General features: G+C 42.2%; 4 protein-coding genes and 1 long non-coding RNA gene across 6 annotated transcripts; 3 read left to right on the forward strand and 2 right to left on the reverse strand.

Moving 5' to 3' along the window:
- Window positions 1–11,346: 11,346 nt before the first annotated feature.
- Window positions 11,347–20,864, reverse strand: LOC123042132 (acidic endochitinase-like). 2 transcript variants are annotated; one of them, XM_044464651.1, is made up of 2 exons: window positions 20,780–20,864; window positions 11,347–12,230 (listed from the first exon to the last, which is right to left on the reverse strand). In XM_044464651.1, exons 1-2 carry the CDS (start codon window positions 20,862–20,864, stop codon window positions 11,407–11,409), a joined length of 909 nt encoding a protein of 302 aa, XP_044320586.1. In that variant the 3' UTR covers window positions 11,347–11,406. The 2 variants fall into 2 exon arrangements, with proteins under 2 accessions (XP_044320586.1, XP_044320587.1); XM_044464652.1 differs by lacking the exon at window positions 20,780–20,864 and having other exon boundaries at window positions 11,347–12,300.
- Window positions 20,865–22,160: 1,296 nt separating this feature from the next.
- LOC123039411 (BTB/POZ and MATH domain-containing protein 2-like) lies at window positions 22,161–22,736 on the forward strand. Its single transcript, XM_044462598.1, has one exon. The coding sequence runs from the start codon at window positions 22,161–22,163 to the stop codon at window positions 22,734–22,736; it is 576 nt and encodes a 191-aa protein (XP_044318533.1).
- Window positions 22,737–33,557: 10,821 nt separating this feature from the next.
- LOC123042133 (BTB/POZ and MATH domain-containing protein 2-like) lies at window positions 33,558–34,631 on the forward strand. The gene has a single exon (XM_044464653.1). It carries the CDS (start codon window positions 33,558–33,560, stop codon window positions 34,629–34,631), a length of 1,074 nt encoding a protein of 357 aa, XP_044320588.1.
- Window positions 34,632–44,386: 9,755 nt separating this feature from the next.
- On the forward strand, window positions 44,387–45,802 carry LOC123042134 (BTB/POZ and MATH domain-containing protein 2). Its single transcript, XM_044464654.1, has one exon. The coding sequence runs from the start codon at window positions 44,451–44,453 to the stop codon at window positions 45,528–45,530; it is 1,080 nt and encodes a 359-aa protein (XP_044320589.1). The 5' UTR covers window positions 44,387–44,450; the 3' UTR covers window positions 45,531–45,802.
- Window positions 45,803–47,902: 2,100 nt separating this feature from the next.
- Window positions 47,903–51,915, reverse strand: LOC123046788 (uncharacterized). The gene is made up of 2 exons (XR_006422601.1): window positions 51,092–51,915; window positions 47,903–50,945 (listed from the first exon to the last, which is right to left on the reverse strand). It is a non-coding gene; the product is annotated as an uncharacterized lncRNA (long non-coding RNA).
- Window positions 51,916–72,089: the final 20,174 nt, after the last annotated feature.

Here is a 72,089-nt window from a genome sequence, read left to right on the forward strand (position 1 = left end):
TGTATTATCCGGAAATCGTAATACACGTGTGAATACATAGACCACAATATGTCCCTAGTGAGCCTCTAGTTGACTAGCTCGTTGTGATCAACAGATAGTCATGGTTTCCTGGCTATGGACATTGGATGTCGTTGATAACGGGATCACATCATTAGGAGAATGATGTGATGGACAAGACCCAATCCTAAGCCTAGCACAAAGATCGTGTAGTTCATTTGCTAGAGCTTTGCCAATGTCAAGTATCTCTTCCTTTGACCATGAGAGCGTGTAACTCCTGGATACCGTAGGAGTACTTTGGGTGTATCAAACGTCACAACATAACTGGGTGACTATAAAGGTGCACTACAGGTATCTCCGAAAGTATCTATTGTTTTATGCGGATCGAGACTGGGATTTGTCACTCCGTGTAAACGGAGAGGTATCTCTGGGCCCACTCGGTAGGACATCATCATATGCGCAATGTGACCAAGGAGTTGATCACGGGATGATGTGTTACGGAACGAGTAAAGTGACTTGCCGGTAACGAGATTGAACAAGGTATTGGATACCGACGATCGAATCTCGGGCAAGTAACATACCGATAGACAAAGGGAATTGAATACGGGATTGATTAAGTCCTTGACATCGTGGTTCATCCGATGAGATCATCGTGGAACATGTGGGAGCCATCATGGGTATCCAGATCCCGCTGTTGGTTATTGACCGGAGAACGTCTCGGTCATGTCTGCATGTCTCCCGAACCCGTAGGGTCTACACACTTAAGGTTCGATGACGCTAGGGTTATAAAGGAAGTTTGTATGTGGTTACCGAATGTTGTTCGGAGTCCCGGATGAGATCCCGGACGTCACGAGGAGTTCCGGAATGGTCCGGAGGTAAAGATTTATATATGGGAAGTCCTATTTTGGCCACCGGAAAATGTTCGGGATTTTTCGGTATTGTACCGGGAAGGTTCTAGAAGGTTCCGGAGTGGGGCCCACCTGCATGGGGGGACCCACATGAACGTGGGTAGTGGGGGCAAGGCCCCACACCCCTGGTCAAGGCGCACCAAGATCCCCCCTTAGAAGGAATAAGATCATATCCCGAAGGGATAAGATCAAGATCCCTAAAAAGGGGGGATAACAATCGGTGGGGAAGGAAATGATGGGATTTCTTTCCTCCCACCTTGGCCAACGCCCCAATGGACTTGGAGGGCAAGAAACCAGCCCCTCCACCCCTATATATAGTGGGGAGAGCGCATGGGAGCTTCAGACGAAGTTCTGGCGCAGCCCTCCCCTCTCCCAAGTCGTCCTCCTCTCCCGCGGTGCTTGGCGAAGCCCTGCAGGATTGCCACGCTCCTCCACCACCACCACGCCGTTGTGCTGCTGCTGGATGGAGTCTTCCTCAACCTCTCCCTCTCTCCTTGCTGGATCAAGGCGTGGGAGACGTCACCGGGCTGTACGTGTGTTGAACGCGGAGGTGCCGTCCGTTCGGCACTAGGATCATCGGTGATTTGAATCACGACGAGTACGACTCCATCAACCCCGTTCACTTGAACGCTTCCGCTTAGCGATCTACAAGGGTATGTAGATGCACTCTCTTTCTACTCGTTGCTGGTCTCTCCATAGATAGATCTTGGTGACACGTAGGAAAATTTTGAATTTCTGCTACGTTCCCCAACAGTGGCATCATGAGCTAGGTCTATTGCGTAGATTCTTTGCACGAGTAGAACACAAAGTAGTTGTGGGCGTTGATGTTGTTCAATATGCTTACCGTTACTAGTCCAATCTTGTTTCGACGGTATTGTGGGATGAAGCGGCCCGGACCGACCTTACACGTACTCTTACGTGAGACAGGTTCCACCGATTGACATGCACTTGGTGCATAAGGTGGCTAGCGGGTGCCAGTCTCTCCCACTTTAGTCGGAACGGATTCGATGAAAAGGGTCCTTATGAAGGGTAAATAGCAATTTACATATCACGTTGTGGTTTTGCGTAGGTAAGAAACGTTCTTGCTAGAAACCCATAGCAGCCACGTAAAACATGCAACAACAATTAGAGGACGTCTAACTTGTTTTTGCAGGGTATGCTATGTGATGTGATATGGCCAAAAGGATGTGATGAATGATATATGTGATGTATGAGATTGATCATGTTCTTGTAATAGGATTCACGACTTGCATGTCGATGAGTATGACAACCGGCAGGAGCCATAGGAGTTGTCTTTATTTATTGTATGACCTGCGTGTCATTGAAGAACGCCATGTAAATTACTTTACTTTATTGCTAAACGCGTTAGCCATAGAAGTAGAAGTAGTCGTTGGCGTGACAACCTCATGAAGACACGATGATGGAGATCATGGTGTCATGCCGGTGACGATGATGATCATGGAGCCCCGAAGATGAAGATCAAAAGGAGCAAAATGATATTGGCCATATCATGTCACTATTTGATTGCATGTGATGTTTATCATGTTTATGCATCTTGTTTACTTAGGACGACGGTAGTAAATAAGATGATCCCTTACAAAATTTCAAGAAGTGTTCTCCCCTAACTGTGCACCGTTGCTAGAGTTCGTCGCTTCTAAGCACCACGTGATGATCGGGTGTGATGGATTCTTACGTTCACATACAACGGGTGTAAGACGGTTTTACACAGCGAAAACACTTAGGGTTAACTTGACGAGCCTAGCATGTGCAGACATGGCCTCGGAACACGGAGACCGAAAGGTCGAGCATGAGTCGTATAGTAGATACGATCAACATGAAGATGTTCACCGATGATGACTAGTCCGTCTCACGTGATGATCGGACACGGCCTAGTTGACTCGGATCATGTAATCACTTAGATGACTAGAGGGATGTCTATCTGAGTGGGAGTTCATAAGATGAACTTAATTATCTTGAACATAGTCAAAAGACCTTTTTGCAAATTATGTCGTAAGCTCGCGCTTTAGTTCCACTGTTTAGATATGTTCCTAGAGAAAATATAGTTGAAAGTTGACAGTAGCGATTATGCGGACAGTAGAACGCTTATGTCCTTAATGCACTGCTCAGTGTGCTGAACCCCAAACGTCGTTTGTGGATGTTTCGAACATCGAACATACACGTTTTGATAACTACGTGATAGTTCAGTTAAATGGTTTAAGTAGAGGCACCAAAGACATTTTCGAAACGTCGCGGAACATATGAGATGTTTCGAGGGCTGAAATTGGGATTTCAGGCTCGTGCCCACGTCAAGAGGTATGAGACCTCCGGCGATTTTCTTAGCCTGCAAACTAAGGGAGAAAAGCTCAATCGTTGAGCTTGTGCTCAGATTGTCTGAGTGCAACAATCACTTGAATCAAGTGGGAGTTAATCTTCCAGATGAGATAGTGATGTTTCCCCAAAGTCATTGCCACCAAGCTGCTAGAGCTTCGTGATGAACTATAACATATCAGGGATAGATATGATGATCCTTGAGGTATTCGCGATGTTTGACACCGCGAAAGTAGAAATCAAGAAGGAGCATCAATTGTTGATGGTTGGTGAAACCACTAGTTTCAAGAAGGGCAAGTGCAAGAAGGGATACTTCATGAAACGGCAAATCAGCTGCTGCACCAGTGAAGAAACCCGAGATTGAACCCAAACCCGAGACTAAGTGCTTCTGTGATAAGGGGAATAGCCGCTGGAGCAGAATTACCCTAGATACTTGGTAGATAAGAAGGCTGGCAAGGTCGATAGAAGTATATTGGATATACATTATGTTAATGTGTACTTTACTAGTACTCCTAGTAGCACCAGGGTATTAGATACCGGTTCGGTTGCTAAGTGTTAGTAACTCGAAATAAAAGCTACGGAATAAACGAAGACTAGCTAAAGGTGAGCTGACGATATATGTTGGAAGTGTTTCCAAGTTTGATGTGATCAAACATCGCACGCTCCCTCTACCATCAAGATTAGTATTAAACCTGAATGGTTTATTGAATCTCGATCGTAGTGATACACATTTTCATGCCAAAAGATATAAGATAGTAATGATAGTACCACTTACTTGTGGCACTGCCATGTAAGTCATAATGGTATAAAACGCATGAAGAAGCTCCATGTTGATGGATCTTTGGACTCACTCGTTTTTGAAAAGTTTGAGACATGCGAACCATGTCTATTGGTGTATATGCATGAAGAAACTCCATGCAAATGGACCGTTTGGACTCACTTGATTTTGAATCACTTGAGATATGCAAATCATACCACATGGGCAAGATGACTGAAAAGCCTCGTTTTCAGTAAGATGGAACAAGATAGCAACTTGTTGGAAGTAACACATTTTGATGTGTCCAATCCAATGAGTGCTGAGGCATGCAGTGAATATCGTTATGATCTTACTTCACAGATGATTCGAGTAGATGTTGAGAATATTTACTTGATGAAACACAAGTCTGAATTATTGAATGGTTCAAGTAATTTCAGAGTGAAGTAGAAGATCATTGTGACAAGAGGATAAAATGTCTATGATATGATCATAGAGATGAATATCTGAGTTACGAGTTTTGGCACACAATTAAGACATTGTGGAAATTGTTTCGCAATTAATACCGCCTGGAACACCATAGTGTGATGGTGTGTCCGAACATCATAGTTGCACCCTATTGGATATGGTGCGTACCATGATGTCTCTTATCGAATTACCACTATTGTCCATGGGTTAGGCATTAGAGACAACCACATTCACTTTAAATAGGGCACCACGTAATTCCGTTGAGATGACACCGTATGAATTATGGTTTAGAGAAACCTAAGTTGTCGTTTCTTAAAAGTTTGGGGCTGCGACGCTTATATGAAAAAGTTTCAGGTTGATAAGCTCGAACCCAAAGCGGATAAAATGCATCTTCATAGGAAACCCAAAACAGTTGGGTATACCTCCTAATTCAGATCCGAAAGCAATATGGATTGTTTCTTGAATCGGGTCCTTTCTCGAGGAAAGTTTCTCTCGAAAGAATTGAGTGGGAGGATGGTGGAAACTTGATGAGGTTATTGAACCGTCTCTTCAACTAGTGTGTGGCAGGGCACAGGAAGTTGTTCCTGTGGCACCTACACCAATTGAAGTGGAAGCTTGTGATGTTGATCATGAAACTTCGGATCAAGTCACTACCAAACCTCGTGGGATGACAAGGATACGTACTACATCAGAGTGGTACGTAATCCTGTCTTGGAAGTCATGTTGCTGGACAACAATGAACCTACGAGCTATGGAGAAGCAATGGTGGGCCCGGATTCCGATAAATGGCTCGAGGCCATAAAATCCGAGAACGGATCCATGACTTTGGAAGAAATACTTGATGGTCGTAAGGCCATTGGGTACGGATGGATTTTAAAAGGAAGACAGACAATGATGGTAAGAATTACCATTAAGAAAGCTCGACTTGTCGTTAAGATATTTTCCGACAAGTTCAAGGAGTTGATTACGGTGAGGTTTTCTCACTCGTAGCGATGCTAAGAGTCTGTTGGAATTGGATTAGCAGTTACTGCATGATTGATGAAATCTTGCAGATAGGATGTCAAAACATTGTTTCCTCGACGTTATACTTGAGGAAAGGTTGTATGTGATACAACCGGAAGGTTTTGTCAATCCCAAAAGATGCTAATAAGTATGCAAAGCTCCAGCAATCCTTCTAAGGACTGGAGTGAGCATCTCGGAGTTGGAATGTGTGCTTTGATGATGATCAAAGATTTTGGGTTTGTACAAAGTTTACGAGAAACTTGTATTTCCAAAGAAGTGAGTGGGAGCACTATAGAATTTCTGATGAGTATATGTTGTTGACATATTGTTGATCAGAAATGACGTAGAATTTCTGGAAAGCATATAGGGTTATTTTGAAAGTGTTTTTCAATGGAAAGCCTGGATTAAGCTACTTGAACATTGAGCATCAAGATCTATAAGGATAGATCAAAATGCTTAATAATACTTTCAAATGAGCACATACCTTGACATGATCTTGAAGGTGTTCAAGATGGACCAGTCAAAGAAGGAGTTCTTGCCTGAGTTGTAAGGTACGAAGTTAGGACTTAAAGCTCGACCACGGCAGAAAAGAGAGAAAGGACGAAGGTCGTCCCCTATACTTTAGACGTAGGCTCTACAGTATGCCATGCTGAGTACCGCACCTGAAGTGTGCCTTGCCATGAGTCAGTCAAGGGGTACAAGAGTGATCCAAGAATGGATCACAGGACAGCGGTCAAAGTTATCCTTAGAAATTAGTGGACTAAGGAATTTTTCTCGATTATGGAGGTGGTAAAAGAGTTCGTCGTAAAGGGTTACGTCGATGCAAGCTTGACACCTATCCGGATAGCTCTGAGTAGAGATACCGGATACATATAATGGAGCAACAATTTAGAATAGCTCCAAGTAGAACAGTTATTTGGATTAGCTCCAAATAGAGCGTGGTAGCTACATCTAGGAGATGACATAGAGATTTGTAAAGCACACACGGATCTGAAAGGTTCGGACCCGTTGACTAAAACCTCTCTCACAAGCAACATGATCAAACCTAAAACTCTTGGGTATTAGTCACATGGCGATGTGACCTGTGAGTGTTAATCATATGGCGATGTGAACTAGATTATTGACTCTAGTGCAAGTGGGAGACTGTTGGAAATATGCCCTAGAGGCAATAATAAAAGTGTTATTATTATATTTCCTTGTTCATGATAATTGTCTTTTATTCATGTTATAACTGTATTATCCGGAAATCGTAATACACGTGTGAATACATAGACCACAATATGTCCCTAGTGAGCCTCTAGTTGACTAGCTCGTTGTGATCAACAGATAGTCATGGTTTCCTGGCTATGGACATTGGATGTCGTTGATAACGGGATCACATCATTAGGAGAATGATGTGATGGACAAGACCCAATCCTAAGCCTAGCACAAAGATCGTGTAGTTCATTTGCTAGAGCTTTGCCAATGTCAAGTATCTCTTCCTTTGACCATGAGAGCGTGTAACTCCTGGATACCGTAGGAGTGCTTTGGGTGTATCAAACGTCACAACGTAACTGGGTGACTATAAAGGTGCACTACAGGTATCTCCGAAAGTATCTATTGTTTTATGCGGATCGAGACTGGGATTTGTCACTCCGTGTAAACGGAGAGGTATCTCTGGGCCCACTCGGTAGGACATCATCATATGCGCAATGTGACCAAGGAGTTGATCACGGGATGATGTGTTACGGAACGAGTAAAGTGACTTGCCGGTAACGAGATTGAACAAGGTATTGGATACCGACGATCGAATCTCGGGCAAGTAACATACCGATAGACAAAGGGAATTGAATACGGGATTGATTAAGTCCTTGACATCGTGGTTCATCCGATGAGATCATCGTGGAACATGTGGGAGCCATCATGGGTATCCAGATCCCGCTGTTGGTTATTGACCGGAGAACGTCTCGGTCATGTCTGCATGTCTCCCGAACCCGTAGGGTCTACACACTTAAGGTTCGATGACGCTAGGGTTATAAAGGAAGTTTGTATGTGGTTACCGAATGTTGTTCGGAGTCCCGGATGAGATCCCGGACGTCACGAGGAGTTCCGGAATGGTCCGGAGGTAAAGATTTATATATGGGAAGTCCTATTTTGGCCACCGGAAAATGTTCGGGATTTTTCGGTATTGTACCGGGAAGGTTCTAGAAGGTTCCGGAGTGGGGCCCACCTGCATGGGGGGACCCACATGAACGTGGGTAGTGGGGGCAAGGCCCCACACCCCTGGTCAAGGCGCACCAAGATCCCCCCTTAGAAGGAATAAGATCATATCCCGAAGGGATAAGATCAAGATCCCTAAAAAGGGGGGATAACAATCGGTGGGGAAGGAAATGATGGGATTTCTTTCCTCCCACCTTGGCCAACGCCCCAATGGACTTGGAGGGCAAGAAACCAGCCCCTCCACCCCTATATATAGTGGGGAGACGCATGGGAGCTTCAGACGAAGTTCTGGCGCAGCCCTCCCCCTCTCCCAAGTCTCCTCCTCTCCCGCGGTGCTTGGCGAAGCCCTGCAGGATTGCCACGCTCCTCCACCACCACCACGCCGTTGTGCTGCTGTTGGATGGAGTCTTCCTCAACCTCTCCCTCTCTCCTTGCTGGATCAAGGCGTGGGAGACGTCACCGGGCTGTACGTGTGTTGAACGCGGAGGTGCCGTCCGTTCGGCACTAGGATCATCGGTGATTTGAATCACGACGAGTACGACTCCATCAACCCCGTTCACTTGAACGCTTCCGCTTAGCGATCTACAAGGGTATGTAGATGCACTCTCTTTCTACTCGTTGCTGGTCTCTCCATAGATAGATCTTGGTGACACGTAGGAAAATTTTGAATTTCTGCTACGTTCCCCAACACGAATATAGTCGTCTAATATATCAATCTTTATGTCTCGACCATTTCGAGACTCCTCGTCATGTCCGTGATCACATCCGGGACTCCGAACAACCTTCGGTACATCAAAACTTATAAACTCATAATAAAACTGTCATCGTAACGTTAAGCGTGCGGACCCTACGGGTTCGAGAACTATGTAGACATGACCTAGAACTGTTTCCGGTCAATAACCAATAGCGGAACCTGGATGCTCATATTGGCTCCTACATATTCTACGAAGATCTTTATCGGTCAAACCGCATAACAATATACGTTGTTCCCTTTGTCATCGGTATGTTACTTGCCCGAGATTCGATCGTCAGTATCCAATACCTAGTTCAATCTCGTTACCGGCAAGTCTCTTTACTCGTTACGTAATGCATCATTCCGTAACTAACTCATTAGCTACATTGCTTGCAAGGTTTATAGTGATGTGCATTACCGAGAGGGCCCAGAGATACCTCTCCGACAATCGAAGTGACAAATCCTAATCTCGAAATACGCCAACTCAACATGTACCTTTGGAGACACCTGTAGAGCTCCTTTATAATCACCCAGTTACGTTGTGACATTTGGTAGCACACAAAGTGTTCCTCCGGTAAACGGGTGTTGCATAATCTCATAGTTGTAGGAACTTTGTATAAGTCATGAAGAAAGCAATAGCAACATACTAAACGATCAAGTGCTAAGGCTAACGGAATGGGTCAAGTCAATCACATCATTCTCCTAATGATGTGATCCCGTTAATCAAATAACAACTCTTTTGTCCATGGCTAGGAAACTTAACCATCTTTGATTCACGAGCTAGTCAAGTAGAGGCATACTAGTGACACTATGTTTGTCTATGTATTCACACATGTATTATGTTTCCGGTTAGTACAATTCTAGCATGAATAATAAACATTTATCATGATATGAGGAAATAAATAATAACTTTATTATTGCCTCTAGGGCATATTTCCTTCAAGAGCATGTGTGGCCCATTCTTCAGTTGTTGGTGGGTCCTCGGCCCGGCAAATTAATGGCAGGCCGATGTGGTGTGCACCCCCTAATCCAGGACACCATCACATGGGAATTTGAAAACACACAGAAAAGATAAAACGGAACTAACAAAACATATAAAAACTAAGTATTATGTAGTGCTCTTGTTAAAATTTATGAAAACTAGTATTTATGCAAAATAGACATAAAGAAGGGTTCAATCTTTTCCAACTATCAAGGTTGGAGTTGGCAGTTAGTTCACATGTGGTACCAACAACCTTCACTAATAAACAGATGCATCCCTACCTATATGTGGGACTAACACTCTTCAAAGAAAGTAAATAAACAAATATACTTTTACTCACATGGGGGACCTAACACAAATAAACAACTACACCAATATTTTTAGTTTCTCTTCTCAACCGAGTTCTTCCAATTATATATGACATAACAACAGATTGAAAAAAATAGTAATTGGATAGACCTTGTCCTCCTACCCGATCCATGACCTTGTGCAATCAACTTACTAATGCATATTCTCATATGTTTCAACATTTGAAATGTTGTGTCTTGTAAAGAACCTACTATGACCGTTTAAGATTATCAAATGCATGCAGCAAGATGTGGCATTTCATGTTTTGTTTTTTAAAATCATGAACCACATGAAAAGGTTGCAGGGTATGAACATATTTTAATGATTTCCTAAGCCAGTGACATATGTGCTTATATGTTATAGTTTCATAGCAATGCATGAACATCGTGCTAGTAGAACATAATATGGGAGTCCTACTACGAGGATATGCAACAAATGAGCCAAAATGACATCATGCGTTTTGGACTCATTAGCGGCAGTGGGGGATTTTGCAAGGTGGACAAGTGAGATGTCGAGACAACGATGAGGATGTATGGTGATTCTGGTTGTCTCAGTGCTCGATGGTCATGGTGTCAGCACGCCCGTCACCACAATAGATCGTACAATCGCCTCAATGAGAACTAATGCTATTCATGAGGTCTATCAACATCTATACTTGTATTTCTTTAAATGTGGTTATGCACATGAGACATCAAGCCCATGGAAGGCATATCCATGTGCAAGTCCTGAAGAGCTATGGAACCTTCCCTTCCGACATGTGTGGCTTATGGAAACTGGAGCATATAAGAAAGATTGTGTGGATGAGTGCGGGTTCAACAAGATTAAGGAAGTTATGCCTTATTCCATTGTCGTTAGGAGTTATGTCTAGGTTCCTTGTCTTGGATACCACAGTAGAACACCTACATATAAGGACCCATAGGTAGAAGCAGAGGAACAAGCTAGTTTAACACCAATACAACACCACAATGCAGGGAAGCACTTTGCATTGACACTGTGGCAAGATATGTAGATCTATTGTAGGAATCTAGATTGTTATGGTTTAACTCATGTTAGCCACCATCATACTTTTGCATTAAGATTTAAGGAAAGATAAAGAAAATAAGTAGGATTCTTACCCACACGGGGGCCTCAACCCAGGTAAAAATCGTGCATCCCTGACTTCATCCTCATCTGCCTACGCACGCCAGTTTGTTTTTGAGATCCTTGTCACCTTAGCATTGTTCATTTGAGCATTCTATGATTTTAACAACTCTAGATTTTGAGTGTGTTTTGACTTTGGTCGATCCAACCATGGGATGCGGCGAGTAATGTTCTATTAATTATGGGCATGGGTGGGGATTTGGCTTGTTGTGCTGCCTCTTTGATCTTTCTTTGCTTTTTTGCAACTTTGTTCAAAAGAGGCTTTTGCATTTGTTCTCTGTGCACCCACACCATTTAATATAATTGAAAACCAGCCATGACATGCAAGCCTTTTCATGTTGAACTAATTATCATTGGTTCACATTTCCTCATTTGAAAACGCTAGCAGATAACGGATTGAAAGATCCAAGTAAGTAAAAATTTATTTATATTACACACGACAATTCAACACCACATAATAACTTACAAATCACAAGGGGAAATAAAATGAAGCCTCACACAACACAAGGAAGTGTCAATCATATGGATCAGATGAAATACAACCCTCTCAAACATCACTCTTCACCGAAGAGCTATAGCCATCCTGGTCATCATAATACTTGGACCACAACATGATCCCACCATACTTCCCTGCACTCTTGATCAATGGGAGAACATCCGACTTTAGGTCATCAGCCGGGATGAACCCGCTCCCGGCGGCCTGAGGTGACGCCGGGAGACCAAGGAAGATCTGCTTTGCAGGAACTGTCAACCACTGCTTCCATGAATCAGCTAGATTGGAAGTGCTGCCTGAAGTATACTGACAAGGTGCGTTGTTGTAGAACTGCACCCACACATAGTCAAAGAGGCCGGTGTTGAGGGCGCCTCCCACCCATGCATCAGGAAAAGGGCACTGTGGCGCGGCAGTCAAGTACACTCTCCTGTCGGAGTTGCTATACCCTTTTAGGAACCTTGCAAGATCGTCCCAGTGCAGGGGTGTACCACCCTCGATATCAAAGTCGATGCCGTCAAGGACCGCGTCACCGAGAGGCCGCGAAGATGACTTACCTCCTAAGAAGTTGTTCCATAGGTACGTCGCGACATTCTTGGCATCCTGGGACGAGGAAAGGTAGTAGCCGCCTGCCCCACCACCGATGGAGAGCATGACCTTGACGCCGTTGCTCTGGCATGACTTGATGTCGGAGCTCAGATTGGCGCAACCGCCGTTGGTTGGGACGCAGTGACCTGCTAGGTTGAGGACTGGTGGCTGGCCATTGCCAAAGGAGGAAAGGAAGGCGATGTTGACGAATTTGTAGTTGCCGGTGGCGCAAGTTGCAGCCAGCGTGCCCTCACCACCATTCTGGCCCCAGTAGATGGAAATGCCGCCGGCTTCTGACCCAAGAAACTGCGCCGCAGCTACTGCCACGACCAGCAGTTGCAGCATAGATGAACTACTAGCCATCTCTGGGGCAATATTGTCCCTATTGAACTCTTATCTCCACTGTTGGTGTCTTCAGGAGTATGCCTTTGGTTTTGCTGCGTGTGCTGAATTTGTGCTTGGATGGTTGGCTTATATACGAGGGCACTCTTCGTGTGAAATCTGGCACCGCCATATTGTTTATGCTCATGCGTGATTTGGTGGGCACATGGATGAACACTTTACACTTGTGAACGCGCTCTGCTGGCAGCTTCGAATTAACGGCGACGGTGTTCGTGATTTTGCACTAGTACTTGAATAGAATAACGTGCAAGGCACCAGTATATATAGAATAAGAAAAGGCGTACTACAGCTGTGTGCTGGCGACGGCACATTAAGCGATTAAGGCATAATAATTCACCAACATAAGGAATTTTTTGAGCGGTATTCACAAAAATAAGTGATTAAGAACAGAAAAAGAAAAGGCGTAGTATAAGAAAAGAGCACCATTCGCCCTGTCGTGCTTTTTTAGCGCTATACTTTCGCCTGTCTGTGGTGTGCTCGAAGCCCAAGGAGCGGGCTCACACATAAAGGAAACGGGCACGTATATCTCGCTTCCAGCCAGAAGGAACGTCGGCTCGCCTCAGTTTTTTTTTTGAGACATTGGCTCGCCTCTTTTGTTTAAAATTTAAAATATCTTGAACGTCTATATTTAAAAAATTACTTTGATTATTTTTCTAAAATTTCGCCTCGCGTTAAAAAAATGTCCGTGGTGTAAAATATTTGGTCACAGAATGTTAACAATTGTTCATATTATTCAAAAAAATGGTCATGACATTTATAAAATGTTTACATGTTTACAATTTTGTCATGACATTGTTTTAAAAAATATTCAATGTGCATTTTACAAATGTTCAACACATGTTTCGGCGAAATGTTCAACCTGTAACTAAAAAAGGTTCAACATTTCTGCAAAAATGTGCAACGTGTATTCAATAAGTAGATGCATATGAACAATGGCTGAACCGATATTGGAAATAGCTTTTGAATAGCGCATCGGGGGTAAAGTAGTCGTTGGACAGATTCATATGCCCCCATTCCCTGTTCCAATTCAACACTCGATGCCCCTTTATTGAACCTTTGAAGTTGAGAACATGCTCCTTCTAGAAGTGCATGCTCTAGCCAATGCAAGCAAAAGACCAAACTGATACAAAAGACTAGGCAATAAATTTATATGTCAATACTCTTCCCCACGCTCTGTTTCTTTAAGAATCACATCATCATCCGATGAGGGCAAATGATGAACTCTGCATAGAAGTACTCCTTGTCCGAATCCATCATATTTGCTTCAAAGTAAACAATGAGAACTTCATTGCACTAGGCATTCACTTGTTGGGTGCGGTGTCTGCCATGGATGGTGTCCGTAGGGGTGGAGGGTACCTGGGTGTCAACCGGATCCGGGGGAGTACGAGCATGTGTCCGACAAGGATTGGGCGACGTCGGCAGGGGTTCGGTAAGGCTTGGGCGGCGCCCAGCGGTGACGGTGGTGCTTAGGGTTTACGGGGGCGGCGACGGTCCCCGCGAAGCTAGACAACGCCAAGAGGAGAGCATGACTGTGAAAATGCACGGGCTCCGAGTGGGGTTTTTTGGTGGATGTGAAGTGTTAGAGTCCGACATAGCGGACGTATGGACTCCCCCAGAGCTCCCCTCGTTTTAGAGCTGGCTTGTGGGATTTGGTGATCGTGTTGAATGGCTAAAACTTACATGCGGCTTGGTCCGGACAGTTGCGGCGCTTTGAAGATCCGCGTTGGAGATGCCCTACATCGGCTCTCTTCCACGAGGCATTACGAGGAGGAGATGAATGAAATTGATCGATGGTTCATAAGAAGATTTTAAAAAAATACTGCTTGGAATAAAAATACGGACTACACCGTTTATGAAAGTATGAAAGTGGATCCTCAAAAAGAAAAATTGAAAGTCGACCCGTCTACTTTTTCAGATTAAAAACAGTATTGGGCTAAACACACATGAACCCATCGGTACAAGTTTCAAATAGTATGTAAAAGCAGTTACTACAGCACCAGCCTCAATTTGGCAACATCTCCTGCACGATGGGGGTTTCGATGACGGTCAAATCGCACCTGATGGTGAAGCAGTCTCCTCGCAGCTTGGACTTCTTTATAATCATGGTATTGCCCCAGCCAGTGCCCGTCGTCTCAAAGGTCCGGGTGATGATCGGAGCGTTGGAATCTCTGTGTACTTTGCCATCTTGCTTCAGCAAACTTAAGGTGAACTTTGCCGTCACACCCGCCGGTGCCCCTTCCCCGACGAGATGCAAGAAGGCTGCCACGTAGCCAGGCGCCCGGCTGTCGCCGTCAGGGTAGAAATTGATGAACCAGTCGTAGCCCCCGACTTTGAACGTGCTCGACGTGACGTACTTGCCGGCGCCCTTGCCGTCGAGCAGCGAGTAGTTCTTCACCACGAACTTGTGCACCGCGGTGGTGGCCTCCGTCGTGCACACCGACGACGTCACGCTTACCGGCGGCTGCGAGTGCGTAGCCCAGCAAGAGTTGATGTTTCCCATGGCAAACTAACGCAGGCGACGAATCGAAGGCAAACGGGTGAGCCTGGCTCGATCTATCTGTTGGCTTGAGGGGAACCTTTTTTTTTTTTTTGAGCATCGGCTTGAGGGGAACCTGGCCGTATTTATAAGCCGAGGAGAGCAAAGGAGTATACGACGAGGATTCCAAACTGAAAACTTGAAGAGTTCGGACTTTAGGGTGTGCTCGGAAACTATAGGAATTTAGAACCAGAGAAAAGTTTGACAAAAGCATCTTTCGGTATGCAGGATTGGCGGGGAGAGATTACACAGGAAAGCTCCATAGCCCTCAGTCTCACATGAAAAAAAGAATCCACCCAATTCTCATTTTCTGGGCGGAGTCGCGAGGCCATGCAAAGGAAAGTGGCCCGTGTGCCTCTACTGACCAAGGTTTTGGTTACCGGTCGAAATTTCCAGATTTCCCATGGTTACCGCATATTTCCGTGCCCCTCGGTAAATCCCCGTACCGAGCAAAAAATATCATTTTTTTGAATTTCTTAATTTAAACGCTTGATTTATAGTAAAGTACATAGGATCTAATTAATGTCATGAGAGTTGATTCTGACGTGTTGGTAGCAACCTAGTTCCTGTTTTGGGAGGTCTCTGGTTCGAATGTCCGTTCATTCATTTATTTGAATTCAAAATTGAACTATAAAATTCGTTTGAAATATTCTCGGTATTTCTCGGTAACCGTGGTAACCACATTTACCAGTCCCCCTCGGTAAAATTGCCTCATTCGGTAACCAAAACCTTGCTACTGACTCGGTTTAAATGGCCATAGCTATACGAAGTGACATGCACAAGAATAGAATAATGAGTTCTGCACCACCTTTCGTGACTGGGGTCCACACGTTCCTTTGTTTCTCTTTCCTGCAATCCGAACATAAGGGGGTGTTTGTTTCCAGAGACTTTTTGATGCAGGGACTAGAAAAAGTCTTTCTTAGAGACTTTTTAACCAAACAGGAGGGACTATTAAGGACTAAAAGTTACTTTTTGGGACTAAATGAAGAAAACTCTCAAGGAGAGTCTTTTTTTGGACTTTTCCAACAATGCCCCTCTCTGCACCCATTGCCCCGCCGCCCCATGGTGTTGTTTGGTTGTTATTTTTTTGTATATTATGGGTAACATGGTCATTTAATAACATCTAGGGAGGGACTAGGGACTTTTTAGTCCCTGGAAACAAACAGGGAGGGACTTTTTAAAGACTAGGGATTTTTTAGTTGGGACTAGAAAAAGTCCTAGGACTTATGAACCAAACAGGGCCCAAATCCCATATCTTTCCCATAATTTCTGATTCCAATGTTTTAGCATTGTATTCCAGAAGTGTTCCTGCATCCTCTACTGTTCCTGTGGTTTCTTCAACTCCATAGCGAACGGGGCCTTAGGGTGTGTTCGGTATGTAGGAATTTTACAGGGAAACTATAGGAATTCAGAACCAGAGGAAAGTTTGACAAAAGCATCATTCGCTATGCAGGATTGGCAGCGAGAATTACACAGGAAAGGCTCCACAGCCCTCAGTTTCACAGGAAAAAAAGAATCCACCCGATTCTCATTTTTTGGGCGGAGTCGCGAGGCCATGCAAAGGAAAGTGGCCTATGTGCCTCTACTGACTCGGTTTAAATGGCCATAGCTGTACGAAGTGACATGCACAAGAATAGAATAATGAGTTCAGCACCACCTTTTGTGACTAGAGTCTACACGTTCCTTTGTTTCTCTTTCCTGCAATCGGAACACCAAATCCCATATCTTCTCCATAATTTCTGATTCTAATGTTTTAGCATTGTATTCCAATAGCATTCCTGCATCATCTACTGTTCTTGTGCTTTCTTCGACTCCATACCGAACGGGGCCTTACTTCAGAGCCGGACACCAACTCGGACTGTGCATGGCCTAAGCTGCGACACCTTTCAACCGGTCCGAGTGCGTGCGTGCAGAGCTCCTTATTTCCATTGATCGCGTAAGCTAGCGACGACGCATCCATCCTAGCACAAACTGAGGATTTGGCAGACTACGATGACCGCCTCGGCTAAAGCCCTTCACCGGCCGCCGTCACTGCCCCTACACCAGTCGGACCTCGTCTTCCAGCACTACCACTATCTCCGCCCAGGCGATAATGATTCCGATGAACTGTTCTTGCCTCCACCTGCACGACCATCGGCCCCGAACAAGTTTTTTTTTAGTCTTCCCGAATGAGCTGATGCCCTGTAGAAGGGGGCACGTCTATTCCTCGCCTTCAGTGAGACCTGAGGAAGCTGCACATGGGCCGGCCCAGGTTCACTGGAGGGCACATTCTCATTTTTTTACGTTTTATGTTTTCTGCTTTTATTTTGGTACTTTTGATTATACTTTCAAATAATCTAAATATATATTACAAAAAACACTCTTCAAAAAACATTTGAAAATTGTTGGACGAGCATTTAAAAAATGTTGAACAAGTATTTGAAAAAATGTTGATCATGTATATAAAAATGTTGAACAAGTATTTGCAAAATGTTGAACATGTATTTGAAAAAAATGTTGATCATGTATATGAAAATGTTGAACAAGTATTTTAAATTTTTTGACAAGTAGTTGAAAAAATATTGATCATGTACACAAAAATGTTGAAAAAGTATTTGAAAAATATTGAACAAGTATTTAAAAAAATGTTGAACTATTATTTGAAGGAAAAACCAAAATAGGAAAAAATGGAGAAGCAAAAAAAAACAAAATAAAGCAAAAAAAATGGAAAAGGAAAAAGGAAAGTAAACAAAAAGTGGAGAAGAAAAATTAAAACGTAAAAAACAAAGACAAAATAAAAAGAAAAATCAGGGAAAAAATCCGTGACAAGAAATGGAAAACCGGCTTCACACGTCTCAACTACGTAGCGGCACTAGCTCTCCCCAAGGAGGCCAGGGATCGAATCCCGCATCTCGCAGTTCTCAACATCACACAATAATATACCTGAATCTTTTTTCGTCTAAAAAATGACACCTGAAGAAGTTTTTGTTTTTTTACCTGAAGATTTGATCGATTGATTAATTCGCTTGGATCTCGCGGTTACGATGGTGACTCTCTCTGTCTCCTATTCCCCATTTTTCGTTTTCGTACTTCTCGGATTTTATTCATTTCGTATATTAAGTTTGTCTTAAATTATACTTTGGAAAGGTTGATCAAGTTTATAAAATAAAAAGTTTATAATACCAAATCAATATCGTTAGATCAATTATATTTTTTTTCATATTATATTTATTTGGTATTGTTCTAACAAAAATATACAATTTTTTGGTATTATAGATGTTGATGGTTTTTTTATATATAAGTTGATATATATTTGGTATTTTACAAAGTGTTTGTGTGGGTAGTAGATGTGATAGAACTGTTACTTCATGTCATTATTGTTTCCCTTAAATACACTTCAATATTTCTGAAATACACAATTGACATTTCTTAATGCATAATATGTTTTTAATAGATGATAAACCATTTTTAAATACATAATGTATAATTTTAAATTTTAAATATGAGATGTACATTCATGTGAAGAAATATGAACCGAGAGAAATCATAGAAAATGAAAAGGAGGAAAAACTGTTATTGGTGTATTTGTAAAACAAAAAAATGAATAAAGAAAAAAATAAACATGCAAAGAAAAGAAAGAGCGGTTAAAAAACCTGGAAAAAAGAGGAGTGAGAGGGACACAAAACAAAGAAGAAACACTTAGTAACCAAACAAAATAACAAGAAAATGAAAATCAGAAAAAACAGAGAAGCTGGCCAGTCCACACCCACTAGGCAAGTGTGATATAGGTCTCATAATACATGAGATTTAATCCTTGAAGAAGAGCATCAAAGTCCACTTTCGATTCACATATTCATTACTAACCCTATAAGGGACCTTGTGACCTTTCAACAAACAACACCGACGACGCAACCAGCCAGCTCCTAAGTGATTGCCCCTCTAAGATGGCCTCCTCCTCCTCCAGGTGTGTCTAAAGTCAATGTGACGGCGCAATTTCCACAAATAATAATTGTGATGCTATCAGTGTGGGTTGATAGATGTCATTTGGGAATGCTCCTTGGATCCTCGGTGATGGTGTTTCCGGGGGTAACCGAACCAATGTTTTTGGACGCTCTTGCTTGTCATGATGCTCTCGCCTTATGAGGGACATGTTGCACCAACACTTGAGAGTCACATTTGATTACAAAGAACTTATCAGTGACATTGTTGTGGGCTTCAGAGGTAAGCATGGCAACATTGTTTTTTTTAGACCTCCTCATATATTAAACAACAGAAATGTTCATACAATCATTCCTCACGGCATACGCCACATAGGGCGGGACACTATTAGGCATGTCAACATTGTGAGAGAGCTCCACATATGATCAAACAGGTTTATGTCTCCTTCCTTTGTCCATGGAGGTGATCATCAAGTAATGAGGCTAATAATCTAGCTAAACATGTTTGTCTTTGAATGAGGAACACCAGGTGTGGTTTCGTCAACCTCATGACATTTATCAGATTTCCGAAAACATTATTGTGGAGTTATAAAGCAGAGTGTGTTACCCGCAATTGTGGCGGCGGGGGAGGGGGGGCTCTTTGGCGCTTAAGGCACAAAATAGTATGTTAAATTTATATATTTTTTCTAAACATTTTTAACATTAATGATTTTTATTAATCTACAAACCTTTTTTATTTACAAAAAGATTAACCTATAAAAAACCGGAAGCTGTCTTTTCCCAAAGCAATAGTTCACGGCTTTTTTCTAGCGAGTGAGCAGCGGTTTGGCGAGTAGGTGAGGGACACCCTTATGTCTCGCTACACGTGATACAGAGGGAACCCTCACTGAATGGTGGTGCGAGATTTTCTTTTAACTTTTGTTTATACTTTGAAATATTCTAAACAAATGTATTACAAAATCACTCTACATAAAACAATTGAAAAATATTTACCAAGTATTTGAAAAATGTTAAATGTGTATAGAAAAAATGTTTATCACACGTACGAAAAATGCATATAAAAATATAAAATCCGTATAAACTATTTGATCATGTATTAAAAAAAATTTAATAGAGCATTTGAAAAAGTTGAACAAGTCTATAAAAATGTTAATCAATCATTTTTTTAAATGTGTATATACAAAAAATGTTGACCATGTATGAAAAAATTTAATCTTTTATTTGAAAAATATTAATCAAGCATTTGAAAAAGTGTTGAACGTATATTTAAAAAATGCTAGTCATGTATTTGAAAATGTTAAATGTATATAGAAAGAATGTTGACCATGTATTAAAAACTTGTATTGCATTTGGAAAAAATATATTTAATTAAGCATTTGAAAAAGATTTAATATGTATAGAAATAATGTTGACCATATATTAAAAAGTTAATATTGTGAAAAATATTAATAAAGCATTTGAAAATGTTTAGAATATGTATAGAAAAAATACTGACACACACACACACACACACACACACACACGCGCGCGCGCGCGCACACACACACACATACACACACACATTATGTACATATATTAATTTAAAATTACTATTCTTATAAGTTTTAAAAAGTTCACCGTTGCTTTCATGTATTGCAAAATTTGGTGATGTAATTTAAAAAAATATTCGTATCAATAAAATAATAATCACATTTACGAAATGTGGACGCATTTGAAAACATGTTCATGACATTTTAGAAAAAAAAAATCATACAATTTTAGATTTTTTGGGGTAATTTTGAAAAAATGTGCCATACATTTAGGAAAATTGTGTTGGCATTTTATGAATGTTTGTAAAACTTAATTTATTTCTGAAACTTTTAGTAAAATGTTAGTGACATTTATGAAAAATATTCAATGTGTGTTCATAAATGTTTACCATGTACTTCTTTTTTGCATGAGAAACTTCCGATCTATTCATCTTCAACCATGGCAGTACATAGGAGACTAGACGTAATAAGAATTCCAACCATGTCCGTGGACCACCCAACGACGACTACAAGCACTGGAGCGAGTCGAAGGTTTGCCACCATCGCCCCTCCCTTGCTAGAGTTGTAGTAGAAAGTCGTAAAGCCATCGTGCTAAGGCCCAGCGTAGCAGAGCAACAACCATTGCCAATGATGAAAGACGTAAATCGGAAGGGTCAAACCTGTAAACTCCCAAACAAAGACGAATAAAGATTTGATCCAAATAGATCCACCAAAGACCTGTACCAACCGAATCCCATGAGATCTGACGGATACACACCTCCACACGGCCTCCGACGATGCTAGACACACCATCAGGACATGGAGAGAACGTGGGAAACATTATTCCTAGTGAGGGATATCGCCACCGCCACACACCCCCAATTAAGACACTAGACCTAATAAGAACGAGAGCGGGTCCCTCCCACCGACTGGGGCCCGAGGTCCTTTGCACCTCCGTGACCCAAAGGCCATTGGAGATGTGGCGGACCGGCGGCAGCGCTGACGAGAGAAGGAAACCGTGTTATCTTTTCTTGTGAAGGAGGCAAGAGAAGGTCACGATCTATGTTCACCCTGTATTTACAAATATTCAACAAAAGTCAACATGTATTAGGAAAAATAGGAAATAAAAAAAATCTGATTAGAGAAAACTCAAAAAAGCAAAAAAAGGAAAAAACCACTCGGGAATTTTCTAAAACTGGCGGAAGGTTCCCAAAACGGTTGTGGGAAGGTTCCAAGACAACATGTTATTGGGCTGGTCCACGGCGGGAGTGTCACACGTACTTCCATCTCGCAATAAGCGAGATTTAGCATTTGCGCTCATGTCGACATGTAGATTATTTGCTTTGTTAAGAATTTTGTGGAGGTCCATGCGTCTGTGGGCGGATCCTAGTTTTTCATGAGATTCTTTTAGAAAAAAAGGTTTTTGATGCGATGGTCCGAGCTGGTTTTGTCATCGAAAATATTCTTCCCTTTTCCCTATTTATCACGTTGTGCATGCGGCGCATCGCCAGTACGTTCGCGTTCGCATGATGAATCCCTTTGTCATCGTGTGCCTTTCACATCCCTTCGCTAATGAATGATGTCATGTGAACACAGAGTTAATTCATCTTCAATCGACTGAATTTCGTTTCTGTTCCAAGTGCATGCGACGAGTTCAAACGACGGCATGCATTCCGTGTTAATGCCCACTCACAGGGAAACTAAACGACTTCCAAGTCTCCGTTGGAGCGTGCGCCGCGGCTTCACTTCCCTCGGCTAGAAAAGCCCTATAAGTAGGCGCATATGTATAGCCTGCACTACAGTGGAGGAAGTAATCTGCTAGCCTTCGACGCCACCTCGCCTTCCTCTTCTGTTTTAGCCATGGCCAGCAACTCCACCTCTGCAGTTAGCCATGCCCAGTGCCTGCCCAAGACCTCGTCGAGATGCATCACCCCTACCTTCACCTCAACGCATGATTTCGAGATCAGCAGTTACCCGCTGCTCGAAGGCATTGGCGTCGAAAGGCTCGTCAGCTCGACCGTCTTCAGCGTCGGCGGCTTCAATTGGGTAATCTATTTCTTCCCCGACGGAGTAAGAAATGGCGGTTTCGGCAATGCTTCGGCGTTCTTGAACTGCCTCAGCCCGGAAATGGATGTGAGAGCAAGGTTCACACTGAACTTGCTGGGCAAAGATGGTGTACAGGTTACCAAGTATGAGGAGGTGGAGGATACCTTCTCCTCCGAATGCGTTTATCTGGGCTATCCTCAGTTCGTCGACAGATCGAGGCTGAGATCAGTGTCGCTCGAAAACAATGGGAGCTTCATTATCCGGTGCGTTCTCACCGTGATCGGAGAGCCCTACACTGAGGGGAGACATGTCATTCCCCCGTCGCCTCCGCTGCCGATTCTGCGAGACAGCAAGAGATCTGTTATGCGCATCAAGGGGGCGCACCACTGAAGAAATCCAAGCATGCCAAGACTGGACTTGGAGGCGAAGAGGATGCCCTGCTCACAGATTATCTGTCCGGCTCTACTTGAAGCCACTAACCATGCCATATATTGCGTCTGCGTGAAGTTTGCAATTCTCTCGTTTATGTTTTCTGTACTCCGTAGTTTGGCTTGTACTAGTACTTATGAACTACTACGACGCTGTATGCAACTTCGGTTTTGTTCCGAGTAAACAGCATGGAGGTCGCTCCCTGTTGATCTAAAAAATATCTGCAAGACCATCTCCACCAGATGTGCAAGGATGCAAATGGAGGTTGTGCATACGATGGTTTCACACATGTTCCCATCGATGGGTGCTGCTGCCCGCAAAACATATGTGATGAACGGCTGTGATTTTGTGTACTTGCTCTGTCGCTGCCGAGCGATTCGGACTAGATAGGTTAAGAGTGCTTTGTGAAAGCAAGTTCTGTGAGAGCATTGACGTCGAGACTTGGATTCGTGGCTCCATGGAATGTGCTACAGGTTGTTATGCCGACTGATGGATTCAGGCATTTGGTTGCAAGCTGTCCTTCTCATGAAGGAAATATTGGACAAAGTTTCCTGTAGTGACTAGTCCAGTCCATAGGACAAACGGTTGATCATCTACATTTCAATTTCCGCGTTTATCATGATCATATAGCGGCGTCTGGCTTGTAGCAGTGCCTCTCAACATGATTGCTGATTTATATTTTATTGTCACGTAATTAGATTAGTTAGTGTACTAGTATATCCAGTTGGTATGCACGCTGGGTACTACAATTAGTCTTGTTCATATACTACTTCACTAATCTATGATCGTATATGTGACTAGCCTCTTGAAGGCGCTGTGAAATCCCTGCAGCTTATGCTGGCAGCGGCGAGATCCGCAGATGTTGTGCCCTTCTTGAAGACGCTGCCATGGCCATCTTCTGGCGCCCCTCTTCGAGCTTCAGGGGAAACCCTAGGTCTGGTCCTCTGAACCGGACGATGACGTTGTCTCAGTGTCGTTCTCCTTCGTGAAGGTGTCGTCTTGTTTTGCTCGTGGCCTCCTCGGTGCTAGTTTTGGAGATGTTGGTAGTTTGGTTGTTAGCTGGATGGCTTCTCTAGTCGGAGAGTTTAGCTGTGTTCTTCTTTGTTTGGGTCGAGCATCTTTCGTCTTTACGTTTCGGGCACCAGCATGTTCACGCACCCTGCTCATAGATTATCTCTCCGGCTCTCCTCGAAGCCATTAGCCCTGCCATATATTGCGTCTGCGTGCGCTTTCTTACTAGTACAATAATAAGTTTGCAATTATCTCGTTTATGTTCTCTGTACTTTGTAGTTTGGCTTGTAGTCAGTAATGTTGCTTGGGACCATGGTTCGGCCACACCTATGGCCCAGTTCTTTTGGCCGATTCTCCCAGAATCTTGAGAATCAACCCTTCACCCAGCTTCTCCCAGAATCTTGTACCCGTATTTCTTTTACAATCCTAGTTGTTTATATCGTAACTAGATAGGATTGTAAAAAATATATGGGTTCAAGATTCTGGGAGAAGCTGGATGGAGAGTTGATTCTCAAGATTCTGGGAGAATCGGCCAAAAGAACTGGGCCTATATTCGGTGCCGTACATCATATTTGTGGATTTGAGCCTAATGTCTATCATATTTTATGGCAAGAATCATCAACCACGGTTTTACAGCCGTAGTGTTGCTAATAAACCTACTGCATAGGGAATAAAATAGAAACTTTGCATCGGTGCATGTACTAGCTTTCTCATTGTTTAACATTTTGTATTGCCTCGTTATGCGCAACATCATTGTTATTCATTTTTTTACATGTTTGTACAACAACATGATTATTTGGGTCATCTATATCTTTTGAGTAATTTCTTGAAAAATAAAATCATAACAACAACAGGATAGAGATAGTTATGTGAAAGCACGTGAAAACTTTTTTTTTTTGAGAGCACAAGAGTTTTTTCTTCTAAGAACACAAAAGTATCCTTTTTGCATGAAAAAAATAGAATGAACACACATACAAACATCGATGTACCACACATGCACTGTAGCTATTCTACAAATAAATATCCAAAAAATATACTAATTGGTTTATTTGCATGGGACAACCAGAAGGGGAATCAGCATTGGGGCACTGCTTGGGCCCACGTAGATTCAGAAAAGAAATGGCATAGCCATGGTCCCCCATACTGTTCTAGAATTAGCTTATCTTTGAAGTTTGAGTGATAAGCTGGTTCGTATCCCCATGAAAGTAGTATTAATCGGATGGCACGAAGCGTGGGTGCGGGTGGACCATGGTCCAGAATCACACCTCTCGGCTTGCAGTCCTTTATGAACCACTACGCTGTATGCAGCTTTGGTTCCGTTCTGAGTAAACATTGATGATTGGATAATTCTGTGTACTTGCTGGTTTCACACACGATTTTTGTATGATGTTCCCATTGATGATGGCTGCTGCACGCAAAACATATGATGAACGGCTGTGGTTTTGTCTACTTGTCGGTCGCTGCCGAGCAATTTGGACTAGATAGGTTAAGGGTGCTTTGTGAAAGCAAGTTCTGTGAGAGCATTGACGTTGACACTGTTGGATTCATGGCTCCACGGAATGTGCTACAGGCTGTTATGCCGACTGATGTGCATTTGGTTGCAAGCTGTCCTCTTCTCATGAAGGGAATATTGGACAAAGTTTCCTGCAGTGACTAGTCCAGTCCATCGTTCTGGAGTGGTATTGGCCTAGGAGAGTGATCGGCTCGGGTGGTGCGCGGCCTCGGGGCCGGCGTGGAGTCGGAGCAGCGGCTTCGGATCTCGTCGTCATGGAGGGGTGTCGGCATTGGTCATGTGGGTGGCAGTGTCGTTGGCCAGCCTGGTGCGCGGCCTCGGGGTCGGCGTGGATGTCGGAGCGGCAGCTCCAGATACGGTGGTTGGGTGTCGGCTCCGGTTGCTCAGGTGGCGAAGCCGATGGCTCGCCTGGTGCGCGGCCTTGGGGTCGACGTGTAGGGTTTCTGTTTGTACGTCGGAGCGGCGGCTCCGGAGATGGTTGTACGGTGTCAGCTCCAGTTGCTCGGGCAGCAGAGCAGGCGGCTCGCCTGGTGCGCGGCCTCGGAGTCGGCGTGGATGCCAGAGCGGTGGCTTCGGTCTTGGTTGTAGGGTGTCGGCTACGGGTTGCTTGGGTGACGGAGCCGGCGGCTCGGATGGAGCGCGGCCCTGGGGTCGGCGTGTGTTGATGGTGCCTTGTCAAGGGCGTGTGTTGTAACGATTTTCGCTCGGGTTTTCGTTAATTAACCGGGCAACTCTCTTCTGCTTAATGAATGAAAGTGGTAAATCTCTTGCCCTGTTTAAAAAAAAAAACTAGTCCAGTCCTTTGGACAAACGGTTGATCATCCACATTTCAATTTCTGTGTTTATCATGATCATGTAGCTGCGTCTGGCTTGTAGCAGTGCCTCTCAACATGATTACTGATTTATTGTCACGTAACTAGTTTAGTTAGTGTACTAGTATATCCGGTTGGTTTCCACGCTGGGTACTACAATTAGTCTTGTTTATTATGTTGGTGTAGTAGTTTGAGTAATTCTAGTAGATTAATTTTGTATTATAAAAAATAATATCATTGGAAACTATGTTCAAATAGAAATTCAATAATATAATTTTTTTATGATATGCACTAACATTTTGTTAGTTAAATCTATAGTCAAAATTTAGCATAAAATACGAAGGAGGCTAATAAACCAGGCATGAGGTAGTATTTCCTTGAAATACCTCCATGTACCCAACACAAAACAATGATCATTCCCAAGTGCATAAGAATTTGAGCCACTTTATGTGGACAATGGCTCCAGTGTGGTCCGTCAGTATACTGCTCAAATACAAGATCTAACAGGTCCCGCCAGCCATAGTTTATTTGGTAGAACCTTGCCAATTGGTATGACTTTTTTTTTGCAGGGTACTGTTATGACTAGTTGCTTCAGGCTGGTCATAATGAAAGTAACTTATGTGGCATGTAGTTAATGAGGAGAGAGGTGTTTAGAGTGACATAATATGCTACTGGACAACTTTTTCCCAGTTGGCGGTCCACTTTTGACTAGTTGGAGACGACATGGAAAACAATGTGATTGGTAAATATAATATGATAAGACAAATCAATGACATCGAATTAGATAACAAATTTTCAAATGTTTTTTCTGCAGGGAGCAAATTTCCAAATTTTTTTACTCGAACCACCCAAGAAACATAGTGTGGGGTCATTTGCCCCCCCCCCCCCCCCCCACACACACACACCAAATTTCATGTTTTTTCTGCCCTCAGTCATGTTTCTGGACCTCGCATCTGAGAGTGTTATGTTCAACAAAGGCAATTAACCTAATACAGTGATCATTTTGCTAAAACATTCTAAATATTTTTAAATACACCATGACCATATTCATAGACGATGAACATTTTTTAAATACATGTGAAATATTTTAAATATAGTTCACATTTTTTAAATGCACAATGAACAATTTTGAAAGACATGATGAACGATTTTTAAATACAGCTTTAGGCCCCGCTTGGATTGTCGTATTTCTATCGGATAAACCGTAAAAAAAAATACACACCTCTGCACGTCTGTATCGTTTCCGGCCAGAAATCACTCTAATCCAGTAAGATACACTTGTAAAATTACCTGTATTAACTTACGGTCAATCCAAGCGCGGCCTTAGCATTTTTAGTACACGATGCATATTTTCTTTAATACACCTGAACATTATACAAATACACTTGGACATTTTTTTGATATACAATGAGTTTTGTTGCATAGGATGAACTGTTTTGAAAAATATCATGAATACTTTTTAAAATACATGATGAACATTTTAATACACTATGTACATTTTTAAGTAAGTGATCTAAATTTTGGTAATATACATGCACATTTTCAAATATATATGAAGAATATGTTTTTTTTGCATGGTTGAAGAACATGGTTAATACTTTTCAAACACACATGAACATTATTAATACACCTCTACATTTTTTAAATACACGATGAACATTTCTTAATACACAATACATTTTAACAGATAATAAACCATTGTTAAATACACAACGAATAATTTTAAATATGTGATGTACATTTTTGTAATACATGGTGAAAAAAAGGAACCGAGAGAATCTATAAAAAAATAAAAAAGGGGAAATGATTGGCAGTTTATTTGTAAAGCAGAAAAAAATGAATAAGACAAATGAAAAATAAGAAAAATGAAAAAAAGGGAAGCCTGAAAATAAAAGAAAGAAACAAAAAAAGACTTGGAAAAAGGGGAGAAAAAAGGGCAGTAAACAAAAAAATACCACTTAGAAAAGCAAACCAAATAACAAAAAAAGAAATAGGAAAAGTCAGGAAAGCTGGGCCAGTCCACACCTAGACAAGTGGGTGCAATACCTGAGATTTAATCCTTGAAAGAGAGCATCAAATTAAAGTCCACTGTCGATTCACATATTCGTTACTAACTATGCAAGGGACCTTGGGTCCTTGCAACAAACAACACCGACGATGGAACATGCTAACCCCTTCAAGTTGGTTTCCTCTCCCTTCAGGTGTTGTGTCGAAAGTCAATGTGGACGGCGCAGTTTCCACAAATAACAATTGTGACGCTATCAGTGTGGTTGCGACATCGTTGAGGATCTTTCTTCAGATCCTCGGTGACGGTGTTTCCTGGCGTAAACGATCCAACGTTTCTGGAGGCTCTTGCTTGTCGTCAAGTTCTCACCCTGTGAGAGGCATGCTGCTCCAACACTTGAGAGTCACCTTTGGTTAAAAAGAAGTTATCAATAACATCGTGTGGGCTCCAGAGGTAAGCATGACAACATTGTTTCTAAAAAAATCTACTCATATATTTTTTGAACAAGGTACAATTTCAGATGCTCACAACACTCAACCATATAAATGCACGCACGCGCACCCTAACCCTACAAGCACCTTTGAGATACTGAGTCGACACAATATCTTGAGATTGAAGAAGTCATCACAGGTGCCTCATAGTCGACATGAACATCTCCTCCTACTGAACGAACATAGCCAAAAAGCATGAAGTAAATCCGAGAAAATGTGAGCACCAACGCCAAGTCCAGGACTTGAATCTAGTGCGTTGATTCCACCACATGGAACTTAACCATCCGACCTACACATATATTAATCAATTAAAATGTCCATGCAATCACTCCTTACAACATAAGCCATGTAGGGCGGCACACTATTAAGCATGACAACATTGTGAGAGAGCTCTGCATGTTATCAACCGAGTATATGTCCCCTTCCATTGTCCATGAAAGTGATCATCAAATATGAGGCTCATAATCTACCTAAACATTCCTCATGACCCATATCATATTTCTGTAACAGAGGCACATTTAGGGCATTACGTTGTCCTATTGGGCCGACATTTTAGGGAACTGTGTTTTCCGTGTAGCTCCGGCCGGTTTGGGGGAAGCTTGCAGAAGATTCTGGCTTGGTTTCTCTATTTTTCATATTTTCGCCAGGTCTTACTCGCTTTTTTGTTCTTGTCTTCTAAAAATTCCATTTTTTCAATTTGCTAATGTTTCAAATATTTTGTGAACATATCCTAAAAATATATATTCTGTGAACATTTTTGAAATCTTCATTTTTTCACTTTTATAATTTTTTGAATTCGTGAATATTTTAATAATTTCTGAGCTGTAGCTGAAATGTGTGAACTTTTTTAAAATTACTGAACTGTTCTAAATCCATGAACCTTTTTTGTATATACAAAAAGAAAATAATCTATGAAAAATGGAAGCCAGTTTTTTCCTGAACCAACAGTTGCTGCCCTTTTCCTGAGCAGTAGTGACGGTCTAGTGAGTGGACGAGGTGAGGTAATGGGACATGGCCTGGGTGTGCACGGCAGAGGCGATTAGACGCTTAAAGTGCGGGCGCGGGTATGTCTCGCTTTTAAGCTTGCCTCGCCTCAATGTAAGCTAGTAGTGGGCGGGTCCAGTAGGGAGCCAGTTGGTTTGTTTCATTCTTTTTTTCTCTTTTTTTTATTTTTGTTTATATTTCAAAATCACACGCGTGCACTTGCAAAAAAAAAAGAAAAAAAAGAAATCACATGCGCGCGCACACACACACGCACGCTCACACACACACACACACACACACTAATTTAAATTTACTTTGCTTAATTTTTAAAAGTTCACTATACATGTTGTTTTCATGTATTGCAAACTTATTCGTGTAATTTTTAAAAGGTATTTGTACCAATAAAAAAATCATCACATTCAAGAATTTTCCACGCATTTACAACATGTTGGAAAAATATACAATGTTAGAATTTCTTTTGCATAAATTTGGAAAAAAAATTCATACTGCCATTTAGGAAAATTCTCATGAATTTTTTATAAATATTGTTTAATTTTGTTTAATATTTCTGAAAAATATTCAAGTGTGTTTATAAAATAATTACCTTGTATTTTAAAAAGGGGAGCGCCACGCATCCGCCGGTAGATTAATTGAAAACATCAACCGCCTCCTGTGCCACTGGATTGAGCCACATATAGCCGTCAGATCTGCCTGGTGAGGTGATGTCACGATTGCAACAAGGTAGATGTTGCGTAGCTTACTCTGCAACAACTACTTTGTTGCAAAAACACTGAAAGCGTTATTTTTGCCTGATTTTTTTATTTTCATCTTCACTTCTTTTGCAACAGAGATAATGTTGCGGGAGGACTTTTGCAACATAGGCGGTATTGCGGGCTTTTTTTGTCTTTACATTTTGCAACATAGATGATGTTGCGGGAGGACTTCTGCATGAATGATGTTGCGGAGATTTTTCACTGAAAATGATGACGTCATGTGCCGTGTGAATCGAGAAATTTATGCAACAAAGATGATGTTGCGGGAGGACTTCTGCAACAAGGTTCTTGTTGCAAAAAGTCTAAATGCATCGCTGGTCGGAGCAACAGCGGAAAGCGAGACGAAAGGCTGGAGCGGCACAGCTGGGCCGATGGTGAGCATAGCGGTGCTCGGGCGTGTGCACTCGAGTGGTGGCCATGGCTGAAGCAGGCATAAAGAGGCGGGAAAGGAGATGCAATGCTTGTGATGTTTATAGAGAAGGGGCACGTGCTGCTTCGAACCACAAGGGCACGTGTCTACCGATGGAGAATATCGATGCAATAGCAGCATCTGCCGGCCGATGGAAATAGTTTCCCTTTTAAAAACTATTCAATAAATTATCGACATGTATTTGACAAAACAAAACAGTAGAAATAATAATAATAATAAAATAAAAACCCTTGAACCAATAGAGAAAACACAGAAAAAGGAAAAAGGAAAAAGCCACTTGGAACCTTCCCAAAACGGCCGACTGATGGTTATTAAACCGCATGCTATTTGGCTGGTCCACAACGGGAGTGCCACAGGTGATCATGACTTCCATCTCGCAAAAAGCGAGATTTAACATTTGCGCTGAAGTCGCGGAATAGATGCAGATGATTTGTTTTGTTTGGAATTTGATGCCCATGCGCCTGTGGGCGGATCCTAGTTTTTCCATGAGATTCCTCTTGTATGCTAAAAAATAGATTCCTCTTCTAAAATAAAGTCTTTTATGAGATGGCCGGAGCTGGTTTTCTCATCGAAAATATTCTTCATTTCCCTAACACACGTTTTTGGGAGCGGCTATAAGTCAGTGGACTGACTTATTTTTGGGTCAGTTGACTGGCCCAAACTCGTTTCAGTCGAATGGTTACAGGTCAGTTGATTGACGTGTTTGCTGAATCCAGAGCCCAGCATGCTTCTGTGCCGGTGCATTCCCTAGCCCGTGTATTACCATTGAAGAAGAAAGAATATTAAAAAAAACTGAACACTGACAGTACCCATTAAGACGAAAGGCAATAAAAACCAAGTAATTGCACGCAATTTACACAGAAATTGCGTTTTGTTATAATATGCAAAAATAAAGATATTATCGTTAAAGAAATGAAATGAAATAAAATAAAATTGAAAATGAAAATGAAATAATGATTTTTTCTAGTGAAGAATAAAAACCTTTAGGAAGAAAGATAATAAACATCAAAAAACAAAATAATGAAATTTTCTAGGGAAGATTGAAGAAGAAAAAAAACAAAATAATGAATTTTTCTAGGGAAGAATGAAATCTTTTAAGAAGAAAGGAAATAAAAAACTAAAACAAATACAAAATAATGAAGTTTCCTATGGAAGAATGAAACCCTTTAAGAAAACAAAATACAAACACTAAAACTAAAACAAAACAATGAAGATTTCAATGTAATAATAAAACCCTTTAAGAAGAAAGAAAATATAAAAACCAAAACCAAAACAAATTAATGAAGTTTTGGGAAAATGAAACCTTTAAGAAAAAATAAAATTAAAAAATAACTTGCACACAAGTATGCCTTGAAATTGCACTTTTCTAATATGGCCAAAATAAGCATGTACAGCACAATTTTTGCTTCTACTATAATTTACAGACATGGTGTATCATACACGCGTGTATACTTACTTACAAACACAAAAATAATAATAATTCTAAGAAGAAATGAAGTATACTGGCATTGGTAGCACCCTTTAAGAAGAAAGGAATTCAAAAAAAATAATGATACAATTTACACATAAGTTGCACTATTTTAGTTATGTAAGAATAAACATATTATAGTGAATTTTACGTAAAAACAAAAAATTTAAACAAGGAACAAATAAGTGGCAATGGTATCGTCCTTAAAAACATGAAATGAATTAAAAAGTAAACATAATAAAACGAATAAAATTTTCTAAGAGAGAATAAATTAGCGACATTGAAAATACTCTTAAGAGCAAAGAAAAAAAATTGCACACAACTTTGCACTGAAATTGCACTTTCTATAATATGCACTGATAGACAGATAATAATGCAATTTAAGCAGTCTAGTACAATTTACAGACATATTGTATTTTACTTTCACGTATACGTACACATAATAATAGAAAAATGTATTTAATTAGCTTAAAAATTGTACAAAACAATTAGCATTGGTTTTACCCTTAAAGAATAAAGAAAATAAAAAAAGCAAATATTTACACACAATTAGCACAAAAAATGCACTTTTTATAATATGTAAAAGAAATATATAAGAGTGAAGTTTCTGTACCCTGATGTAATTTTGTACATGTAGTACTGCATGTATACATTTTCACGCACTCAACATCCAAAAATACACGTAAAGAAGAAAAAACCTCAACAGAAAATGAAAAATAAATAAAAGCACACACATGCAGAAAACAAAAGTAAACACACGAAAAAAGCATACACACACCGAAATCTAGCCCAAGAAGAAAATCGACTGACCCAAAATAGGCGTCAATTGAATCCAAACAGCCCAATACCATCAGCAAAATTTGACAGACAAAAGAGAAGCTACACAAATCATAAAAGCACAATCCAAAGGTCAGAAAATCGATTGATCACAAAACTAAACTTCAACTGACTGAAATCTAGCTAAAGTGCACGTTTTTTCTTTTTGGGATTTTTTCCTTACGGACACGTTGTGCATGCGGTGCATCGCCAGTTGGTGTTGGCGTGATGAATTCCTCTTCATGTGCGCTAACCAACGATTCATGTGAACACGAAGTTATAATTCATACTACTCGTATATTCATGGCGACGAGTTCAAACGACGGCGGTATGCATTCCGAGTTAATACCCCCGCTCACCGGGAAACTAAACGACTTCCAAGTTCCCATGCGAGCGTGCGCCCGCGCCCTCACGTCCCTCGCCTAGAAAAGCCCTATGCCAGCCTGCGACGCCTCTCGCATTCCTCTTTTGCTTTCGCCATGGCCAGCAACTCCATCGCTTCAGCTAGCCATGGCCAGCAACTACCCAAGACCACGTCGCGGTGCCTCACCCCAAGCTTCACCGCGACGCACGACTTCGAGGTGACAAGCTACCCGCTGCTCCAGGGCATCGGCGTCGAAAAGCTCGTCAGCTCGACCGTCTTCAGTGTCGGCGGCTTCAACTGGACGATCAGCTTCTTCCCGGACGGCGTGAGACATGGCAGTTTCGGCAACGCTTCGGCGTTCTTGAACTGTTTCAGCCCAGACAAGGATGTGAGAGCAAGGTTCACCTTGAACTTGCTGGACAAAAGTGGAACACAGGTCACCAAGTTTGAGGAGATGGAGTATATCTTTACCCCCAAATGCGTTTATCGGGGCTATGCTCAGTTCATCGGGAAATCGTGGCTGAAATCATGGTCTGACAGCAATGGGAGCTTCATTATACGGTGTGTTCTCACCGTGATCGGAGAATCCCACAGTGAGGTCAAGAGGAGCCGTGTTCTTGTTCCGTGGCCGAATCTGCAAGGCCAGCTCGAAGGCATGCGTAAGAAGGGAGAAGGAGCAGATGTGACCTTCAGTGTGTGTGGCAACCTGTTCCATGCTCACAGATGTTTGCTGGCTGCAAGATCCCTGGTTTTCAAGGCAGAACTATTTGGTCCAATGAAGGAGAAGGCAACACGGAGCATCAAGGTGGAGGACATCGAGCCCCTAGTCTTCGAGGCGCTTCTTCACTTTGTGTACACGGATTCCATGCCTGATGATGAACACTCCAAAGATTGGAACATGGCAAAGCTTCAGCACTTGCTAGTTGCTGCAGATCGGTATGGACTAGATGGGCTAAAGGCGCTTTGTGAAAGCAAGCTCTGTGAGTGCATTGACGTGGAGACTGTTGCCACAACACTGGTTTTAGCAGAGCAGCACCATTGCAAGGATCTCCAAGAAGCTTGTGTTGAGTTCATGGCTCCACAAAATGTTCTGCAAGCTGTTATGGCAACTGACGGATTTAAGCATTTGGTTGCGAGCTGTCCTCTGCTCATGAAGGACATATTGCACAAAATTTCTCGTACTGACTAGTCCTGTCTAGAGGACACACAATCCATCATCTACATTTCAATTTCTATGTTCTACCGTGATATTATGCATTTTTTATGCTATTTTCATCACATCAATTTTAGTACTACTTCTAAGCTCATTTGGCAAAACAAACTGTCTCGGTTATTCCTTTCCTGAAGGGGATAATACTCTGCATTCTGTTATTTTTTTTAAGAAAAGGAGGTCGCCCCCCGGCCTCTACATCGAAAATATGCATACGACCACATACTCAACATTCAAGATGCATCGGAAAGCTTGTGTTGATGACCTCCAAGATGCAGCCGTGAACACCGGAGCAACGTCAAACCAATGTTGGAGATCCTTGCAAAGTTGCAATGGAGATGATGCAGCCGTTGCAAAGATCTCCGCTACATTGTTTTTTTTTTTAGAAAAGGACGTCATCCCCCGGCCTCTGCATCGGATAATACTCTGCATTCTGTGCACTGTACCATTCTTCAGTTTATTCAGATAATTTCTACCGGATTGAAATCATTATGGTAAGAACATTTATCCGAGTATTGTGGCAATGTAGCTCTGTAGAATTACTCAAACCAATGAACAACTTCGAAGTGTACTAATTACAAACATACATCATTTCTTTTGAAAAACTGCACGTTCAGATCCATTCTAAATTAAGGTTAACAAAATTTCTGGATGTTTCCAAATGTAGAGTAAGTTTGGAAATACTCACAAATTTTCCTTTTGTGATGCTACTCAGTCTTCTGGGGTTTGTAGAGTCGTATGGCCAATTTGGCAAGAACAAGGCAAGTGGGAAAATCCCTTGCACAAAAAAAAAAGCAAGTGAGAAAAATCCATAGAGAAAAGTTGTGTTTCTTTTATGAATCCCCCAGCTGAATTATCATTAAAAAGGCCAAAATGCCTAAGTTTTTGTACAGAGAGGGGTAATTTACAGGGCAGCTCCAAAAGGCAGAGCCAAAACCACCAGAACCAGAGAAACTAACGCAACATGAACATCCGAATCCAAACTGTTAGACTTAGAGATAGAAGCTTGTTTAAACTCATGTAATCTCAATCTCTATCCGGTCTCTCTCCCGTATCTGGTTTGATCTCCTCTCTCCTATAAACCATCGTATCCTAGCGATAGATGGAAACTTGTAATCCACAACAGGGGCTTCCTGTCTCGATCAATAAAGCCCAACGTGGCTCCCTCATGAGAGAGTAGGAACGCTTCCACTGACATGGTATACAAAGCCTATTCTCTTCCCGATCTAGCTACCAGAAGCAATCCCCATGCCATGTCTTCCAGCTCGGCTCCGATCGTCCTCAACCTTAGACCTCCGTCAGCCGAAAAACTCACCAATGGGAACTACCTCTCTTGGAAGGCCCAGGTCATGCCCGGCCTGCGAGGAGCGCAGGTCACGGGGCTCCTGGATGGAACCGACGCATCGCCCACAGCCACGGTGGAGCAGCAGAACTTGAGGATCGCCATCACCACGACGAAGAAGGGCATGTCCAGTACCGCCTACATCTCCAAGATGAAGAGCCTCAGGGATGAACTCGCGGTTGCAGGGAGTCCGGTCTCCGATCCAGAGATGGTGGACTACGTACTCGCTGGATTAGATCGTGACTACGACCCTGTAGTGGTGGCCATTGGCGTTGTCAAGACCTCCATCAACGTTGACGAGCTCTTTGCTCAGATCGGCGCCTTCGATAAGCGCATGGAGATGCTGGGAGATGGAGGTAAGGCCGACTTTAACACTTCGACCAATCTGGCGTACAGGGGCCGTGGCCAGTACAGGTCTAGGGCGTGTGCTCGCGGAACCAGGGGGCACGGCCGAGGGAGGCCCTCTCCGTACGCCCCAAACAACAACAACAGCGGGGCTCGAGGTGTGCGTTCCCAACAACAACAACAACAACAACAACAACAACAACAACAACAACAACAACAACAACAACAAAAACGTCCACCGCACCGGGACTATCCCGAGTGCAAAATCTGTCTCAAGCATCACCGAGGAGGTGCTCATGCATGCCGGGATTGATACGAAGAAGATGAGTACAAGGATAAGGAGGCAAACGCCGTCACTGACTCCTATGGTGTTGATACAAACTGGTACGCGGATATCGATGCAACAAATCACATCACGGGTGAGCTCGACAAGTTGACAATCAGAGACAAGTACTAAGGACATGATCAAGTGTACACTACAAGTGGTTCTGGTATGGATCTTACTTATGTTGGTAGCTCAATTGTCAAAACCCCCGTGAAAAACTTTCAATCTAAACAGAACCCTATATGTGCCCGAAACATCAAAAAATCTTCTTTCTGTTCATAGATTTAGCCTTGATAATCGTGTTCTCATTGAATTCTATCCTTATTTCTTTTTGGTTAAGGACTTGGACACGAGGAGGGTTCTTCTTAGAGGCAAGTGCGTGGGAGGTCTCTACCCAATCATATCATCATCATCGTCATCAAATAAACATGCTTTAGTTGCTGTCAAGCCTTCTTCAGCAAAGTGGCACAATAGATTTGGTCATCCTTCATCAGTTATTGTTAAGCTTGTTCTTAGTAAGAATAAACTTTCCCACTCTCATGGGTCTAGCATTGAGTCAGTTTGTGATCCATGTCAACAAGCTAAAGGTCATCAGTTGCCATACCCTATTTCTGTCAGCAGTTCCACTGCACCCTTACAACTTGTATTCTCAGATGTTTGGGGGCCAGCTCCTACCTCTGTTGATAGACATTCCTCTTATGTAAGCTTCGTTGATGATTATAGCAAATTTACTTGGATCTATCTTCTTAAGAAACGATCTGAAGTGTTTCAATTTTTCAAGAATTTTCAAAATCTTGTTGAACAAAAACTAAACACTAAGATCATTGCCATGCAAACCGACTGGGGAGGTGAACACAAGAAGCTCAATCTCTTTTTTCAGCAACTTGGCATCTCACATCATGTTTCGTGTCCCCATGCACATCAACAAGACGGTTCTGCCGAGAGAAAACATCGTCATGTTGTTGAGGTAGGGTTAGCCCTGCTAGCAAATGCATCCATGCCATTAAAATTTTGGGATGAAGCATTCTTGACTGCCACGTATCTCATAAATTTACTTCCTAGCAAAGTCATCAAATTTGAAACTCCCATCACACGTCTTTTTGGCATTACTCCTGATTATAAATCTCTTCATGTGTTTGGTTGTGTTTGCTGGCCCAACCTTCGTCCATACAATACACGGAAACTTGCTTTTCATTGTAAGCAGTGTGTATTTCTTGGATATAGTCCTATTCACAAAGGATTTAAATGCCTAGATGTATCCACCGGCAGGGTATATATTTCTCGAGATGTTGTGTTCGATGAATCAGTATATCCTTCCGCGTTCTTGGCTTTGCTGCATCAAAAGCCAAAATGTCTTAACTGAGAGCTTTATTCCTTCCAAAGACCAGGTAGCAGATGGCTTCACTAAAGCTTTACCACGCAAACCATTTGACGAGTTCAAGAGAAATCTTAATGTAGGATAGTTGAGATTAAGCACTAGTGCAGAACCGGCCTTTAGTGCCGGTTCATGACGGCCTTTAGTGCCGGTTTGCAAACCGGCACTAAAGAGTAGGGACTAAAGCCCCCCCCCCTTTAGTATCGATTCGTCACGAACCAGCGCTAAAGTGCCACTACGTGGCACGAGACAGGCCCGGGTGCATGTAGGTGAAAGTACACCACGTGGCCTTTGGGTGTTTTTTTAATTTTTCCTTTAATTTTGTGTTTTCAATTTAATTTAGTGATTGTTTTACATTATGATGAGTTGTTAAATCATTAGGTGAAAGTACCGCAGATTAGTTTCGACTAGATGCATTGGATCTAGCTACTAGCTAAGTGATCAAGTATACGCCATATCCATATATATTATACTTGATCACCTAAAGGTGATCAAGTATAATATATATGGATATGGCGTATACTTGATCACTTAGGTAGGATCCATTCAGCTGAAACTAATCTGCAGTTTCTTTCATTAAATGATATAATAACTCATCATCATCATCATATTAATATAAAAACGGTTGCATCGTATCATCAACATGAGTATATATATACTCTAGCTAGCTAGCTAAAAATCATCGTAGTCGTCATTAATTATCACTATTTAATCATCATAGTCATTACCACTATCTAATCACCACCAACACTAGCTTAAAGAAGAAACATTCACTTGTACCAGAAGCAAAAATATCATCGAGTTCAACATGATTGTCATGATATTATAAGCGTTCATATATAACACCACAAAAGCAAATCACTCTTTGAGATTAAGTTCAGAATGAAGAACACGGACATGAAAGGACAAGTACTAAGAGCATGAACTAGCTAAATCACTCATGCTGCTCTCTCTCGGGTAAAATAGCATAGAACATGTATAGCTCTCCTGATTCATCATACTGGAGCATGCAGATGAACCTGTCTCCTAATTGTGGGCTGCGCTTCTCATTGCTGCCCCCTAGTACTTCTCTGCGATCGTTAACAATTTTCCTTCAATCTTTCACTATTAAGCATTCATCGCTTTTAGAAATCCTGAATGCACTCATGTGCAATGTAGGATATCTTGGCCGTAAGCTAAAAATTGACATGCGACCTTTAGTCTCGATCCCCTAAGGCACAACTATCATCGGGAGTCCTTGTTGAAGAACATCGTATAGTACTTAATTAATATACTTAGCAATGAAAGTTTAGCAAAAAAAATTATGTATGCAAAAGATGCATTGAGGACAAATAGTAAAAATCTTACCATCATTCCTAAATAGATGTGACCGTAGTTCAATACGATCACTATTGGTCGCATGTTTTGAATACTAACATTTCTAAGTGTAGAAAGAAATTTGTCTTGGCAGTATGAAGATTCTCAAGCCATGAAACATAATGACTTATCTCCTCGCAGTTTAGTTCAACTCCGGGACAGTAGTAGGTCCTATCTACCAAGCGCCGAACATGTTTGCTTGAATGGATATAAGCTGTTAATAAAAATTAGTTGTCAATTATTTTTGAATAAGAAATATCAAAGACAAAAATATAGTTGAGAAGAAGTCACATAATGGTAGAACTGGAGGCATCTGCACATCGACCCATATGTCTCTATTACCTTCAATATCATCTTTCGGACGAATATCAAAAGTGATAACCATATCAGGCTCAAATGCATAAGCCTTGCATAGTGCTTGCCAAGTTTTGCATTCAAAATAGGTGTACGTGTTTGCATTGTATACTTTGACGTTGAAAATGTAACCATGCTCAGTTTTCAGGTAAACTCTCTTTACCTCCATAGTTTCCATAGCATTGAAACCTATCTTATCCAAGACAAAAATTCTTGCATGACAGGGGTTGCGCTAGTAAAATAGTAAAAATTAAAAATTATAAGTCAGGTAAATGAAGCATATATAAGTCATGCTTAATTACGAAAATAGATTTGTCGTTGTGACTTACTGTATCGAATTCGAAGGTCTCATCCAGCTTGATACTGAATCGTCTATCATCAACAATGAAATTTTTGTCGCACATGCCGCGCTGGTCTTTACAGTATTCGCACATAATGAAATCTTTTCCGTCGTCAGACGACATTTCCTATGTTCATATAGGCGAAACATTAAACACTTACTAATCCAATTAATTCAACTAATTTAACTACTTCTATTAATTCAACTAATTCAATTAAACATTTACTAAAAATAAACTTGTTCTATTAATCTCATATACCTAAATTTTCTTATTAAAAATAAACCAGTTCTATTAATTTAACTAGTTGATCAACTAAGCATTTACTAAAAATAAACTAGTTATATTAATTCAACTAGTTCAAATAATCTCATATATCTAATTTTTCTTACTAAAAATAAACTAGTTATATTAATTCAACTAGTTCAAATAATCTCATATACCTAAATTTTCTTACTAAAAATAAACTAGTTATATTAATTCAACTAGTTCAAATAATCTTATATACCTAAATTTTCTTACTAAAAATAAACTAGTTCTATTAATTCAACTAGTTTATCAACTAAGCATTTACTAAAAATAAACTAGTTATATTAATTCAACTAGTTCAAATAATCTCATATACCTAAATTTTCTTACTAAAAATAAACTAGTTATATTAATTCAACTAGTTCAAATAATCTCATATACCTAAAATTTCTTACTAAAAATAAACTAGTTCTAATTCATCTAACATTAACATTTTAACATTCTAAAAATAAACTAGTTATGTTAATTAATTCATCTAAACAATAGAAAATAGAAAATAAGTAAAAAATATATGTGTGTGTGTATAGTATACTGTGTGTGTATGTGTTTACAATACATGTGTGTGTAGTGTGTGTGTGTGTGTGTGTGTGTGTGCGTGTGTGTATGTGTGTGTATGCGTGTGTGTATGTGTGTGTGTGTGTGGATACGATCGAGCGGGCGCACGGGCGGCGAGGGCGGCGGGGACGACGATGACGGTCGGCGGGGGCGGCGGCGACGACGGTCGGCGGGGGCACGCGGCGACGACGGGGACGACGATGACGGGCGGCAGGGGCGGCGGGGACGGCGATGATGTGCGGCGGGGGCGGCGATCGAGGGCGGCGGGGGCGACGGCGCGGCGGCATCGGCGATAGATCGATGTCGCGCGATGGAGACGAAGTGTGGTCGACGATGAAACTGATTTTTCGTAAGTGTAGTATATATAGGAGGGTCTTTAGTACCGATTGGAGCCACCAACCGGTACTAAAGGCCAATTTTGGCCAGCCCAAGCGGCGGGAAACGAGGGCCTCTAGTCGGTCGGTGACTCCAACCGGTGATAAAGGGCAACACATTAGTACCGGTTGAAGCCACCAACCGGTACTAATGGTCGTGTGCTACCACCCGCAGTGCACTATTTTTAGTCCCACCTCGCCGAGCGAAGGGCAGCCGCACTGGTTTATAAACCTAGTCGTGGCTGCCCTTTCGAACTCCTCTATATAGCAGGCTTCTGGGCCTAACTAGGGCGCGCTGCCCTGTGAGCCTGCCGGCCCTTCTGGGCCTGAATTTACACACCCTAGGTCTGGCAGGCCCACCGGATAGCGCCCCAACAATTTTTTATATAATTTTTTTCTTTTCTGCGTTATTTATTTTCTTCTATTTATTTTTGAGTAATTTTGTATATAGTTTTTTCTTTTCTGCTTTATATTTTTCTTCTATTTTTTTCTGAGTAGTTTTTTTGCTGTATTTAGTTTCTTTGTGAATATTTTTGCTTTATATAATTCTTTTCTTTTTTGTATTATTTATTTTCTTCTATTTATTTTTGAGTAATTTTTTTATATAGTTTTTTCTTTTCTACTTTAATTTTTTTCTTCTATTTATTTTTGAGTAGTTTTTTTTTGCTATATTTAGTTTCTTTGTGAAAATTTTGCTTTATATAGTTTTTTTCGTCCGAAACCCTAATACTCAGAAAGAGATTGGACAGTTTGTACACGAAGTTCCTCCAATTTTTGCCGTGACCCTCTCTACTCTTTCGCACATGCTATGCGGGTGAAATGACGATACCTTCAACATTTTCAGAGTTTGTTTTGTAGTGATTTTCATTTTCACGGTTATTTAGCTTTGATCTGAACAAATCGGTGACTGAAAAACAACAAATGATGTCAGAACGTGTTGAAAATTGATGATGTCGCTTCGAATGCTGCATAATGCAGGCTCAAAAAAAGTCTGAAGTTCAAATAAGTTTAAAAAAAATGAAGTGCCCGTGTAACTGATGAGTTCTCGTCCGAAACACTGATACTCCGAAAGAGATTGTCCAGTTTGTACACATGTAAAAATATACATCAAAAATACATTGATTATCAATGATCTTTTTGTGTACAATCTGAATTGTCAATATGAGTCCTCAACGGTTTAGAAACCGGTGGAGACTCATATTGAGTCCATAAATTATACACATAGAGTTCAATGAAGACCAAATGCTTGTGATGGTTTGAGAAGTAACATATTTAAATTGTGCATCTGAACGCAGAAAAAAACATTGATCAGTACCGCCTTTCAGCCAAAACGCGCTACTGCTACAGAGAAGTGCATAAAAAATACATTGATCATCAATGATCTTTTTGTATAGAATCTAAATTGTCAATAGGAATCTATCACCGATTTAAGAACCGGCGAAGACTCCTATTGCAGCCACAGATCCTACATATAGAGTTCAATGAAGACCAAATGCTTGTGATAGTTTGAGAAGTAACATATTTAAGGTGGTCAAAATCTTGCTAAGGGAGCGAGGTGGGACTAAAAATAGCCCTGCCACAACCTCTTTACTACCGGTTCGTGGCACGAACCGGTAAAGATGCTGGTGTCCGGCCAGCACCTTTAGTACCAGTTGGTGGCACGAACCGGTACTAAAGATTCGCAACAAACCGGTACTAAAGAGCTCCTCCTGTCTAGCCATTTGAACCGGCACTAATGGACACATTAGTGCCGGCTCATATGCAAACCGGTACTAATGTGTCTCAGATTTGACCCTTTTTCTACTAGTGAAGGGAGAGTGTTAGACTTAGAGATAGAAGCTTGTTTAAACTTATGTAGTCTCAATCTCTATCTTGTCTCTCTCTTGTATCTAGTTTGATCTCCTCTCACCTGTAAACCATCATATCCTAATGATAGATGGAAACTTGTAAGCCAGGACATGGGCTTCCTGTTTCGATCAATAAAACCCAACGCGGCTCCCTCGCCAGGGAGTAGGAATGCTTCCAACTTACACAAACGTCGACATTTCTCCAACGTGACATTTTTTCATTAATTGTGGCATCCAGAGAAGGCGTGTCTTCCCCGAAGACCATGACTTGTTGTTTCCACGAATGCAAGCAACATTGGATAAAAAATGCAGAAGGTGATGCAGCCGCGAACACCGAAGGAACGTCGAGGAGATGTAGATTCCTGACTGAGGTACCGGTCGGAGTTAGCCCGAGGCGCTGCCAAAACCGTATTGCAAACTCGCAGCCGAAGATAAGGTGATCCGTAGTCTCCAATGTAGCCGAGCAGCAAGGACAACCCGTCTCCGGCTGGGTGATTACTGTCTTAATGCATATAATGAAAGAAAATAAAAGGGGTGAGGACAAAATGAAGAACAGAAAACAAATAAAACGTACTCGGCAAACAATTGTTTGTCGAGTGCAAAACAGGGCACTCAACAACAACTGGTTTGCCAGGTGCAGAAAAATGCACTCAGCAAAGAATTATTTGCCGGGTGCCCGACGTTATGCAGTCAACAAACCAACCAACACTGGGCAAAGTCGCGGATTCCGGTCATGATCAGTTCAGCTGTATTGCTTTATATATATGTTTGGGGGAAAGCTGTATAAGTAGGCGTGTATGTATAGGAAGTTTTTGTGCAAGAGCTTGCAACGCCTGTTGGGAGTAATCTTGCCTCTCAATATGATTACTGTCACGTAACTAGCAGTATATCCGGTTGGTTTCCCTGAACAAAAGTATATCCGGTTGGTTTCCACTCTGGGCACTACTACTAGGCCTGTTCATGTTGGTGCAGTAGTTCGAGTAATAGTAGGTTAATTTCGTAGTGAGTCTGGCTTGAATACAACAAGTATTCAAGTAGGCTTAGATAGCTTAGTTTGGTTATATGTCCAAATAGGAATCAAGGTTGCCCGTGTGTTTATATTAGGAAAATATAAACAGGCCGAGTCCGAGTAGGTCTTGCATCATGGTTAGTTCTGGACGTGTGAATATATATACAGGCACTATGCCATGAGTTTGTAACACTGGAAGGTTGATAAGAAATAAAGTTTTTTGCACGTGGTGGGTTCCAACGACGACGCTCGTCACATTCCTCTTTGCCATGGCTAGCAACTCCACCACCTCTGTAGTTAGCCTTCCCAAGACGTCGTCAAGATGCATCTCTGAGAGCTTCACCGCGACGCACGATTTCGAGGTAACCAATTACCCCGAGCTCGACGGCATGGGCGTCGGCGAGTTCGTTAGCTCAAGCACATTCAGCGTCGCTGGCTACGATTGGAAGATCGACTTCTACCCGGACGGGTGCTGGGAGGATTCTACCGGCGTTGCGTCAGCCTTTCTATGTTGTGTCAGCGAGCTGGCGAAGGACGTGAAAACCAAGTTTACCTTCAATATGCTGGTAAAAGAGGGCAAAGCGCGGGTGTTGGTAACCAGCTTGGCCTTTTCAAAGTTTGAACATGTATTTTCGCCGGAAAGCGCCGTCTGGGGCTTGTCCCAGTTCGTTCAGAAATCAGAGCTGAAATCATCGACCAATGTCAAAGGTTGCTACTTGATCATACGATGCATTCTCACCGTTACAAAAGAGCCTCAAACCGTGGCTAAGAGGAACCCTGTCGTGGTACCGCAGCCGAATCTGCAAGACCATCTCAGGCACATGTGGAAAGATGGACAAGGAGCAGATGTGACGTTCAATGTGTGTGGCCAACTGTTCCATGCTCACAGGTGTTTGCTGGCTGCAAGATCTCCGGTTTTCAAGGCAGAACTATTTGGTCCAATGAAGGAGAAGGCGAGCATCGAGGTTGTCGACATCGAGCCCCTAGTCTTCGAGGCGCTTCTTCACTTTGTGTACACGGATTCCATGCCTGATGATGAGCACTCCAAAGATGGGACAACGGCAAAGCTTCAGCACCTGCTAGTCGCCGCGGATCGATACGGGCTAGATAGGTTGAGGGCGCTTTGTGAAAGCAAGCTCTGCGAGAGCATTGACGTGGAGACTGTGGCGACAACACTGGTTTTAGCAGAGCAACACCATTGCAAGGATCTCAAGGAAGCTTGTGTTGAGTTCATTGCTGCATGGAATGTGCTACCGGCTGTTATGGCGACTGATGGATTCAAGCATTTGGTTGCAAGCTGTCCTCTGCTCATGAGGGAAATACTGGACAAAGTTTCCTCTAGTGATTAGTCCTGTACGGAGAACAAACAATCATTTGCATTTGCATTTCTATGTTTTACCGTGATATCATGAATTCGTGTATGCATTTTGATGCTATTTTCATCATACCAATTTTAGTACTACTTCTAGGCTCATTTGGCAAAACTAAGTTGTCTCGGTTCTTCCATCCCTGAAGGGGATAATACTCTGCAGGATGTGCACTGTCCTATTCTTCAGTTTATTCAGATAATTTCTACCCGATTGAAATTATTATGGTAAGAACATTTATCGCCCAAGTATTGCGGTAATTTAGCAGCCGGTGGTCATTTGAGTGTTTAACTGTTTATGTACTGTGTACATTACTGTCACGTTCGATTAACCCCTGTCTGGAACAGCTATGCGGAGACGAGCCATTTGTGGCCAGGAAATTCAGTCTTGATGAGGTCAAATATAAGTAAAGGCATTTTTTTGCTCCTTTTCTTTTGCATGTCGATCGGTTGTCGGTGGACCTTACGGGTTCGTAGTAGTATTAGACTAGCAATCATGTCTACAAATAATGCTGTAGTAGAAAAAAACGCACTAATCATGTAGACTAATTAATAATGCTAGAGCTTTAAAAATTGCTAGAGCACATGTACACCTCGTAGTAGTATTAGAAATTCCAGTCAAATCCAGTGGGTTAATTCTGTGTCATCAACTCATCATGCGTGACTGTATGTCTGTACCAAGGCATGAAAAGAGAAAAGTTGGGACACTGGTAACAACACGTTCTCCACCAAATCCCACGGCCGTACACAAAGGGGAAAAGGTATTACAGGAAGGCGTCCAGGTTCTGTGTGCCCGATCTCTAGCATGGCAGGAAGACGTTCAAAGTTGAGGGCTCGGATGACGAAGGGTCAAAGCAGGTTAAATTAGAGAGGCTGAACCTCTGAGCCTCTCAAGGGACATGGAGATACTTAGCAGTATAAGTAGTACTAGCAAAAATGCTCGTGCGTTGCAACGGGAGAGAAAAAATCGCACGCCCCTGTTTCAAGACCCCATAGGTCAAATCCTTTTCTCAACATGATGCCCATCCGTGACAATGGACATCCTCCTTCCCACTGTCACCGACAATCGTTGCAGTGCCTGAGACTACACCCGTGCTTTGGTACAAAGCAAAGCAAATACTGCTAAGCGTATGTTTATTAACATAACTTCCTATCATTAATAATAAGCACAAATATTATTAATAGTACATACCATCAAATTTATGACCTTTTAATGTAACTAACAAATTAGGCTAGCTAACAAAATCACTTTAAGATTATTAAGAAAATTAATAAATTTCCTCAGTAAAGAATCAAATCATTACATGAGCATTTGGATTTGTCTATCGAATTACTGTTACTAATTTTAATCCACTGTACATTTTTCCATATTTATTAATCAAAGTGCATGTGTTAATTCTTTGCGAGTGACCAATTTTGGCACCTGTGTATCCATAAGCTCCACTTATTATATTTGTGCTTATAAAAAATAACATGGTATTTTACCTCATAAATATATATTGTTGTAAACTAAAACAAAGTCCAGTGAAGACATGGCCACACAATGGAGTTTGGAGACATGTACTAACTTTTCTTCTCAAGCTAGCAAAAGAGCCCGTGCGTTGCAACGGGGATAAACAACAATTTTCTCAAATACAATACCTTCGAGATTTTCCATGATGGAAGACTCGTAACTACGGAGGCTATGAATAATCTTCATTGAATGTGTTAAATTATTTCCTTTGGTCTTTTAAGTTTCATCATTGAGAGTAGTTTCAACATTTTTGATGACTGTGTCATCTACTGAAAATTCCGGAGTTGAGATGTACTTCAAGCATTAGATAACAACAATGATACTGAATATGACAAATCTTCAAGCATTACATAAGTTAGTAAACAAATTTTATAAGGTTCTAGTCTTCCCAAATATATCCTACTGAGCATAATCCTCCTGTTATAGAATGGCGAGCAAATCAGAATAAAAAGCACAGGAGAAGAAACAATGTGACTTTTCAGCAACTACAATATGTGAATGCATAAATAAATACCAGCTTGTACAAAATGTACGACTATGAACAATACTAAACCTGACCCAAAACCACGAAAGCCCAAAATATGTATGCTGTTTCAATCGCATAGCGGTGGTACAGTTTAATTTCATAGTTGGACAACAATTTCTGCATCAATATTCATGTAGCATATGCAGAATATGTAGAATCAAACCTCAGTGTGCAGCAGCAATAATAGATGGATAAACGATTCAAAATAATTGCATTGTTAATGCCATGGCAGATACTTATCAAACAACACCTAGAATAATTTCACTACTAAGATCCTATGTACTACAACTTGCAAAGAACAATTGCTATGCTCTTCTATGCTAACATTATTTATTTCCCCATATCAGTGACTTTTGTTCTTCTCTCTGCTCATCCTTAGTATTTACATTTTTGCGGTAAATCAAACGAGAGAAATTAGTTCAGTTACACAACATCTGTCAGTAACTTCCATTGTACCCAAAGGTTAAACATTACATAATCAGATTGCCCAAACAATAATAATTCAGCTTGTGCACAAAATAGACCCTCAAATAGTCTCATTGTCCTGCAGTGTCACAACTCATGTCTCATTTTATTCTTACTTTGAAAAAATGCAGTACAGAGAATTACTAATTTCCTGTAGAGCAAGTTCTAGCCCAGTTCTTTTCGCCCGGGATTCTGCAGAATCAAGATTCTAGAAAATTCTCCAAGAATCTGCTTCTCCCAGAATTTGTCATCGAGTTCTTTTCTGAGATTCCAGTTTGGGATTCTGAAAAGAGTTGTGTGTTGAAATGTCTGTAGTATCCCTTGACAAAAACTGTTTGATGAATTGTTAACACTTTGTTGTTTCGAACAATACCTTGTCAAATGTGAGTGAGCTAAAAATAGAACAGTAGCAAAGATTCACAGTACCTATATCACCTATGAGCCAAAGCCAATTTCCAGCAATGGCACCAATATACAGTAGCATTGACAATATCAACAAATTTTTTTAGCACGATCCATCCATCTAACAAATTAAAACAATCAATCCATCCATCCATCTGACAAATTGAACAATATATCCATCCATCCATCTAAGAAATTGACACATCGATTCATCTATCTATGCAATAGTTTTTTGCATCTATCCAATTTAGCGAAAAAAAGAACAGAGAGTTGGGAGAGAGAGGATGGATCGCCGTGGAGGAGTGGAGGAGCTGATGATGTTTGGCTACAGCTTTGGGATGGAGGCGCCGTCGGTAGCCGGTGCAGAGGGGCCCGACGGCAGCTTCCGGGTGTCCCGATGGCGGCAGATGGCAGAGGGGCAGAGGACCCGCAGAGGAAGCTGGACTCCGGCGGGAGTGGGGACTGGCGGTGGCGAGTACCTGGCCGGCGGCGGCGAGGTCCGGGACGGCGAACTAGGGCGGGCGGCGGCGCTGAATCCTAGCGGGCGGCCCTGCACGAGGTCGCTCGATGCGAACAGATGGGCATCGGTCGTGGGTGGCTCGGTGGCAGTTTTGCCGTAATAACATGCTGCAACAGGGGCACTCTGTTAACTCCAAACGTTTTCTTTGGTGGGACTTGCCAAAATCCCGAGATTCTGGGAAAATCCAACTACTTTGGAGATTTTGGATTGCACTAGGATTCTGTAGAATCCTCTACACTCTGTTTGGATGTAGACATTCAAAGGCTTGGCATTGAATCGGCTCCAATACCAATATCCCAAGACATTGATATTGATATTCAATATCAATTCTAGTGTTTGGATGTGCATATATTTGGTGCTTGGAATCCAAAGGGAGCACCAATTCCAATTTTTGTTTGGATGTACAAAGTGTGAAATTAGTCACTTCCTCGACATTCATAATTTCTCGTCTGTATATACAGCACATACAAATGTACAAAGATGCATCAGTTTTAAAGTCGACCACTGTATATCACATAAAAAATGGCAGTACAAAATTAGTACTACTAAATCTGCAACATAAGCAAGACCAAGGAGTTGGGTCCAGTTACATTTGTAAGAGTGCATAATCTATAGTTAGCCACTCCCACTACAAATCTTGCACTGCACCTACCTGGTATACGCCAAGATGAATGGGGCGAGTGGGTGGGAATCCGTTTCAAAACTTGATAACTGCAGAGTGTCACAATATGCCTGTACTGAATGGTTGGCATTCTGTCGAGCAGCTCATGGGCGTGGTGGCCTTACTACACGGCGGACAGCTGCAGGTGGTGGCTGAGGTGGAAGGAGGAGATTGTGGCCGGGGAAGTTTTCTACTATGCGTAGTCCATGTGTCGCTCGAGCTGCTGCAAAAGCTCCTTCATGCTGAGGCATGTAGTGCTCGGCTGTCGGCTCCGAGCTGCAGGCTCCCGCACCCCGCCATTGCGACGCGCCCACGCATAGGTCGATTCTGCCAAGAACGTTGTGTCGTCCAGCAGTCGGCAGAGGCAGGGATCCGGCAGATGTGGTGCGAGGAACCATGGCGGCGGTCAGCAGCAAACTACAACGGTGGCAGTTGCCAGCAGGAAGGCCGGGGATGGCCGGACCGCCGGAGGACAGTTGCCACCCGTCGGGGAAGAAGCACCGGTGACCTGGGCGAGACGCCTGCCATCAGTCGGGAGGCGGCGGTAGGGGAGGGCCAAGCTCGATCTCCCGCGGCAAGCGCAGTGCTGGCGCTCCATATTTCCTATTCGCGTGCGCCGTGCGAGTAACAAGGAAGAGGTAAGCTAATTCAACCGAATGCAGAGGGTCAGGGCTCCGAATTTGCGGAGGGGTCACGCCAGTGGTTGGGTCAGCCTCTTGATATCGGGCCCGAATTCGTCACGTGAATGTCTAGGCCATCCAAACACCGGCATTCGGGCCAAACAATGCCAATGCCAAATTCTTGGTCCGAATGTCAACATCCAAACGAGGCGCTAAAGATTTTGGAGATACAATCCAGTTCTTTTGGCATAAGATTTTCCAGACAGAGATTCTCCATAATCTGCTGAAAAGAACTGCGCCCTAATCCTGTGATGATCTATGAATTAACAACATGAAACTATGTGCTCTCAGCATAGTTCAAGAAAAGGAAGGTGTGCATATCTTTGCTCCCTAATAACAATCAATTAAACAATGGCCAGAAGTGTGTTGTTTATCAAACCTGTCTTCTTCTAATTCAGACTAAACTTGATATGCCCCTCCCTAAACTTGCTTACTGCACACCTTACTTTTGTAGTCATCAAGATTTAATTCTGGCAATTAGGGCTCCCTGGTAATCTTCCTAAGGTTGCATTGAAAAGAAAAAATAGCTTTCTTGCTCTGAACACGGCTAAAAAAAATCAATAGCAGTGTGTTGCTAACAGGCTTGCTACTTCAAGGCCACTGATGCTCCGATCATGTTGAATCTAGTACTCTGTTAATCAAATGACATAACTGCATTTAGCATGGCATGTGATGCAGATTGTACGATGGCAATTGAAATCATGCGCTCAATTGTAGAGAGGAAGGACAAATAAATAATCATTATCAGCAAAGGAGACAATTAGGGGCCGACAAAACCTGCGTTTTATTGCTGGAACAACGACGTGTTGCGGAACGACCTCGGCGGCGTCCTCGTTGTGGAACAGCGGCGAGTCCTCTCCGGATGAGGCGGTTCCTGTGTACTCAGACGCAGCACCCCGCGTTCTCGCTCGATGAGGCGGATCACATGTTGTCGAAAGGGACGGCGGCGAGCATCTGCTCAGATCTGGAGACGACAGATGTGGCGGCGACTGCTGTGTGCAGTGGACCCGGCACCGGCCAGCAGCTCGGTTCCTCACGTAGTTCCCCTACCAATGCGCCCACAAGAAGCCGATCCAGCCAGTAGCTCCTCCATCAAAATTGAAAGGAAGCCGATTCAGCTAGTTAGGTAGCTAGCTTTGTACGCGTACGTTACCTCGGCCTCGTGTTCCATATGAGTCTACCTCGACCTCGTAGGCCGGTCGGCGAATGTCGGCAGCCGCGTGGGCAACATCCAGCCACACGCAACCGCTCGCGGGCGCACGCGCAGCCGCAACCGCCATGGCTGATGGCCTTCAGGGCATCGCTGCAGAGCTTCTCCTATCGCCACCCGCCTCCGTTCGTCGGAGCCCCAAGCACCGCCGCCGTAGAATGTCCCCCTCCCCGGCGCTCCTTCCACTCCTCCGCGGCTCAGACTGCAGAGCGCCGCGGCTGTAGCCTTGAGCCTCCGTGGGGACTCCTGCCGCCACACACACCCCCCGGCGCTCCTTCCACTCCGGCGCTCCTCGCGCCGCGGCTGTAGCCGTCCGCCGGCAAGGGCGCGGCGCTCACCTTATCCTGTTGCTGCGCGGCTGGAAAGGAAGACGGCCTGCAAGAATCGTTTAACTAAAGTAGGGACGGCGGGTTAATTCATAAAAAGCACAGGGACCTTTGTGTAAAAATGCCGCGACGGTGAACCTGACATACTCAATCCGTGCTTTATTATTAGGGAGAGACATATCACTGGAGAAGCATCATTCCCAGAGGCAAGCTGACGGTGATGCGTCGGAAGGTATTCTTCCCCCTCATGCTCTAGGAGGAGGAGGCCATCGTCTCCCATGGAGTTCCCCCGTTCATCACTTCATGGCTCTAGTTTGTTGTTCATTCAGGTAGGGAGGAGGAGAGTTTGGTCGTTGTGATGCTTACAGCTTACTCCTTGTGTTCGATGGGATAACATCTCATCCTCCTTCTCTTCCTGCATGTAGTTGCAGTTTGATTGTAATTGTAACTAGGCAAATGGTCTTTGATGAGTAGAGAATTAACCTACTCGCCTCTTTGCAGCTACTTGTGTTTCTTTTGTTTTGTGTTAATTTTGATGCCCCCCCAAAAAGCAAATGTGTGTTTCTGTGTGCGACAATGGACTATGATTGGACTGTGCATGGCGTTTGAACTTCAATCTTGAGGAGGGTATCTCAATGCAGAACCTTCAGATGCGGGAGTCATTTCTGAGTCAATACGTGTGTATTCTGGTTCTCCACAAATTTAGCTTACCATGTCATGCATCTTCTATACAAAAAATAAACGGAAAAACTAACGTCCACACGTGTGGGCATTTGCACATCGCCCACACGCCTCCAACACTACTCATTTTGCCACGTATGAATAGATGACATCAGCAGAATATTTTTGGATTTTCGGCTTAAAAATATTTTATCTCCTAATTAAAAAAGTGAATTAAAAATCTGTTTTCAGCATTAAATCCGTCTCGACGAGATCTTCAAAACTAGACCCCATGATGATATGTTTCGACGAAATTTCTTTTTGCCCAAAAGTTACCATGATGTTTACACTGTAGTTGCCATAGTGCTTAAACTAAAGTTGCCATGTGGCAATTTTAGTTTGTAGATCATGACAATTTTAGTTTTTCGATGATGGCAATTCCAGTACTTTGACCATTAAGATATTTTTTTGTATGAACCATGGTAATTTTAAGTGCGTGTATCATGGCAATTTTAATTTATGGTGCATGGCAAGTCTAAGTTTTTAATTCCTCGTTTTATAATATGTCAAAATTTACTTTTAAATGTAGTATCACGGCAACTTCAGTGTAAACATCATGACAATTCATGTGCAATAGACATGGCAACTTTTAACCCCAAAAAAATTCGTCGAAATATATTGATATGGGATCTAGTTTCAAAGATCTCGTCGTGGGGGATTTAATGATGAAAACGGATATTCAATCGGATTTTTCACTTAAGAGATAAAACATTTTAAAAACAGAAAATCGAAAAAGATTTCCATATGCATGCATGCGGTGACATGGTGTAGTCTGTGTGCTATAAGGCGTGTGGGCGGGTTTGACTCTCACCACACGTGTGGGCGTTAGCGGTGTCCAAAATAAAACCTAAACTCTTAAAAGTGCGTGTGCACCAAATGAACTTCCCGAGCACACGCCGCGATGGCCGTGCGATCCATCGTGACCCGCGCACGGTCGGGCCCAGGTGTAACCTGGTCGGGGCGAGGCCGAGCGGTGCGTCGCGGGGTGGTGGGGCCAGGTGGAATACGGTCGAGACGGAGCGACTCGCCTGGGTGGGGGCCGCCATTATCTCCTCTACCGCAAATGGCTCTCTCCCTCATTCGGCGGTGTGGGCGGTTCCTTCTCCCCCTTTCCCTCGCCCAAATCGTCCCAAATCGAAGCCTCACTGCTGCCCAAATTCGCCGTAGTCCGCCACACATCGGTTCTCTCAAGAGGCGTTCGGCGTCGTGGGTGGCCGGCGGCCGGTGTTGCTCTACCCCGCGGCACGCTGGCCGCGGGGAGCGGCTCTCGCTCGTGAGCTCGGCGACCGCGCAGTGCTCAACTCGGGGGGTGGCAGACGGTTGCGAAGTGAGGCTGGCATCGTTTTGTGCGGTGGCGAAGGAAGGAGAAGGTATGTTGACGTGATTCTTAACCCCCACCCCTGCTCTCATCTCTCCATTTCGGGCGATGGGAGTTTCTCCCGTCGTAGCGTTCTGTCTAGGAGCAACTAGCGCTTCTATCGATTTGCTAGTCTATTTTATGGTCGAGGTAGTTTTTCCCCCGTAGATAACGATGTTTTCGGCAGCGGTGTTGGTTAGGTTAGGTACTGGGTATGAAATCCCCCACTTAATCTCCATATCTGTCCATGTTTGTTAGTGTGAGCGCCGGATTCATTTGATTTTGTGGTCGAACTAGTTTGAGGGTTCGTGTCCTCCCTCGGCCCTCACTTCACCCCGTGCAGATGCTGTTTCAGCGTTTTTTGCTGGTGATTTTTGTAGCAGGCAAGTTTATCACCACCACCAGGCAAGTCATGACACGGGGTGTTAGTAGGGTTTCTCATGAGCTGGCAAGTTCATGCGAACTGTCAGACAATTTTATGGCACACGGGTGTTTTGTTAGTGTTTCCTGGGACCAGGCAAGTTAATGCCATTTTGTCAGGCAACTTATGTGCACACAGTTGTTTTTTTACTGGTCCGGGGCAAGTTCATGTCAACAGTCAGACAACTTATGGCGATGGTTTTTTTTGTGTTTGATAGGAGTGTCATGAAATCTTCCACCGAGATTCAGATAAAATGTTTACAACAAGTTGAGAAGTAAACTAGGATCAATTGTTTGTAGGTTGATGCTTGGCCGAGTTGGATTGCCAAAAATTTACGGAAAAAGGGAGCTACTCCTCCTATGCCATTCATTTAGGTAGGTAGGTGACCGACCAAGGGACCAGGATCCCTGTGGTGGTGCGAGTGAGATTGAATCAACCTCACATCTCACTTGCAATCAGAATTTGATAGGCTGCAAGGTTTGTACAGCATTTTGCACGGGCCCTGCCGTCCTGGCCTGGACCCGAGCTGTACCATACTCACCATGGCACCTATTTATATCCACGTTCCTCTCACTCTTCTTCTGGACCAGGCAAGTTAATGCCATTTTGCCAGGCAACTTACGTGCACACGGTTGTTTTACTTTTTGTGTTTTACTGGTCCGGGGCAAGTTCATGTCAACAGTCAGGCAACTTATTGCAATGGTTTTTTTTTGTGTTTGATAGGAGTGCTGATAATCAGACTTTTTTCGTGTTGATAATCAGATGATTGCTAGATAACGAGGCATTTTCATCCTAATATTCGGGCAATTTGCATGCTTATAATCAGACTCTTTTCCATGGTGACAATCTTTTTGGTATGTAACTACTTTTCTAAACTGCTTTTTCACAGGTAAAGATGACTAAACAAAGTAAAAAGCGTGATCAATAGCAGTCAGCAGAGTCACCGGTTGGCTCGGTTCCACCTCCCTCTCCCGAAGCTGAACGGGGGGTATTCCTTCTGATTTTTGCTACGTAAATAGCATTTTTGGTTTGGTTGCTACTTTTTTTTGTTAAAGAAATTTGTGATTTTACTACAGGCACCTACAGCAGAAGAGCAAGGTGTTTCAACAACTCATGTTTACAAATGCAAGCGCCAGAAGCGGGTCATCAACCGGGGGAAGCGGCCTGTGGATATTGATAGCAACAAAGCAGAACCAGTAGGAGGTGATTATGAAGCTGATGTTACACAAGATGAACAACCAAAGAAAAAAACGGAAAGTGACTGAAAATGAGGTATCCCTCCCCCTACTCGCCTTCCTCCCACGACCATATGACTACAAAGTCTTTGTTTTCTGACCAGCAAGTTAGTTTGCATCTTTTAGCTACTAGCAACTAGCAAACAGTACCATGGGAACAAAATGTGGAGTTGCATTTCATGTTCTAGTTTTCACACATAAGTTGCCTCCATTTTTCCCATGTAGCAGCAGCTCATGCAGTACATGCATCTCAAATCCTTTTTATTTTTCTAAGCTAGGTGGGAGGTAACTTTTTTTGTGGTCATGTCCCGGCAACTCATGCTACATGCACACCTAGCAATCAGTACCATGGGAAAATCTCATATTAGGAGGTGTAGGTTGTAGGCAACTTTATGTGATCCATGCATACATAATTTGCAACCTTCTTGTCAAATAAGAAGAAAGGATTTGGAATGCCTTTTTCCCATGTACCACATGGTACAGATAAAATCAGTGTATGCTTAAGCAAACAAAAAAGCACCAGAAGTTTAAGCACACATAAAAGCGCCAGAAGTTTTTGTACTAGAATTTGTTGAGAAAACAAAAAAGAGCAGCCAAGTTCTACGGTATGTTTAAGCAAACATAGTGTTGGCAGTGAGCCACTTTTGTGTTTCTGTTCATGCTAGAACTTGATGTATGCAGTGGGAAAGTGTGTGAAACTATAGTGGTTTTTTTAAGAAAATCAAATGTTTTCAACAAGCAAGTCATGTCAGTACATGATAACTGTTTTCGATTTTTCTTTCTCCAACTATTGGCTGATGTATATCGAGAGAAACCCGTTGATGTTTTTTTAACTTATTAGATATGCTTAAGCAAATCAGTGTCGCCACTAAGCAACTCCTGTATATGCTTTTCAAAAGTGCACCCCCCATGTTTTTTGCTCTTGTAGTAGAAATAACTTTAGTTTGTCAATTTTTCAGGGTCCTAGGAATAGGTCATCACCTGCAAGGCTTTTTGAGTTGAACAAAGATCTCAACGAAGACCAAAAAAATGTTATCAGAGACATAGACTTTGGGGGCTTGTTGGATATCACAACTACAACCATGCCCGGTGATCTCAGCGAATGGATCATGAAACACTACAACCCAGAAAAGTCTCAAATTGTTATACCAGATAGAGGCAAAATAACAGTAGATGCAGAAAGTGTTAGGAGGATTTGGGGTTTGCCCAACAGTGGCAGGAAAGTATGTTTTGAAATGAATCCAGATGTTATAAGGGAATTCAGCAGTATTTTCAAGATCGAGGGGAAAAACGCCCCTACATTGACTTCATGGTGTAAAATGATTGTGAAGATGAATGGGGCGTGCGATGACAATTTCCTGCGTGCTTGGTTGGCTGTTGCATTCTCCTGCTTCCTTGCCCCAACCACAAGCTTGAGCATCTCACCAAGGTGTTACACTGCTATTCTTCACAGAAGTGCTATAAAAGACACCAAGATATGCGACTTTGTTATTGATCAACTAAGATTGGCATTCATGGGTTTTGGTGACAAGAAGAAGGTTGTTTGTTGTTGTGTTGTCCATCTAGTTGTAAGTATGAGGAAACTCATTTCTAATATGTTTTCTTTTCCATAGTTTTTCCTTTTTCAATGCAAGCACGAAAGAGCCATGTGTTTCCTAATAGTTTTTGCAATTTAAATTTTTTACAAATTTTGTATCTGGATTCATTGGATGTTGATGAACCAATACCTACTACACTTCCAAGGGCACGCATTTGGAATGATGATCTAATAACCAAAGTCATGAAGAAAGGCAGGAAGGGTCCAGGAGTGTATGGCAAGCTTCGTGTAAGTTCTTTTCGTGCAAGAATTATTTAATATCAAAACACACATTAATTTGCAAAAAAATTATAGGTTAGAAACAGAAACAGTTTTTTATACAAATTATGCCAAACACATTGTTGCAAGTTAAGGCAAGTCATAGTATTAGGACCAACATAACTTGCCTGTGGAAGAAACATATGATTGGGTGTAATAGTTTTCCTTTTCCAAGCAGTACAACACATTTGGATGTTGATTACATTACAGTACTTGCCCAAAAAAAATTATATTACAGTACTTGCCTGCAATAGAACAGGACTTGCATGCATTACACTAAATTACTGTACTTTCCTGGAAACAGAACATAACTTGCCTACATTTTTACTTTTGTAGTTCTGCATTATACAAAGCAAATAACCTAGCTAGATCCTGAAACTATGACTGTTATGTTTTTGCCATTTTTTCAGACAATAATGGGAAACTTGCTATACAATAGTGGGAAATGTGTAGTTCATTCTGTTAGTTTTTCCAGTCCAAAACAGGCCAACCTTCATAATGTACTACTTTCCTTTTTCTTTGATCGAAACATGGCAAATCCAAAGTGAAATCTAGGGCATTTATACTATAAACATGGGCAAGTTATATTCTGACCTATACGTCGTTGATCATACGGCGTTCATTTATTTTTTCGCCTTGTTTTTGGTTTTGATGAAAACAGCTCAAGACTGAATTTTCAGGGTGTGCAAATGATAGTTTGTTTGGAAGCTTGGACCATGTTTCAAAATTCGTTGCAGCTAGGTTGTCTAAAAGTTACGACAGCTATGTAAGTTCCAATAGCAAGAAAGTCCTTTGTATGTTTTCTCGCTGCATTTTGGTCTTTTTCTGATCCCAATGAGTTTAGTATCTGACACACATTTATGTTTTTTTTGTTTTTGGTGTGCAGAAGCAAAATAGGATAACAGGAATGGTTCATGAAATGTGCACTGAAATGTCACATGCTATCGGGAAGCTCATAGTGGGCATAGGGAAGCTTGACGAGGGGCGACCTAGCTCAAGCAAGAACATAGACATTAACCCACAGGCAAGTGAACATACCAGTTCTCGGAGGAAGCGAGCAACACCTAGAGTGATTTAACAGACCTCAAGTGCGGATGAGGAATCATTCAAGTCGGACGAAGAGAGCAAGGATGAGGACGACGACGAAGACAATGAATCAGAACAAGACAGTGGTAACTCGGGGGATGACAACGGAGATGATGGTTCAGATGACGATGATGACAACACTAGTCATGGAGGCAATGTCAGACACAATTCTGCTGAGGATGATGCCAATAAGGATAGTGAGGAGCCACATGAAACAACAAAAAACAAGGACGACAGTGGCAAGGACAGCGGCAATGTGCAAGGAAGGAACGACAGTGACCCCCAAGTTGATGAGGAAGAGGTAAACAAGGCCGATGTGCCGCAAAGCGAGGCAGCTGAAGATGATGAGACAGAGAAAGTTGGTGAAGATGAGGACAGTGAGGACCAAGTCAAGAAGTGTGGAGGCAAGAAAAACGATGATGGAAATGGAGATGATGAGGACCATGGCGGAGGAGCCAATACAGGAGGATGCAGCAGGACAAACAATTCTGATGGAGATGAAGGAGAAAGAAGTTCAAGCAGCAGCGGGGACGGCGACTCTGGATCAAATTTCTTTATCAAGCAAAATGACAGCAAACAACAAGCAGGAGATGCTAAAGAAACATTTTCCCTTATAGATTTTGTCAAGATGGAGTTCAAGAAGCAGTGGGACCCTTTTCAAAAAGGAACTTGAAGTGCCACAAGTGTTTGATGGGTGGAAACCCCACTCATATGCGAGCACATTATTCGATCAGATGGTTTTTCACGAGGAGGAAATAGAAACAGGCATCAAATTCAATCCTGAGGAGCTATGCCCCCCCAAAAGACAAACTGAACTCATGCAAGCAGTTTATGGAATTAATCTGCCGCAAGCAAATTCTAAGAAAGATTTACTGTCAATTGCACCAAGGAAGCAAAAGAGAGTGTCGTTCAACCTGAATCCAAACCCTGTTGCAGCTGCAGAAAGGATGGAACCCACTTGTCTGAAACCATCACTCAAACATAGAGGCCAAACTGAAAAAGTTCAACACACAACTATGTTGGCTAACAAGGCAAGTCAAGCAAAATGTCAGGCAACTTATAGTGTTCAGAAGCCGGTTGAGCAAGGAAGCAAAAGTGGCACTTTCAAGCAAGCAAGTTCAGTGGGAAGTTTCCCACCACAGGAGTGAAGTTGCTTGATGAGAACCGATACCTTGACAACTTTCCAGACTCTGGTACAAAACAACAAGGACAAGTGGATGTGTTGCCTAGATCTGTTGTTAAGTTGTCTGCAAAGAGTCCTCAGGTTGATCCTGTGCAAAGGAATGATGCAAAACAACCAATGTCTTTCGAGAAGTTGCCCAACAATGTTGTTGAGTTGCCTGCAAGGAGCCAGCACCCTGCCACTTCATACATGACTGGTGGAATAAAACCAGTGCCAGAGGAGAAGTTTCCTAGCCCTGATGCAGTTTTCGCTGCAAGGACCCCTCAGCTTGCCAATTCAACTATGATGGCTGGGAAACAAATAGTGCCCCTGTCAAACCAGAACTTGCCGAATACTATTGCTGACTTGCCTGCAAGGAACCACCAACCTGCCACCTCAGATATGACCGGTGGAAAAAAATAGTGCCAGAGAACAAGTTGCATGGCACTGAACAGAGGATGCCTGCAGGGACTGACGTAAGACATGTAGGACCAGTAGCAAAGTTACTGAAGACTAACCTGAGTTTGCCTCCAACTCACTTCCAAGGTGATGCAAACAAGGAGAACTGGCCACTGGTACCACACAAGCATCAAACTGTTGATATAGCCAAAATAAATGAAACTATAGACAAGTGTGTTGCTCTAACAAATGCTCCCATCCACATCCCACCACATAGAATAGTTGAAGAGCTAGCCAACAAACTCAAGAGTAGAAGGGTGTCCGGGATATGCGATGGCTACTGCCGAGCTCCAAGTTTTGGAGTGATTTTTGATGAATTGGAACCTGGCCTTGAGGAAGGAGATAAGGACATCAAGAAATGTGATGAAGTTCTTAACATGCAAATAGAGGATATCGTGACAACGAGCATAAGAGAACTAATAAACCTTGATGATGATGTGTGGGATGCAGAGGAACTAGAGGCAGCATGTGCTGAAGTGGAACGAAGGGGGAAAGAATCAGTTAATTGTGCTATGTTCAGTACACCAGAGAAAATCATCAATGAAACAAATGTGGGTCAGGTGGTAAGTTTTCTAGCAGTACCAGTTCAGGGGAGGTAATTACCAACAAATTTAAGAGGAGGCTCATCAAGCCATTAGCATCTTTGGGATCACCTTTCATGGGCATTGACAACAAAAAGGAATTCTATTGCAAACCCGAAGTCAACCGCTTATATGCATCTGTTATTTTGCACGCAAGGCGCAGTGCAGAAGAATCACCCGATACGGATAACAGGTATGTACCATCACCGTCTTCATTATTTGTTTTTTCAGGTAGCTACAATACTCATGTATAGGCAAGTTTACTTTTTCATGCTTTATTGTTGTCCTGTGCAAATTTATTGTACAGCCCAAGACTCATCGAATTCGAGGGATACTTTGTAATCTTGAGGGAGCTCGCAGAGTCCATGAAGTGTGGTGGTTTCGTCGTTTCGCATATTTTCCAAGTTGGGTTACAGTCTATAATTTACAACTTGCCAGCAGACTCAAAGAAGGTTATCATGCCAGTTAAATTCTCGGTAAGAGATGCACCCTACAGTGGCTTTTTTGCCCTTGCTCCCCTTCTTGATGGTGATTTGTACTACAACCAATGGAAATTTCATCATTTGCTCCATTTTTGTCTATCTGTTTTCTACAGGTCAGGTTACAACAGATGATATGGAATACAAAAGAGATGACTGCCAGGTTTAACAAGTCAAATCACTTGGACCGAAAAGACATGGTGAGTACACTATTTTTCCTTCTTTTAGTATGCTAGCAAGTTGTAACAAGTTGCGACTACTTGCTTCAAAAAATAGAAGTTAACAAGCTGCGACCTTTTCTTTGCCATGTAATTACCTAAACCACTAGTTGCCTCATCATTTCTGGGAGTACTTGCATCATCATCTTCCAAAAATTCTTGCCTCAAATCTAGTCGGCAAGTTGTTTATGTTGTTCTCGTAGAATGACAAGTCTAGCCCAAATTTTTAGAGAGCCACAGACTTAACCTTTTTTATTCGATGCACCTTTGCTTTAGGAAAGAACTTGTGTAACATGAAACTCAAGAAAACCACAAACTTGCCTGCTATGAAACGTGTAGTTGCCTCAATTGTAGTTGTAAGTTGCTTGCTTCTTTTGAAGCAAGAATTGCCTGATCCAATAGTTGCCTCATCAATTACAAGTATTTGCCTCATCATCTTACAAGTTGTTGCCTCAAATTATAGTTGGCAAGCTGTTTATGTTCATTTTCCGTAGAATGACAAGTCTAGCTCAATTTTTAGAGAGCTTCAGTCTTAACCTTTTTATATTTGTTGCACCTTGCTTCAAGGGAAGAACTTCTGTAACATGAAAGTTAAGAAAACCACAAACTTGCCTGCTATGAAACATGTAGTTGCCTCAGTTGTAGCTGTAAGTTGCTTGCTTTTTATTTTTTGCTTGGATTATCTGAACCAGTAGTTGCCTCATCAATTACAAGTACTTGCCTCAACATCTTGCAAGTTCTTGCCTCAAATATAGTTGGCAAGTTGTTCATGTTCTTTTCCGTAGAATGACATGTCTAGATCAATTTTATAGATAGCCTCAGTCTTAACCTTTTTATATTCGTTGCACCTTGCTTCGGGGAAAGAATCTGTGTAACATGAAAACTTAAGAAAACCACAAACTTTTCTGCTATAAAACATGTAGTTGCCTCAGTTGTAGCTGTAAGTTGCTTTGCTTTTTTATTTTTTGCTTGAATTACCTGAACCAGTAGTTGCCTTATCAAAAAGTGTTTGCCCTCTTTTATTTTTATGAGTACTTTCTTCTCAAATTACCTCATTTTTTACAAGCATCTCATATTGTTTTTCTGGAAATGCTTTTCTATCCAGATTATGTCTACTATCCTAGAGAACATTGACCCAGAAAAACCAATATCGGGGAATCATTACTGGGCGTTCAATTTGAACATAAGGGACAAGAGGTTTGAAGTCCTTGATTCCTGGAGGACACTAGATAATCCTGTCTTGGACAAGAACACTAGGTTGATAGCAGCAGCTGTTCGTAGTTTATGGGAGCATCATTATGGCCACTCACGTGTTGTGCTGGATAAGTTTCTGCTAGTCAACATCGATGTCCCGAGGCAGAACAATGAGTAAGCAACTTTTCCCAATATCAATTATTCGGAAACCAGTTTTTACTTATGTGCAGTTTCTTAAACAAGTTTTTCTTGCCTCCTGTGTATTACAAACAACACTGACTATGGCACTTACGGGCTGACGAACACCAACAAATGGGTTGCTAGGGCTGTTCCAAAATACAAACCAAGTGATATTCCAAATATCAGGAAGCAGATAACAAGCACCTGGGTCTCAGATATTCGCAATAAAGCTCCTTGGAAGGAAATCCTGGAACTACCGTAGGTATGTTTATCACACCTTCCTTTTTTGCACTCATTCGAATTTTGCTATTTTTTGAACAGCAAGTACCTATGGGATCATAGTTCATGTACTTGTTCAAAGTTGGAATGCAAGAAATATTTTTGAAACTAGACAAACTTATTTAAGAATAGTAGGCAAGTTGTTATAGAAATGCTAGAAAATAGTGCCTCCGTTTTGCGCAAATGTTTACCAACTACTACTTTGCTTAAGCAAGGGAAAGAAACGTATATATGATCGCAGCAAGGACAAATAAAAAATCAACACCAAGTATCAAACCACACCACAAATCAGTTCTAAGTTGCCCAAAAATGTCAATACAGTTTTCATGAGCTTTCTCATTGAACAATGGCAAAAAAACTTGGGGGCGTTTTTTCACTACATCCTCATTTGGCTCCCATTTTTTCGCTTTCTTCTTTGGCCTTCACACCAACCTTGCCTCACAGCTCGCTGCATTGTGGTCAACAGAACCACGGAAACTACATTTGTTCCTCCTTTTGGGGTGTAGTTCCAGTGTTGATTCAATTCGTTTAGACTTCGATCTCCCTTTCGTGTTGGACTTCGATGGGTCCCTTGGAATAGTTGGAGTAGGCGCAGAACCTTGAGGGCTGTCAGGCTGCAGTGGAACAGGAGCACCTGAGCCTCCAGCACCCCCTGAGGGCGGCGGCGGCGGAGGAGCACCAGTAGTTGTTTGCGTATTCCCACTATGAGGTAGAGCAGGTGCTTGCGCCGAAAACGATGGTGGCTGAGGAGGAGCATCAGTAGCTGTTTCAGGCTGAGTGCGTCTGGCATGCGTAGCCGCTGGAGGCTTCTTTTTCTTGGTCAATTTTAGGCGTGTAAGCTCTGTCCGAGCTGCACGCATATGCTTCTTCAGAACTTCTGCAGCAGCATCGGCTGCACAGGAAACTTTGGCCAAGCTTGCAAAATCCATCTGCAGGTTCGTATGTCGCATTTGCCTCTTTGACAAAGGGAGCATTTCATCTACTTGTTCTTGGACAGCAGGGGGTGCATCAGGAACTGCTAGGCGAGTCCACCTCCGAAGAATGTACTGCGCTGGTATTTCATCCACTCCAAGGTGGGTAAATACCTTCAAGATATGGCAGCAGAGGATACCATCTCTATCCATCTTGCAACACTCGCAAGTGTAGTTGCCTACATCAGTTTCAAATGACACAAAGTAGTTCCTGTCCCCATATTTAGCAACCCATTCCTGATTAGGTTCAAGCTCATATAAATGTGCACCCCGAGGGCGTACATTGTACCTCCCAATCATTTCAAACTCATTACGAAACTTTTTGTACAAGTCTCTAGTGTATGTTTCGTACGCCTGCTTCTCAATGGGGAAAGGTGACCACAAATCAGTTTGCAAGTGCTCTGTCCTATAATCTTGTGCACCCTCCCGCACAAGCACATGTGTTTGAATCTTTTCATACTGCTTCACAAAGTTTAGGATAGAGCCATGTGGGTTCACATACCGCTTCAGCACAGCATTGAACCCCTCGCTTCTTTGTGTCGATTGCAGGAATGGGTAGAACCGGTGCTTGAAGTAGCACGGCACCCATGTTGCACGGTACTCGTAGAGTTTGTCAAAGTGTGTGCCAATAGCAGCCTGATATTTCATCATTAGAGCAGCCCATTTTGCCTCAAATTCTTCCGGTGTGAAGCTAAAGTCTACACATGTGTTGAAATCCTTTGACAATCCAGGGTTCCTGCCCAACACCCGAGCTTCTCTTGAGCTTTTTTCATGATCTTCCAACGACATCGCTGATGCACACTTCTAGGGAATATGTTCTTAATCGATTCAGCCATTGCAATATCTTGGTCAGTTATGATGTTGTCAGGTGCTCGACCATTCATTGCTTCAAGAAATGCCCCAAACAACCAATCGAAGCTTGTTTCCAACTCTTGCATAACAAACCCACACCCCAACATGATCGACTGTCCATGGCGATTGATACCAATGAATGGCGCAAATGGCATGTTATACATGTTTGTCATGTATGTTGTGTCAAAAGAGACACAATATAATCATGATAAGCCTCAGTATATGCCCTACGTGCTGCTCCATCAACCCAGAACATATTGACAACCCTATCCTCCTCATCATATTTGACCTTGTAGAAAAAATCAGGGTCATTTTGTTTTTGATCCTTGAAGTAGGCAACTGTCTCAATCATATCTCCCTCCTTTGTGTCAAACTTATTCAAGTCTGATTTCAGATTTGATATTGCTTTAGTTGTGTAAGGCATAATTAGCTCTGAACCATAAAATTCAGACATGATTTTCATCATACAATCTGCAACAAAACGCAGCCAAAAAAATCAGGCTTCAATGCACAAGTTGCTCAAGTTGCATACACATCTTGCGTGACATATAACTATCAGGTTGCCTATCCTAGCAGAACCACAAGTTGCTCAATTTGCTACACAACTTGCCTGACCTATAACTAGCAAGTTGCCTTCCTACTAGAGAACCACAAGTTGCTCAAGCTATATACACAACTTGCTTGTCATATAACTGTTAGGTTGCCTACCTAGTAGAAGCCACAAGTTGCTCAGGCTGCATACACAACTTGCTTGACCTACAACTGTCAGGTTGTCTACCTACTAGAGAACCACAAGTTGGTCAAGCTGCATACACAACTTGCTTGACCTATAGCTGTCAGGTTGCTAACCTAGTAGAAGCCAAAAGTTGCTAAGGCAACATACCCAACTTGCTTAACCTATAGCTGCCAGGTTGCCTGTATTTTTTTTGGGTTGCAACTAGTTGTTGCAGTTGTTCTTCCCATGTTCTTTTTCTATTAGAACCAGAAGTTTCTCAAGTTTGCCTGCATGTCTTGCTTGACCATATAGTTGCAGCACAGGTTGCCTACCAAGTTTTACAGTTTGCCTACAAAGTTGTCAAGGTGACTATGTTGGAGCACTAAAACAAGTGTAGTAAATGTAGAGTGTTTTTTTGCATGAAATGTAAATGCAATTTTTTTTGGAATGCTAATGTAGTAATGCAAAATGTATTTTTGAAAAGTGCACACACCAGTGGTCAAATTACAATTATGAAGATTTTTCAGGAACAATTTCTCTTCTGGAGGGATCCCTTGGTGTGTTCGAAGGTACTTAGTTAGTGATGGCTTGTCAACCAATGCATGATTGTGTTCAACAATAAAGAAAACCACCTCCCACCGACCATCCTTTAGCTTCACAACCATCCTTGCTCTGCACCCTGTCTGCACTATTGTATCTCGCTTTCTTTTCTTGGACTTCTTTTTTTCCTGCACTCATCATCAAGGAAGACAATCTCATCGTCTGCGCCATCTTCTGCATCCCCATTAGTGTCCTCAATCACATCTAGGGCAGGAACAGTATCCGCACCTCCATCATCAACTTTTGGTTTTCAGAACTTGTTGCAAACAAATTGTTGCTTCTCCAACTTTCTAGTTTTTGTGTTTTTCCTAGAAGTGTTCATCTTGATTGAAAACCCAAGTCGGAGAGCGTAGGCATTGTAGTGTTCTTGAGAACACTCAAGAGTATCAAACCTCATTCCTATGAAAGGCTCTCTTGGTTGGGACCAAGCTTCATCGTCATTATCATTTCCCACAACCCCTTGTCCAATAGTTCCACCTATTTCACCAAACATTGTTGTGTCATCAAAAGTGTCGCCTTCTGTCTGCATAGCTTCTTCAGGCGCAATAGGAGCATGTTGGGTACTCATGGGATTAGGCGATTCCCCTACAACCTCATTGTAGACTCCACCAGGTTGTGGGGCATTAGGTTGCGTGCAGTACATGGGGTCTTCAACTCAATCCCACCCGTAAAACGCACTTCAGAGTGACCATCATCATCAGGCAATTCGTTTAAGTCAATCATCGCCAACCTGTTTGACAAAAAAAGCAAATAATGATTTTACAGGCAACTAATAACAAAAATGAAGGCAACTCTAGAAGCAAATGTACAAAACAGATTTCATGAAAATAATGAATGTTCATTTTCTGGCTTGCAATAATATTCTTTAATCTCCTTCATTCTCCAACAGTGACTCTTTTAATGTTTTTCTGTTTTTATCCTTTGTTCTTTATTAGGAAATGCGAAAAGGCGAAGGCATGGTTTATGATTCTTCATTTTTCTTCGTCTCTGCTGAAGTTACAGTGGCACATATATCTTCACTTTCAAGTGTACAATATGAAGAAGGCAGAAGAATGCTATGTAGTTTTCTTTTTTCATTAGCATTTTGTGGTGGTGTGGACCATATGTGATATGTGTTTCAAACGTGTGTGCTTGGACATGACACAACTTTGTATGACTCGTTTGCAGAACATCTTTTTACTACTATGTTGTTCTCTTGCCTAATGTCTCATAGCTTTTTGCTTCATTTCTGCCAAAGTTATATCAGGGTTGCCACATGTTTTTGTATACAGGTTTTACAATTACTAAGTACCATTTTTATTGGTAGTATGACTATGAAGCTGGCAAAGAAGTCCAAAAGAAGGCAACTTGTTAGGTACTTCTTCTACCTATCTCTTATTCTACATTACTGAATAAAGAAGTTTTATTTTTACAGAACTTGCCTACAGTAGAACAGGACTTGCCTACAATGTATTATAGTACTTGCCCACATTTTTTATATCATAATACTTGCCTACAATAGGACATGACTTGCCTGCATTATAATCCGCTTGGCCCGAAAATACTTGTCAGAGAAATGGATATATCTACACATATACTAGTCATAGATACATCCATTTTTATCCATCTCTCCAACAAGTACTTGGGATGGAAGAGAGCACACTACTTCCATGCAGTGCAATTTTCTCTATGTCAATAGATATCAAATTTGGTATTTTGTATGCAATCTGTAGGAAACTGTACACTACTTGCTTATATACATAAGCTTTTTTGTGTAGGGTGTGCATCCAATTTGAAATTGCATACAAAATGTAGGAAATTTGCTTCTCTAAAATTTATCCTACTAGCTTTCTACATAGCAAAAAACCTGACTAGAACATAGCTTTTATACAGTTATGTATATTTTCATAGTTTTTCTAACCAAAACCAATGTTGTTGATGCCAAACAGGACGTGCCTCCTAATCTGATAAAGTTGCCCACGCCCACATACATGAAATTTCATAGGTGATCTTCAACATTTCACAATGTCCAAAAGAAGGAAGGCATCTTATTAGGTACTACTATCTGTTCTTCTACCTATCTTTTTCTGCATTACTGAATTAAGAAGTTATATATTTTTAACAGCAGTTGCCTGTAGTAGAACAGGACTTGCCTGCATTACATTACAGTACTTGCCCAAAAGTTTGTATTACAGTACTTGCCTACAAACAGAACATGACTTGCCTACATTTTTTTAGAAACAACTTTTGCATTGTACATAGCAAATACCCTATCTAGATCATAGATGATCCTAGATGAAACAAATTTATAACTTGCTTGAAAATATATTTTAACTTTCCAACCTTGTGGATATAACTTGTGTACAACCATGTGGGTGCAACAGAACATGATTCCAGATCTGACTTCTAACCCTGCGGATGCTAATTTGTCTACAATTCTATGCATCCTCCTCTATTTTTTCCTACATCTTTATGCTTTTTTTGACTTACAAATCATTTTTTTGTTGCAACAATGAGGGAGGCCATGAGGGAAAGGATGAAGATGGACATACCAGCAGATGTAGGAGAGGGGCAGAGCTAACGGGGAGGGGTAGGGGCAAGAGTTTTGTGGTAGGTGCTGTTGGATTTTTGGGGCTGGGTCAAACTTCAGCTGTAGCCATGGAGCTCTGGATCCAGCAACAATGGCGCCCTTGGGGCCAAACGAAGGAGGGGGGAGAAGGAGAGGCAGGGAGAAGGGTCCAGATGTGTGGGGCAGGTATGTATCTACCTGAGGTTAGCGTAGGGTGGACGCTGGTTTTGGGTAGCGGCTCCCAGCTGCGTTGATTCGGTCCTTGATTTGGTGGGGACCGAATCTTTTCTGTTGCGAGGCGAGCGCGGGTGGTGGTTTCCTTTTTCGAACGACAGCTGGCATGGGGGGGTGGTTCCTTTTAAAGGTGTGTGCCACGATCAACAATCTGGGACCCGGGTGCCGGCGAGTCGCTTCCAAAATAAAAAATGGCATGCATCCTGCAATTCACATGACACGCCTAGCTCACTCATCATGAACTCGTTTATTATCCATTCAAATGTCAAACATGAACGGACGCTCGAACCAACAACATAAGTATGTGACTGCAAAAAAAGTACAGATGCTATAAACTCATTCTCAAAAGATAAGCGAGTTCCAAACAAAGTTAATTCGAAGGGAAGAGTTAAACAATAAGCCTTTTTTGGCAACATGCCAACACCGTGTGGAGCTTGAAGAACAGGCTCAAAGCATGGAAGACTTCATGTCCACGTGAGGAATATGACAATGAAGAAATAGCTTGTTCTAGTTGTACCAAACAGCAACATAGTTTGTGCCCTAGACCAGAAACTTACTTGTTGGATCTTGGTGTTACCATAAGGTGGTTATTGGATGAAGTAGTTCTTCTCGAGGCCAAGACGGACATCCTTGCCGTCAATGAAGCATACGTTCGATCCATGGCCGACAAGCGGATTGTTGGCATAAACGCGCCGAGCATGCCCACCTCAAAGACAACCCAAACCAATTGCTCGACGAGCTCCTCAATGAGTACCATGGCGAGGAGGGCACAAAACCATGGAGCCAGTCCACCACCACCAACGTCGAAACTGAGACCTCCCGCGGCCCCTCGATGATCAACGTCTCATCCCTCGACCCGGACGACAACTTCGATACCTACCTTAACCGGAAAGACAAGAAAGATGAGTAGAGCTACTAGTATTTAGAACTACCAGCTACTAGTAGAGTTTATATGCTGGTGTCCACTTGATCAAATGTAGTAGGCATGGACTCCTTAAATATGCTTCAATGTTTAATGATATAATGAACTAGTTAAAAATGTTTGTTAGAAATGAGATTGCGTAGTTTAGTGTGTTCATTTTTTAAGGGACTAAGTTATAGGGGCCTGCTAGATGAGCAAAAGTCATTTCTGTAAAAAGTTAGGATAGGGGGAAGATTTTTGACTCTGAGGATAGGGGATTTGCTAGAGATGCTCCAACATTTAATGTGTTAGGCCAATGGTTTCATGTTCACGGGTAAAGCTACAGGGCTCCAATTTTCATGGCATAACTAGTTCGTCCAATGAAAGAGAAGGCAACACAGAGCATCAAGGTCGACATCAAGTGCCCAATATTTGAGGAGCTTCTTCCCTTTGTGTACACAGGTTAGATATGTGATTGCCAACACTCCAAAAAGGAAACCACAAAATTTCAACACTTGCTAGTTGTTGGGAATCATTATAATGGCTAGATATGTCAAGGATACTTTGTAAAAGCAAGCTCTATTGAGACCATTGATGTGGAGTCGATCACCGGGAGGTATAGGATTGTGGGAGGCGGCAGGAGTTGATCGACAGTCGCGACCTCAACCTTGAGATACTAGTAGCGGTTGGCCAAATCGGGGCCAACAAACGACCGATTTGAGGGCGACGGCGGGGGAAATGGAAGGTGTGCAGGGTCAACTATGGTTCTTGGGGGGGGGGAGGATGGGGGTTATAACCGATGCCGGGTGAATCGATCGGTGCGTTGGTCGCCGCGACATGAATTTGGGAGGTGAGGAGCCTCCCTATGTTTAGTGAGAATGATCTTCTTTAGATTTAGTCAAGTGGAGGCAACTTTGGGGGATAGAACTCAATTTTTTATGCACTAATTATTTATGGCATCTTCTAGTTAGGGTATAATCCCTCAAAACAGAAGGTTTCTCCTCAAATATGACTTTTGAGGCATCTAGGAGATGCTCTTATGAGAATGTACATTATCTCCTCTCCTCTAATATCTAAACATAATTTCTCCTATTTTAAGATTTCACGTTGTGATCTCATTGATTATTCACAGCATTCGCTCATATATTTTCCTATTCAATAGCGTGAACAACTTCAGTACAATTTGATGCAACTATCGCCTTCTATAGATTAAGATCCCGCGCTACACAAAGCCTCACGGCAAGCGATAACTTCAGCACGGAACGATCTATGACCCATTCAATTACAAAGACCAAAGCCCCCATAAAATCTCCTCTTCAGTTCTAAAGATTGCATCCATTGCACACTCCATGTTCTCTGTTGAGATCGCACCATCGATATTTCCCATGGCTGTAGTGGTGGATCTAGAAAGTCATCATAGGGGGTGCCAAGCTAACACACATGCATTTGAGCACTGCCAATAGACACGTGCTAGCCTAATTAGTATATGTTGAAATAAAATTTGGTGTTTTGGTGTGGGTGCCATGGCACCCATGGAACCCCCACTATATCTGACACTACATGGTTGCACCTTCTGGCAGTTGCACGCACCTCCAAGGCACCAAAAATCTTATAGGATGTCAAGCTTGCAGCATCTCAATATCCTTGACCTCCCTGCAGATAAACTTGGCCGTGGGGAAAGAAATTTGATATTTATCCTCATGCAAAACATCTCTCTTCGCCTTCCATAGTGCCCACATTGTGACTGTCACCTTCACATAGCTTTGTTCTGGCAATGCTTCCTCTTGTTTGAACAACCAGTTCTTTGCATGAGCCTCACCATAAAGTCTCACTTTTTCATACACCTCCTCATCAACAAGAACCTAAACATTCCTTGCCATACAACATTTGAGAAGAGCATGTCTATGTAATCCTCCTTAACTTCACATATAACACAAGTGCTTTATACTGCCATGTGTGTTAGTGATGTGCCACATCGGTGTTGGCAAATTCTAGCACATCTGATGCCACACGAATACTTTCACCTTGGCCTGTATTTTATGTTTCCACATTTTGGTCCATGCTATCTCTTCACCCCTCGGGATGGAGCTCCCCAATCTCCCATGTAGCCATGCTTCATGTCTATATCGGGTATTGATTAACATACGGTATGCTGACTGCACTGTAAACTTGCTGGATTTTCTGTAAAAAGT

This window comes from Triticum aestivum, chromosome 2B (genome assembly GCF_018294505.1).
Source record: "Triticum aestivum cultivar Chinese Spring chromosome 2B, IWGSC CS RefSeq v2.1, whole genome shotgun sequence".
In the NCBI taxonomy this organism is placed as follows: domain Eukaryota; kingdom Viridiplantae; phylum Streptophyta; class Magnoliopsida; order Poales; family Poaceae; genus Triticum; species Triticum aestivum.

What these genes read in the sequence shown, in the direction of transcription:
- LOC123042132 (XM_044464651.1), bottom strand. Translation starts at nt 20,864, where the DNA reads ATGGTGGCAAACCTTCGACTCGCTCCAGTGCTTGTAGTCGTCGTTGGG. An exon ending in TGGAATTCTTATTACGTCTA is followed by an intron (nt 12,231 to 20,779) that starts GTCTCCTATGTA and finishes TTCTTGGGTCAG; the next exon opens with AAGCCGGCGGCATTTCCATC.
- LOC123039411 (XM_044462598.1), top strand. Translation starts at nt 22,161, where the DNA reads ATGGCCAGCAACTCCACCTCTGCAGTTAGCCATGCCCAGTGCCTGCCC.
- LOC123042133 (XM_044464653.1), top strand. Translation starts at nt 33,558, where the DNA reads ATGGCCAGCAACTCCATCGCTTCAGCTAGCCATGGCCAGCAACTACCC.
- LOC123042134 (XM_044464654.1), top strand. Translation starts at nt 44,451, where the DNA reads ATGGCTAGCAACTCCACCACCTCTGTAGTTAGCCTTCCCAAGACGTCG.